The sequence below is a fragment of the Netta rufina genome (genome assembly GCF_964035555.1).
Source record: "Netta rufina genome assembly, chromosome: 16".
Taxonomy (NCBI): domain Eukaryota; kingdom Metazoa; phylum Chordata; class Aves; order Anseriformes; family Anatidae; genus Netta; species Netta rufina.
Window position 1 is genome coordinate 5,098,126 of NC_140140.1, and position 69,811 is coordinate 5,167,936.

The 69,811-nt window shown below is 52.3% G+C and overlaps 4 protein-coding genes across 4 annotated transcripts; all 4 read right to left on the reverse strand.

Annotated features, from left to right (window-relative positions):
* Positions 1-996: 996 nt before the first annotated feature.
* On the reverse strand, positions 997-15,987 carry MYBL2 (MYB proto-oncogene like 2; the record flags this gene model as incomplete). The annotated part of the gene is made up of 14 exons (XM_084296500.1): positions 997-1,125; positions 3,134-3,280; positions 4,624-4,740; positions 5,303-5,416; positions 6,073-6,172; positions 7,179-7,318; positions 8,619-9,005; positions 9,805-10,074; positions 10,839-10,995; positions 11,154-11,374; positions 13,295-13,387; positions 13,758-13,829; positions 14,919-15,012; positions 15,968-15,987. The coding sequence occupies 14 exons, from the start codon at positions 15,985-15,987 to the stop codon at positions 997-999; spliced, it is 2,061 nt and encodes a 686-aa protein (XP_084152626.1).
* Positions 15,988-20,412: 4,425 nt separating this feature from the next.
* On the reverse strand, positions 20,413-30,893 carry IFT52 (intraflagellar transport 52). Its single transcript, XM_084296485.1, has 13 exons — positions 30,658-30,893; positions 30,229-30,316; positions 29,845-29,974; positions 29,144-29,219; positions 28,985-29,056; positions 27,988-28,114; positions 25,945-26,031; positions 25,247-25,315; positions 24,401-24,555; positions 23,264-23,351; positions 22,009-22,117; positions 21,309-21,454; positions 20,413-20,722 (listed from the first exon to the last, which is right to left on the reverse strand). The coding sequence occupies exons 1-13, from the start codon at positions 30,780-30,782 to the stop codon at positions 20,675-20,677; spliced, it is 1,320 nt and encodes a 439-aa protein (XP_084152611.1). The 5' UTR covers positions 30,783-30,893; the 3' UTR covers positions 20,413-20,674.
* A 1,704-nt stretch (positions 30,894-32,597) lies between these two features.
* SGK2 (serum/glucocorticoid regulated kinase 2) lies at positions 32,598-45,783 on the reverse strand (the record flags this gene model as incomplete). The annotated part of the gene is made up of 15 exons (XM_084296922.1): positions 32,598-32,753; positions 32,980-33,069; positions 33,461-33,616; positions 33,893-33,988; positions 35,226-35,312; positions 35,877-35,913; positions 36,430-36,542; positions 37,360-37,491; positions 37,790-37,873; positions 38,470-38,527; positions 39,054-39,103; positions 39,594-39,651; positions 40,659-40,728; positions 45,461-45,569; positions 45,724-45,783. 15 exons carry the CDS (start codon positions 45,781-45,783, stop codon positions 32,598-32,600), a joined length of 1,356 nt encoding a protein of 451 aa, XP_084153048.1.
* A 5,427-nt stretch (positions 45,784-51,210) lies between these two features.
* On the reverse strand, positions 51,211-53,451 carry SLC32A1 (solute carrier family 32 member 1; the record flags this gene model as incomplete). The annotated part of the gene is made up of 2 exons (XM_084296751.1): positions 51,211-52,398; positions 53,074-53,451. The coding sequence occupies 2 exons, from the start codon at positions 53,449-53,451 to the stop codon at positions 51,211-51,213; spliced, it is 1,566 nt and encodes a 521-aa protein (XP_084152877.1).
* Positions 53,452-69,811: the final 16,360 nt, after the last annotated feature.

Genomic DNA, 69,811 nt, shown 5'->3' on the forward strand with positions numbered 1-69,811 from the left:
GCAGCACTGTCCCTCGGGTCTCCTACAAGCCCGGTCTCCAGCGTTAAGCCCCACCACTTACTGATTTTTGAGCGTTTTGGCCAGCTGGGCCAGCCTCCCCCCCACAGGGGGCACAGAGCCAGGTGGCACCGCCCAGGAGCCGAGGTTTGCAGAGGCTCCTCTGGGCCAGCAGCACCCAGCAGCTGCCCGAGGGCTGCAGTCGCCCCGAGCTGCCCCTCTCTGCTCCCTCCCCTTCTCAGGAGCCCCCAAAATGCTGCACGGCAGCACCCCGGCACAGAGCTTCCTTCTGAAAGGGATTTCCTTGGTGGAAATCCCTCCACGCGTGGTGAGGCCGCAGGCAGAGTCGAAGCGAGGCTGAAGGACAGGGTCAGCAGGGTGTTGTTAGCACCATCGTTTATTTCAAGAGGCAGCACAGCCCTGGGAAGAGGCACCCGCTGCTCCCGCAGCCCTGCAGCACAAAGCAGCCCCGCGGGGAGCGGGTGGCCAGCTCCAACTGCGGGTCACCCCAAAGCACGTCCCCCATGGGAGCACAACGCCTCCCCTGCCCTGGCACACAGGAGAACCTCTCCATCCCCTGGAGAAAGACAGAAGTGGGATGTGAGGCGTGCAGGAACCTTAACAGAAGCCATTCCCGAGGCACCAGAGCAGGCAGGGCGGAATCCAGGCCGACAAGGTCCGTGTCCAGCACCCAGTGCACGTGGGGCGCAGCTTTCTGCCTGCAGAGCCCAGGTCCCGCAGGGCGCTCCTGCTGTCAGCTCTCCACCCCTCCCTCGTTTGCCTTTCCGTAATGATTCCAGAACTCGCACCCCACGCTTTAGCCAGCACTTAGCCCAATTTAATACAATGCAGATCCACCTGGGAACAGAGGGAAAAAAAAATCACCCCTAAAGGCTACGGCCTTGCAGAGGATTTCATTTTCCTCACCCCTCTGTGGTTCCCTCCCCTCCACTCATAAAAGGAATTTAAAAAATAAAATAAAAAGAGCAGAACAATCCTTCATGATAAGATTAAGGTCCTTGATGTGTGGCTTTGTTTCAACATGCCCAAAAACTGGCGTGCTTTCTCCTGCATGAAGAGTTGGTCTCGAGTTCCACCGCAGGCCACTGCTTTCCAAGCTCTGGTCATCTACGGAGGGAAGAGAAAGCAGCTGTAGGACACAGTCACGGGAGAGGAGGGGGCTGAGCACCCTGCTCTGTGTGTCCTAGTGGGACAAGCACCCGTTTTAAAGCAGTGTGTGAAAATAAAACTACCTACCTGCTACCCAATGGAAAATGGAAACCTCTAGCTCGGGGAGCACATTTGGCAGTTTCCCAGGTAAGCACTGAACCACCCATGGGCCCCTCGAGGGCTTTTCCTTGCTTGAATTGAGACCAAAACCCCAAAGCACAACCCCACTAAGCTTTGTTGTGGAGTCCAGAGGGATGAAAGGAATCCAAGGCCAGCTTTGGGGTTTATTCCCAACCAGCTCAGTTCCCACAGGAGCTGCTCAGCCCCAGACCTCGAAGGGTTGGGTTGGGCAGAGACCGTCCACCCTCAGCAGTGCGTGGTGCCTGGAGCTGCAGCACTGCCTGGCCTCCCAGCACGCAGGAAGAGCTGAAAATCAGGTGGGCCTCGGGCCCTGTGAGTAAGAAGGGCTCCCACGAGGTGCTTCGGCTTCCCCAGCCTCTGCAAACGCCCTGAGAAACGCAGCTGAGAGATGTGCAGTGCCCTGAACTGCAAACATCCCCTCACGGTCACTGCAAAGAGCCAGAGCTGGACGTGCAGCATCTGCTAACAGCAACGCCCCACACAGCCACAGCACGGCTTTGGGGCTGATTTAGGGTCAAGCCCACAGCTAAGTGGGAATAATAAGTAACTGCCACTGCGGGTAGCACTAGGGTGGTACAATAAATCCCAAGAGCCCAGGAACACCACAGGCAGCTCTGCTGTCTTTGGGCAGCAGCATTTCAGTGCACACCTGTACTCTGTCACCGCACAAGCTGCCTTGCTGTCACCCTCAAGTCACTCGCAGAGCTTTATTTATATGGGTCTATTAGCACTCGGAGCAGTACGACCCTGCCTAGGACAGCAGGAGAAATGGAAGTGTTTAAGTAGGGTTTACTTTGAGAAGGGGAAGGAATTACTCTGGCTGAGGAGTACATATTTGTCAGAAGGAAGCTTTCAGAACAGACAGCTCTAATCCAGGGATGGATGCTGCGTTTAGCTGAAGGCAGAGCCAAGGCTGCTCTGAAAAGACACCACCTGAGCCCTTCCTGGGGTCTGAACCCCTCCCCACACAAACCCCAAGCTGCAGTTTGACCCCTCACCAGGGCAAACACCTACTTCCATCCTCACCCAAGCTACCTGAGAGCTCTCATGACCTGGCCCAGGCACACCCCTGCAAAAATCCTGCCCTTCCCATGTAAGGCGCCCTACCCAAACACAGTGGGGATGCACCTGTGCTCTCTGCCTGCAAGTACAGCAACTGCGACCCTGGGGTTTTACAGAGAACACAAGAAACCCTTCATGCCCCAGAGTCAAATACCCATAAGGGCACCAGCCCCTCAGCACAGGGTATGCTGGAGGGGGAAGAAAACAGCACCCACTGGAGCTCTGCAATGCCTCTGCTCAGGTAAACAGCAGGATAAATGCAGCCTATGCTGCGCCACCCAGCCTTCACCACAACTTAGAAATACCCTAAAATCACAGGGGCGGAAAGTACCTTTGTGTTTAGCACTTCCGTAGCACCTCAGAGAGCTGCTGTGGTCAGAGAAAAAAGATCAACCTGCTGCTATCCACCCGAGGAGTGCTCACTGGGAAGAGGAAGGTTTACTTCGCTTCTGGGTTCCTCATCTAAACTCCTTGATGGACTGGGACGGGATGCAGGTTCCCAGGAGGAAATCCAGGGCTGCATAGGCCACAGTTCTGATGAGCCATGGGGCGTTGAGCCCCACAGAAGGGCGGGCTTGCAGAGAGAGGGGAGGGAGCTGTGGTGTGATGCTACTGCTTCAGCATCCCCAAAGCTGGGTGCAAAGAGACCTGACAGCATACAGAAGCTCACACAAGAGCGCACGGTGTTCCTCCTGAGCTTGGTCCCAAGGAGGGACAAGGGCTGCACCTCCAGCTGTCGGGCAGGAGTGGCTGCAGGGCTTACCGGTGCCGGCGGTCTGAAATGGCTTGGCATCTTCCTGTAGGACATTTTCTCTGACTGCACTTGCACGAAGGCTCTGTTGAGCAAGCCGCAGTCGTTCTTCCTGCTCGAGGAGGAAATGTTCAGGGACCTCGACAGGAAGTTCACAGGCTGCAACGGGAGAGAAAACTGTATGAGGAAAGAAGTCTGTTTGCCCTAACAATGCTGCTGTTTGGCCTGGCCAAAAGGCCAGCTAACAAATCCACCACTTCATCCACATATGTTCAAAGGCAGGTGGCCGAGCCCGAAATTGATCTTGATGCAAGAAACTCTTGCATTTGATGCTGTGCTCAAATACAGCCTTCATCTCCAGGCAGGAAGGTGCCTCTCACCCTACAGCCAGCCTCAGCGAGGGCAGCCTGAGGGCTCTGAGGACGAGAAGACGAAGGCTTCTCCCATCTCACAGGCAGAAAAGCAGCTGGGTGGTCAAACGAGGAGGGAATTTCCACCTACTCCTGCAGGCAGCTTTTTCACCAGGATTTCTATTCACCTAGTGTCTCTCCCCTTCAGGCTGTGATTCGTTTCACCTACAGTCCCACACCATGCCTGCGCTCTGGATCCTATAGCCCCTATGTTAAGGTGCTACTGTCAGGAGAAAAAAAAAAGTCTTTCTGTTGCTTTCGAGGGCTAGAGGTCCCATGGTCACTAAAGTCAGCAAACAAAAGCATCAGTGGTGGTGGGAAGAAGCCTACAGCCAAGCCCAAGGAAGTGCTGGGAGAGCAGAACAAGCCCTCTGCTTCAGCAGCACTGAGGCACGGGGCAGCACAGATGCCTGGGAATGCTCTCAGTAACAGCTTGATGCTACAGCACAGCTGCTGGTGGAAGAGCAGCAATCTGCTTCCTCCTTCCTCGCAACAGTGCTGCATCGAGGGTTCATCCACTCCCTTGGCTACTCAAGTTAGGGAAACAAAGTGGCCAAGAGCAAGTGATTATCTTCCCCTTCTGATACAGGTCTGCAGGATCAGCTCACTAAACCAGACCCTTGAGGTCAAACAAACGTGTGTGGTGGGATGAGAATGGAGAGGGCCACAATGCGTTTAGAGTTCTGGGCACGTGGCATGTTGGTGAAACGCTTGTGCTTTGGTATTGGAGAACACAAATTGTAACAGCCCCGTGCTTCCTCACCTACACGCAGAGCTTGACAACAGCAAGAAGCAGAGCAGCAGCTTCTGCAGCAGCCAAGGAAGGAGGAGAAATAGCGCAGTGCTGGTACCAAGCCCATCTTGCTGCCTTCTGGACAGCTCCTTCTAAAAACCCACCCTAACCTCTCGGGCAGGCGCTCTTCCCCCACAGCTCTCCGGAAAGCTTGTGGAGGATCCTGGACAAGGACTGCAGGCCCAACCGGCCCAGATCCCTATCCACAGATCCCCTGCTAGAACAGCTCAGCAGCCAAGTTCACCTCTCAGCCCCATTTCAGCCAGACCTCTCCCAGCTCTGCTCACAGCACCCCTCACCTGGGTTCTTTTGAAGCAGATGTTCTTGGGGAGGGCAGGCACGTTCTGTGTCATATCTTCATCCACAATGTCCAGCGCCAGCGACTTCCGGACCTTCTTGATGGGACTCCTGCGCAGCTGGGGGACACAAACACACGTGTCAGCACAAATCAGCTCAGCGACCTCCCTTCCTTAGGGCCAGGGTGCACAGCAAGCCCACGTCACCCCACATCTGTGTTGTACCAGCACCTCAGGAAGATGGATTGCATCCTTCCCCACCACAGGGCACAGCAGCTTCTTGTGCTCTCCTCGCTGGCACCAAGAGTCACCGATTTAGAAGGGAAAGCCCCTTCCAGCAGGAAGGGAAAGCCACAACACCTTTGGCAACTGAGCCTTTGTGCATCAGTCCTCAGCCTCTGGGGAGCCCAACTTGCCACAAATGCTTCACGAGTCTCTCCTGTACGTTAGGAGACAGCATCTCCTAGCACAGACGTGAGTTCCGCATAGACCAGGCCACAGCTCGCAGTATTTCAAGCAGGTCTTAACCTCAGGCACACGAGCAGTCTCACTGACCAAAAGGTAGCAGCCACACGCTGAAAAGCTTTTTGGCATCAACAGGAGGATGAACTCAACCAGCAAAGACACCCCTCAACAACACAGGACAGCCCACAAGCAGATACTGGGTGTTAAACCAGCTCACCCCTTGTTTTCTCTTTTGTTTCTCGGGCTTCACATCGTCCTCTATGATCAGTTCGATGCCAGCCTCACTTCGGAGAACTTCTTTCAAGTCTTCTTCCAGGTGAGGAGTCTGGGGCTGGTGTGAGGAGGCAGGAAGAGAGAGCACAGGACAGTCAACATCCGTACACTGAGCACACTTTCTGCTATTCCCTCCACAGACAACAGGGCCAGAGCAGCCCACAAGAGCTCCCAGTGGGAAGACAAACATTATGAAGTATTTTCTTCCCAGTAGGAAAAGACGTGATGAGATTTCTGTTAGCCTAACAGATTCACAAGATCTCCATACACAGGAGAATGTCTGACCAGCTAAATCCCAAACATGCCATCAAGAGAGCAGCGAGCCCTGAAGTCGTGGCACACTGAAGCTGCCAGCCCCCAGCACCTGCGTTAAGTCCCCATCAGAGACCCAGACACAAAGGCAGATCATTCCCTTGCTCTGCCTCAAGGTCATCAGCAGCCAGCCACTGACTCAAGGGCAGTTTGGGCTGTTTTGGCAGCTCTGCAGAGCAGCCAGAAGTCCTGCCGCTACCGACCACGCCATATTCACTCTGATCAGGGCTCCTTCATCCCTCTCACCTCCGCCTGGCACTACCAGGCCGCACCCTGTTACTGCACAGATGACAGCTGGCTCACAGCTCGGCTGCAACCGACCCCACAGCCCTTTTGTGTTCACCACGTGTCCTGGGAGCAAGGCACTGCCAGCAGCGAGCCGCAGACCTGTCTGTAACGTACCAGGGGCCTTATTGGTCCGTATTTCTCCAGGGCGTTTTTGAAAGGTGTGGGGGTGTGCGGCGTGTTGTCCGCCACGTACTTCTGATCTGGCGTGACAAACCTGGCAGCGGAAAGTAGGGAAAAAAAAAAGGATTAACGCGGCATAAACCACTAAGTAAAACCTGTCCTTCCAACCCCTCTTATTACACGAGCCACCAGCAGTCTCACACAGTAACAGCAGAAACCGTCTGCCTGGCTGGAGCATTAAAGGTTGGACTCAATGATCTTGAGGTCTCTTCCAACCTAGACAATTCTGTGATTCCTGGGGCAGAAGCAGAGCTAACAGGCACCAAGGAGCCTTGAGTAGGGAAAATGTCCTCCAGAAGTACCAACTATGCTGCTCCAGCACCCTCATCAGAAAGCAGGACGACATCTGTGACACGGGCATCCCAGAGCCCTGCTGGTGGAGCTCCCCAGGGCCAGCCGGGGCTTTGTGCCCATCACAGCTGGACCAGCGGAAACCCCTGGGGCACACACTTCGAGCAGCCAGGTCGTACCACCGGCATGTGGGAGCTGCTCTGGGTCATGCCAGCTTTGGAACCACAGCCAGCACCTCCACACACGGTGCTGCACCAGCGTAGTGACGTGCAGAGACAAAAATCATTCACTGTGCAGGCCACCCTCCCTCTCCTGGCTGGTACGGTGCCTTCAGATCGTGGTCCTGGGCTCCCAGAGGTCAGGCGAAGCTGAGGCTGCAGAGCTCCAGGGAGGGATCTGAACAGCCCTTGCTGAGGAAGCCCAAATCCCTCCCCTGCTGGCACAGGGCTCGCAGCAGTGTTTCCCAGACAAAGACGTGCACAGAAGGCAGCAGCCCACCCAGCAGCTGAGCACTGCGGTGGTCACTTGGCTGCGGCCCCAACCAGATGGGACACTTGTGGCCCGCAGCTGCGGGGCAACAACTGGCTTTGGGTGCTACAGTGATTCAAGGTAATGCCCAGACTGCCCTGCCACTCTTGGTGGTGCCAGTACAAGTGCCGTGGGAGGTACGCTTGATTTGAATCAAACTCGTGTGAGAAAGGAAAATGTTCAGGTATCAGGGAATGGCTGAGGAGAAAGAAAGGACTTACGCTGAGTTTTTCTGGAGCAGAGGGGTCTTGTCCCTGTGCAGCGGGGTGGTGACAATCACCTTCTGACTGCACACAGGCGTGGAGGTCAGAGATGGGTTCTCCAGTTCTAGCGTATCCTGTTTGGTCCAAAAATTTAGGAACTGCACAGCACAAGAAAGAAAGAGTCGCGCTGTCAGTCTCAGACTGCCTAACACGAAATCACTGGTCGTTATCTCTACTTAAATAAAGTGGGAAGCCTGATATAGGGACAACCCTCCCATACCAAGTGGCACTAGCAGATCTGTTCCAGAAGGAACCAGGACGACTCCTGTATGAGCTGGGACTTGCTGTGGTACTGTCCTGTACGTGGGCATGTGCACAAATGTGCCAGAAGGTGCCTCACACCTACCAAGTTTATTCAGTTCCCAAGAGGAAAAGCAGGTACAACATTGGGCAGCTATGAGGTGGAGGGAGGTCTATGCTTGTACTGGTCCAGCTAATGCCAAGAAAAGCGGAGAAGGAAAGGTACTGCCTGCACACCAAAATCCTGCTCTGAGCTCAGGTCAGCAAACATGAGGTCAGTCCAAGTAACACAACAGTCTGTCGGCTGCATAAAAGCTGACAGCTTTTGTACTGAGCTGTCCTCAACCTAAACTGTAAGAAAACCGCTGACTGCCTCATCTCTGCTGGGATTTTATTTCACGACAGCTAATAAATGACAACTTTCCTCCCACAAGGAACGAGGTTTGTACCCAAAAACCTACTGCGAGAAGAGCTGTTTGTGTTACGTTCACTGATGGCTGGAGTTCAGTCTGAGACAGGAGATGCAGTTTGTCTTCTCAGATTGATTCCAGGCCTCTCAGCTTCTCACTCTGCAGAACTGCACATTTCAGGCCCTACTCTGCTTTCCCTGTTCCTGCTGGCCCTGCATTCAAGGTCCACCTGAACTTGGGTGTCAGTGTCCTGTGGTGCTCTCCCTTGTGCCACCAAGGGCTGCAGAAACAGCAGAAATACAACGGCTTGGCAGGCTTAGCCAGCGAGTGGCCCAGGGAGATGGGTTCTGAATGACAGCAGCTGCGGGAGCTGTGCTGGGTGACTTATCCTGTTTTACAGGCAGAACTCCACCACATCAACGCAGAAGTCAGGGTGTTTGAACACCACAGGGCTCCAGCAAGGTGTTTTGGGGGAAACCATGCACGCACATGTGCAGACGTTCTAAGAACGATGGTAAAATGGAACAGTTCTGAGTTTGGTTTGCAACAAAGAGAAGGCCCAGAAGCATTTTCCCAAGCACAGCAACTCAAAGACGTGCACCAGCATGTGCTGCCCAGCCCGGGTGGATGATTTAGCTGGAAATACCCCAGGACAGCCACCTGCACTGTTGCCACGCTGCTACCCCGCTGCCAGGGCAGTTATGCCCTGCACAGAGCAGCCCAGAGACAGAAGCAGCACACTCCTTACCTGAGAGGGGGAGAAGGGCAGCGTCTTGACAGGGGTGCTCTTGGGCGTCATGCTGTTGCAGGAGTCGAGGAAGGAGAGGCTGGTGCTGGGGGCGTTCTCCGTGACGGGGGAGAGGGAGATCTTCCTCTTCTTCTGCCTCTTCAGCACGGAGGGCGGCGTGCCAAAGCTGACCTCCGCGTGCGGGGAGATGGGGATGAGCTCCCCCTTGCTGCTCTTGCTGAGGTCGGAGATGGTGTGGCCGTCCAGGCGGTACTCGGTGACGTTGGGCAGGGACGGGGTTGGCTTGCTGGGCGTCTGCCTCACGGGGCTGCTGCTGCTGCTGCTGCTGCCAGCGGAGGGCTCCTCGGGCAGATCAAACTGGGTCAGGTCACACCACCCGTCTGGGTCCTGCGCACAAAGGAAGCCCTCAGCAACCGCCCGGGGAAGGAGGGCTGAGCAGCTGAGTGGTGCAGCTGCAGAGATCAGCCAAGAGGGGAAACAAGCAGGTGTGTGAGACTCCAGCAGCTTTTGCAAGGAGCCTGGCTAGAGAGGAGCTCAAGCCTTCCTCCCCTCTGCCGTCAGCACAGCTGAGAAGCAGGGCAGGGAACGGATCCAGCTGAAAGTTGTGGTTTGCAAGGGGCAGGTTTTTTTTATTTGCGCTAGGTTGGTTTCTCAGCTCGGCTCACAGCACAGCTGCACTTACAGCTGCCTCTGCACACAGGGGACAAACCAGAAGTGGCGAGGGACAGGGGCTGCGTGACACAACTGTCACCGAACTACAGGCTTGGTCACGGCAGTACCGTGGAGACAGAGCCCTGCTGTAAAGCACGCTGCTGGAACCAGATTAAAAATAGCCAGACCCGTCACAGCTCAGCCCCATCAATACCCAAACTACCACACAGGCAGGCCTCTAAGGACCCACAAATGGGCCATTAAGCCCTGGGCACAGTCTTCGATCTCCTTTACACCTGCAAAGTGAATGTTTCCCTGATAATCATCTCATAAACCCGGCTGCAAAGACATTGCCCATTTATACATCACCAGAGCATTTTGCTGCCTTCAAGGCCAGCCTGAAGGAATGCCCCAGCCCTGCTCAGGACGCCCATGGCGATGAGCAAGGGGACAAAGTAAATTCATCAACAGGAACGGTGTGGAAATCAGGCCCTACCACAGCCACCCTCCAGAGGAGCAAGGGTCTGCTACTTACGGATTCAATCATGTCCAGAGCCTCACTGAAGGCGGGCACAGAGGTCGGGCACAAGTAGTTGGTGGCTTCCACAACCCACTTGTACGGTGACGGGACACACGCGGGGTCCTCCTCAGGCACCACGTCATCTGGGGTCCCCTCGCCGTTGTGCTCTGCCAGGTCAGCAGCTGGCAGCTCCGAGGGCAGCTCCTGCAGGCCCGTCACCTCCTCGTCACTGACGTCCTCTTCCTTTATTTCTGAGACATCGACCGGCCAGTTCGGCAGGACGCTCTGCTCACCAAGAAGAAAGAAAGCCCGGCCGTTAGCAGGAAGAGAGTGAAGTCAAGGCCTGGGGACAGGAGCACGGATCCCGGGACCCATTCATCTCCTGCCTTCATACCAGCCTTTTGGCTCGTCTCACATCCCCGTTCTCCCTCACTGCTCTGTCCCATACAGCATCTGAAAGAGGACTCCATCCAACTTAATCAGCACAGAACTGCTTAACTGAATATTTCTCTCAACGGTATCTCAAAGGGAAGTAAAATGCGGGCTGAGCAGGCAACAGTAATTCTGCATTTCCTGCTTCCCCAGAGCCCACCTTTAAAAACTGCATGCTTTCTTCACACAAATAATTATGTGTAATCACTTTCTGACTCTAAAGCAGGGAGGGAATGCGACACCTCTTCTCCCTGCCCCCCTCACCGCACCATCTGGAGCAGCCTCTCCCACCAGCAACAGCACAATGGAGCCAAAAAATATCTTCAGACTCTCCAACAGCCTTGACACTAGGGGTGGCAAGATAACGACAGCACTAGCAGACTGCCGTCCTCCACTTGGATAACACACTCGGGCACACATTATGCCTCTAGCTCCCGGAGGGGGAGGTCTGTCAAGAGTCAGTGTCTCGGAGAAGGCTGGGGGAAGGCACAGACTCCACACAGACACCAGGCTGTGCTGAAGGCAGCTTTAGAGGCAGCAGGAGGGTGGCCCAACAGCTCTGATGCCCGTTAGCAGAGCTGAGGACAGACCCGAGTGCCCACGTGCTGCGGTGGTACCTGGCTCCCAGCTCTCGATCCACTTTGGCTCTCCTTGTCATCCACCTCCACGAGCAAGTACAGCGGCTTGGACTCCTTCGTGTCGTTGAGGAAGCCGCCCGTGTCCACCTTGCGCTTGATGGTGGAGTTCCAGTGATTCTTCACAGCATTGTCGGTCCTGCAAAGCAAGCGACAGAGAACAAAGCACCGTCAGGCACAGCTTTAAAGCACAGCTCAGAGCTCCTGGGAGCTCCCCAGCCCCAGCTGGTGAGCCCAGCGCGTGGATCTCCACCGGCCACCCAGCTGCGAAGGTGCCAGTGAGCAAAGAGGTCCTACCTCCCAGGCAGCAGCTTGGCAATCTCAGCCCAGCGATTCCCCAGGACCTTGTGGGCCTCAAAGATGATGCGATCCTCCTCCTCTGTCCATGAGGACTTCTTCACCTCAGGGTTCAGGTGGTTGTGCCAGCGCTCCCGGCACTGCTTCCCTAACCGCCCTTTCAGGTGCTTGGCTATCAGAGTCCACTGTTTGGTGCCATATTTTTTAACCAGTTCAATTACCTTTGAAAAGAGCGGGAGGGAAAGAAGGGAACGGAACAAAGGAGGGAGGGTCAATACAGTCATCTTCAGGCTTTCCTTTCCACCTGTATGGGGACCGGGGAAGGGCAGACAGAGAAGGACCCCTTAGGGAAAAAGCTGGAGGGACCCAGCACTGACAGCCAGGTGAACACTTCTGTGAGTGAAACCTAGCCGTGTTTCGGAAGGGGGCTGTTTTCATGCAGCCCCTTTGCCACACGACACCTACAAACACAGGCGACAGCTCACAGAGAACTGGGATGGAGATGGGCAGGTGCAGGGGGTGCAGAACAAGCGTCAAGTCCCACACACACGCCCCAAGGCTCCTCTGCCCTCCCTCCTCCTGAGACCTTGGCTGCGTGGAGGCAGTCCCCACCAGCTCTGCACTGCTCCGCCTGCAGGGACAGCGTGGCACAGCCCCCCTGTAACACAGGCTGCCACCCTCAGGACATGCCAGGGCCCACTCCACTAACATCAGGACGCATGGTGCAAGCTCCAAAGCAGAAAGGGGCAATATTCACTTAAAAGCCGTCTGCTTTGCTGCTTCCCCTTCACCTGGGGCTTTGCCACTTCTGCCTGAGGTTCACTGCAGATGCTTCTGGGAGGGGAACCTGTGCTGGTTGCCCTGAAATACATCCATGCACCAGTCAGGGCAAATCACTACCACATAACCTGCTGCCTGCAACGCTGAGCCTGCCAAAATCCTACAGAGGAGGCCAGGCGGCTCTAAAGGGGCATTTTCACCCTGCCCAGCTGAGCCTAGCTCAAAGGGTTCATAATTAACAACCCTGCTGCAGACCGACTGTCCGGGGCAGACAAACAGGCCAAAGGTACCGAGATGCAGCACAACCCAAGGAGCTGGGGAGGCTGCAGAGAAAAGCTCCAGGCTGTTTCAGGTTGAGCAGGAGAAGGCTGGAGCCCAGCCTTGCCACGAGGGTAGGGGGCATCGAGAATAAGTTGCGTGGCAGCTGGGACATGGCAGGGCAAGGGGAGAGCAGGCAGCAGTGGTCGGAAGGTGGGAGGGCACCACGATAAGCTTCCTCAAGAAGCGTTTGATGTAACGCGTGGATAGGAAGCCCGGGCTGCAGAAAGGACCACAGCAGCCTGCAGCAGGAGCAAAATGGGAAGAAACGGGAGAGCAGGAGCGTTACAGAAAAAAACGATAAACTAGGAAATGTTGCATCAGAAAGCACATGACTAGGAACAATTTTCAAACTTTCTTAGGCACATAGAGATGATGTGTGTCTAAGCTAGCCACTCCCGGTTCACTCCTGAATTGGCAGAGAGGAACACTCTCAGAAGTCACAGTTCATCTGGCCAGTATCAGAGATCCGCTTTAGGCTGTTTGTGGCACACAAAAAGCCAGTTTTATTTTCTCTCTGGTCCAACACAGCCAGGTCAGGCAGAAATCTACCAGCAGCTGGATGAATTAATTCCCTGTTCTGCTCTCTCCCTTGCCAGCCTACTGCAGCAGCACAGCGTGAAACAGAAAGCGTTTAGGAAGAGATTTCACTCAGAAGATGGTGAGTCCCTGGCACAGGCTGCCCTGAGAGAGGCTGTAGGTGCCCCATCCCTGGAGGTGTTCAAGGCCAGGCTGGACAAGGCCCTGGCCAACCTGATGCAGTGGGTGGTGTCCCTGCCAACAGCCAGGGGTTGGAGTTAGGTGATCTTTGAGGTCCCTTCCAACCCAAGCCATTCTACGATTTAGCTGAAGAGGCCTAGAGCTGCTTCTGCTCATCACAGCCACAGCTGCGTTAGGGTGCTCGGGACCGCTCAGAGTTCTGCTCTGGTGGGTACCACCACTGGGAAGAACCACCCGCTGTTTTCAAGGAAGACTTGCAGGTCCAACACCTCTGCCCTCTCCACAGAGGGTCACGGCTCAGCCCCTGCCCTCCCTGGGCTTACCTTTTGGTCCTCCTCTTTGGTCCAAGGGCCCTTAACCAAGTCCGGGTTCAACACCCTCAGCCACCGGTACTGGCACTGCTGGTCGCTGCGGTTCTGGGGAAAGGAATCAGAGTAGCCATACATCAGGCCAGAGGCTCCAAAAAGCCCTGTAACAGCATCCCCCACACACAGCCTGCCCCCTGGAAAACCTGCAGATGCGCAGAGAAGGCATACTGTGACTACTGGGCATGGAAGGCAGGGACAGGAACCTCAGTTTCTCGTCCCAGCTCCAACAGACATGCCCTTGAAAGTCCTCTAAGCAAGAAATGTCTCCCTGCCCTGAAGGAGCACCGATTTCTTTGACAGTAGCAGCCACAGAACAGAGTCCCACTGCAAGAGGCATTGCACGCAGAGAACCAGCGCCCTGAGCACAAGAAACAACATGCAAACACTACGATTCCCAACCGGGCAAGGGGTCACTTACAGGAAAGTGACTGGCCAGGAACTTCCAGTCATTCTGCCCGTAATGTCTTACTAACATCTTCAGCTGCTCATCCTGCAAAGAACAAAGACATCCACTTTCACATACACTGAGGCAAAACATGCCACAGGCACTCCTGGGCTGACAGCATCAAGAGAACAATCTAGGTGTTTTTAACTGTCCAGGTGTGTGTGTCTGCATTACGGGGAGGAACGTGGCTCTCACTGCCCTTTCGCAGCACCTTGGTGCGTGGAGCCCAGCTGTTTGGCTCAGGGCTCTGAGCGAGGGTGGGCACAACAAGAGCTGAGCACAAAACAGGAGCTCAGTCGCTGTGGTCACCTCCAGGCCCACCTCATCTCCATCCCAGGGCAGTTTGGCTCAAACTACATGGCCAGGGCTTATCCAGCCCCGGTACACCCCTGACCAGGCAGCCCGTCTCCCAGCTCAGACACTGCTTTTGCCTGGCCAAAGAAACCAACCATTGGAAGTGCATCACCACCGGCCAGACAGCCTGCTGCTTTCCTGCACTGAGAGTCTCTACATCTTCTCTCTCGTACACCCTGTCACTGCCCAGGTTTGCCTACTCTTACCACTCACACAAAGCCTGCTACAGGCTTCCTTCCCTGTGTGTTCTGGCTGGGCAAAGGTAAGAAATAATTCCCTGTCCTCTGCACAAAGACCACTCTCACACATGTTCAGCCTCCAAGGGAGATAGAACATCTTGTAGTTTTCACACAAAACACAAGGATTATGGAGGAACTTGGGAGGAGGGTAGAAAACACCCCAAACAGTTTCAGGCTTCCAGCCAGAACAACTAAGCCACGACCTTAACAGTCTCAGCACTCCCTGCTTTAGCTGCAGGGAAGGGAGGGCATGTCCACTGTGTGAGTCAAGCTCGCTGAAGACCTCGGCCATCCTCCAGGGGCTACAGGCAGCGGACGCCTCACTCAAGGCTGAGGTTTGGAAGCAGCGAGAGCCCTTGCTCTCCAGACTGTACTTCAAACTCACCTGGGCTTCTTCTCGCTAAGACCTCAGGCACACGGCCTTCTCCAGCAGCGAGACAACGTGAGCTGGGGCTGCAGCCAGCGGGCGAGGACTGGGATGGAGGAACACAGCTGCACGCCCCAAACACCTGCCCTCGGCGAGCACCAGGCTCTCACTCACCTCCTCTTGCGTCCACTTGACTTTGCACCTGCCGTCCCGCTGCTCCGGCACGTCCGAGTCGGTGTCCTGGCAGTGCAGCTCATCTTGCTCCTCGCTGCCGAAACAAACAGGGCGCTGCTGAGAGAACTGCAGCAGGGGGGGAGCGGCCACGGCGTGCAGAGCCCCAGACCCCCCTCCAGACCCTCCCAGGCTGAGCCCTGTCACCTCAGGCCTTCCCCAGGCCATAGAGGGGACCCTGCAGACCCCAGTAGGCGCTTTGCCACTCTCCGAGGAGCCAGGGGGCTTCCCCCAGCCCCTGTCCCTGCCTGAGGGCCGTGCCCAGGGGCTGGCCCCGCTCCTCTCCTCAGACTGGGGAGGGGGGAGCAGCAGCAGGCAGCCGCTGTCACCATGCTGCCAACGGGGAGGGGGGGGGGGGGGCAAAACCCAGGCCCAGATCCCCCATTTACCCCACATTTACCTCAGATTTCACTCCTTTTACCCCCGTTTACCCCCCATTTACCCCATTTACCCCACATTTACTCCCATTTACCTCACATTTGCCTCATATTTCCCCCATTTACCCCCCATTGATCTCACATTTACCTCGTTTACCCCCCCCATTTACCTCCATTCACCTCATATTTCCCCCATTTACCCCCCCATTCACCTCATATTTCCCCCATTTACCCTCATTCACCTCATATTTCCCCCATTTACCCCCCCATTCACCTCTTATTTCCCCCATTTACCCCCCCATTTACCTCCCATTCCCCCCATTTACCCCCTCACCCCCCCCCCCCCACTTTCCCCATTCCCCCTCACCCACCTCACCCCTCATTCCCCCCCCATTCCCCCCATAGACCCACGCCACGCCGCCGAGTGACCCCGGGCGGGCTGCGGGGTGCCCGGTCCGTCTGTCCGCCGGCAGCTCCGTCTGTCCGTCCATCCGCCCGCCCGTGCCGGCCTCAGGCCGCTCCCCGAGCCCGGCGGGAAGGCGGCCCCCAGGGGGACACGGCGGGGGGGGGGGGGGGGACACAAGGACAGGGACACAGCGCGGGGACACCACTCACCCGCGGCTGCGGCGCGCCATGGCGGGGTCGGGCCGGGCCCGGCGCTTCTGCCTTTTACTTTTTTTTCCCCTTTTCCCCCTTTTTTTTTTTTCCTATCTCGCGCCAACGGCGGCCCCCCCCCGCGCGGGGCCGGGCCGCGCCTGCGCGCCGCCGCCTCACAAAGAGGCGCGCGCGGGAGGGCGCCCGCCCGCTTCAACCCCCCCCCTCCACGCGTGTCCGCGCCCCCGGGCGGGCACAGACCGAACGGCACCCGCTGGGGGGGGGGGGTGGGGGGGGGCGTTAATTAATTAATTAATTGATTAGCAGGGGTATAACATCGTGAGAAGCAAGGGCGGGAGGCGCGGATCGAGGGCGGCTGCGCTGAAGGCAAGTGGCGCTTTGTATTTCCCGGGCGCGTTCTCTTAAGGGGTGGGGGGCTTAGGGGGAGCTCATTCTCCAGGCTGGGCTTTTTAAAGCGAATTTAGGCGTTTTCTGCCTCAGTTTTTAAAGGGTTTGGGGCAGAGGGTGACTTCTGGCTGCCTCTGACCCCCTCAGCGGGTGGCATGGTCGCGCAGTGCCCTGCGCCCTGCCCTAACCCTACAAAAACCCCCACACAGCATCCTTCACCCCCAGCACCTCCAGGGCGTGGGGAGGCTGCCCGAGGCCCCTAAACCCAGAAAAATGAAGTTAAGAGCAGCACTGTGCAGGCTGAAGCTGCCAAAAAGCAGCTCTGGGGGTGCTCCCCCAGCCCGCTGAGGAGGATATAGGGCTGGGGTGAGCCGCTCCCCCATGGCTGACACCATTACAGACCCTATAAATGGGCTGTGGGGTGGTGGTGTCACACTGTGGGGTGAGGATGGGCTGGGTGCCCACTGCCCTGACCCACCACAGCTCCCCAGCGGGACCAGGGGATGGTTTTGGCAGTGGGAGCGGTGATGCAGCCCCATGGCTCCCCCACAAACACTTTATTCTGACAGCGATCCCCGGCACCATGCTGCCCACCAAGAGGCGCAGCGCCAGCATCCTGACCCTAAAGGAAATCCTGGAAAATGGGTTCGTGGCGGCAGCCCCCGGGTGCACCCACCCTTCCCCCGTCTGCAGTTACTACGCGGACTCCGGCAGCGCCTCGAGACCGAGCACCTTGGAGCTTCTGGTGGACTTGGAGAGTGTGACAAAAAGCAGCTCCCTGTGCGTCCTGAAGCAGCCAGAGGTGCTGGGCAGCTGCGTGAAGCCCGACCCGCACAGCCTGACCCAGGGCAGCTCCGACATCAGCCTCGTCTGCTTCTGCAAGACTCCCTACGGCCACGCTGCCTCCGACCTCTCCGGGCTGCCCAGCCAAGCCGGCTGCCTGATGGACGTGGCGTCACACAACACTTCCACGCCATGCAAGAAAGAAAAGCACCCCAAGCTGCCGGAGAGCCTGCTTTCCAGGAGCACCGAGCACCTGAGTGACCCCCCAACCCCCGGCAAGCCTCCAGGACCCCGCTGGGAGATCTCAGAAATAAAAGCCCCCCTGGACACCAGCCTGTTCCTTGACACGAGCACCGAGGAGCTGAGGTTACTGGGGTGCTCCAAGCCGGACACACCATCCCTGGAGACCTCCGTCGTCATTCCTCTGACCTGGCCCGGTGCCTTCAGGAGGCACCCTGCCCTGCCCCACGGCTCTGCCACCCACGAGGCCCAGCTGAGCGATCTCGAGCCCAGCTCTGTGTTTGCACACCCAGCCCTGTGCTGCTGCTGCTGCCGGGGCTCCAGACCCGAGACGCTGCCGTGAGCTGCCCCACCGGTGAATCCCATGGGGTGCAGGCAGCTCGTGCCGGACCACTGGAACCCCACAGCTTGCTGGTGAGGCACCAAGGTGATGCTCGGCATCCCCCAGCTGGAGCCAGATTTTAGGGGAAAGGGCTCGGGACGCTACCAGCTGGCAGCACCCTGAGAGCTCCCCGTTCCTCCCGTACAGTTGTCCTTTGTATTAACGCAATAAAGATTAAAGTTTTTCCTCTTCCGCCTGCTCCCTGGCTCTCTGTGCTCACCGGGGCGCACCCAAACCCCCTCCAACCCTCACCCCCACCCCACGGGGCTTATCTGGGGGGCCCCGGGCCCGGCTCCAGCGCCTCTTCCTCCCCCCTGCGGGCCGCAGCCCGGCCGCCTCCCCCCTCCCCAGCCCCGGGAGCGGCACCCACGAAGTGTCCGGGCCCGGGGCCGCCCCCCCCCGCCGTTACCTCGCTGCTGGCCCCTGGGGGGGACCGGAGAAGGAGGGGAAGCAGCGGCCGGGGCCCTGCCCCGCAGCCCGGCCCGGGGCCGGCCGCTGCCCGCGGGGAGCTGGGGCGAGGGAGGCGGCGGGGCTGGGGATCCCTCTTCTGGCACGAGGGGAGAAGCACAGCCCGAGCTGCGCTCACCCAGCTCGGTCGCTTCCATGTCCCCCTTCCTTCCAAAGGTGTGTTTGCCCCCAGCTTACACCTCTGCTTTGTCTTTTTCCCCTTCTCCAGTAGGTGCTGCCAGGAGACACGGAGAATGTCTCGTTAAAAGCAGCTTTCCCGGAGCATTTAGAGGTTGCTGGAAAAAAAAAAAAAAAGCAATATGCAGCCTTCCCTCTTCTTTCAGGGATAAATGAAAGGTGAAGTGATAAAACACTCCGTGAGAGACTAGAGGAAAAAGGGGAAAGTAACTTGCACCCAGCTTCTCTGAAGTGCAGCGATAATTTCATTGATGTGTTAAGCCTGGGGTGTGCGGGGTGCCTAACTGGCCCTTGGCCCAGCTTCGCTTCTTGAAAGCCTTCACCTGTTTGAACTCCTTCAAAATTGTCCTGTCAACCAGCAAGGAGCAAGTGTCATGTTTTCATGAGCAAAGCAAACACCTCTGTTTTCAGAATAACAGTTTGAAACACCTCCAGAGGGACAGAGAGATAGTTTTGAAAAAGAGAAGGCAGCTAGCTACTGCCTCTGCACGTACTTCACGCTAGTGGTTTTGGCCCAAAAAAACCTTCGTTCACTGAAAAATTCTGTTCTTCTACTTCACTGTTAGAACAGCACAACAGACAAACAACAGACAAACAGCTGCTTGTCTTCTCTGGCTGCTCCGATGACTTTTTACTAAAAAACATGTTGGGACATCAGGAACAGGTGACAAAACAACTCTGAAAAGGGACACAGAGAGAATGTATTTACAGTTTGAAGTCTAAACACCAAAGAACAGTACAAAGCAGACCTATAATTAGCAAGAAGATCACAGTTGTTTGGTTCAACTGCAGTCTGTGCCGGTTGACTGGTTGGTATTGATACTGGAGGGGAAAGATAAAGCTTATTATGTAAATCTGTAGCTGGAATGTACGAAGTGCTGCTGTGTGTGAAAAGCACAAGCATGTCACTAAAGAAAAATAAATGAAAGAGGAAGAAATGAAAAATTTAAAACATGCTGCTTTGACAAAGGAACGTCTGCAAAGTGTGCAGAGTTACAACTGCTTCTGTCAATAGTATATTGGCACATCTCACCTCATCAGTGACTGAGTAGGTGCTTTGGGGAACCTGCTCTAGGAAAGTCTGTGCCACATTGGCATCCAAAACATTAAAGAGTGTAAAATGAGTGGGTTTTAAGGGGAAAAAAAAAAAAAAAAAAAAAAAAAGATGTACTATCTTCTGGGGAGAAAAAAAAAAAAAAAAAGCAGCTTTGAGATCAAAAACCATGGCAGAGGCATATAAGGCACAGTCTCACAAGTTGCATGAAATGCCTGAGTGGAGGAAAAATTCAAGTTTCACAGTTTGGGGTCAGATTAAATACTTTTTTTTTTTTTTTTTTTGAGGGAAATCAAGGGCAATCTTGCAGTGTTGATAGAAAGAAAAACACTTTAGCAACAAAGACATTTGGTGTTAATAATATTGACAAGTCTGTTCCTCTCACCCCTCGTACCCTTGGATCTATTTTTGCTGTGCACTGAGCTTCAGCATGGCATGGCCAATGAATTTCACTTGAGTTTCCATTCTTATGCAATACCTGGCTCCCTTTCTCTAGGAATAATTTTAAGTAAAAATATTCCTGAGCTTTCTGCACAATATCACACTTTTGTAATAGTGAGCCGTCAAATCTTAAAGTCTTTTTAATCCAAACACTGTCCCTCCTTTTCATGATGTTTTTCCAATCTTGTATGAGGCAGTGATGTGCAGCAATGTCTTCAGTGCTGAGTTTCAAGTCCTCCCCTCCCTGGCAAGAAATATTTTCCTTCTACAGTAACAAACCCACCTCCTCTTGGTTGACTTAGGCAGAAAGCCATAAGATGACTGCCACGGGGTGACAGAGCAGCATCTTTTCAGCATCTCCTGAATTTATGGCTGTATTTTCTTCTCCAGTTCACAAGTCAAACCAACAAACTTCCCCCACAGAGCAACTAATGGCTATGTGTACGCCAAAAGAACTCACAGTAAGCACTGCTACAAAAAATAAATAAAAGAAGAACCAAAACTATGTTCTTAGAACAAGATTTATATATATATATATATTACAAAATTACAGTTTCAATACAGAAGTAGAAAAACAAGGAATTATTTGGAAAGTGCTTGTAAAATACAAACACCTCCTCAAAAGGCATTAGTTGTCCAAACTACCACACAGAACTGATCCAAACATTCAGTGAACCAGCGAGACAGTCCAATCACTGCACCGAACACAGAGGTTGAAGATGGGTGATAAGCACGTCTGTACTAGGATCCATCTCAATCTGAGGAAAGCCAGGTCTCAGTTCCCATTCTGGAATCCAGCTTCACTTGTGTCAGTATCATGTTCCTTAGGGAAGGGAAAAGCAGAAACAAAACCAGAAGGATTTTAACTATAGAAATTGTATGTAATAATTTGTATACAATAACTGTAACTATAAAAAAATCATATTTTCATCATAAATAGACTATTTGAGAAGCTGGGAATTCTTGTTAGCAAAAACATCTGATCTGCCAAACAGAAGCATCAAACTGAGGGTGACACAAGGCTCCCTGGCAGTAACAATGCTGCTTTCACATCTACATTGTAGCATTAGCAAGCACTGCAAACACTGGTGAGGCCACACTGCTTTATCATACTGCACAATTAAATGAACTGGATTTAGCTGAAATTACCCAAACTACACTTGCATGTATTAATCCCCCAATTAAAATAAATGGGAGATTAATAAATTGAGCAATACATTACACATTCTCATACAGGTTACCAGTCATAAGCATTCTGAATCAAACTTCACTGGCTTGCTTTATCGCACATCAGATGCCTTAACACATTGCTGCATTGCTTGAGCGTAACAATGACAAGTGCTACAAAGATGCTTCAGTGCTGGCTGATGCTACTAATAATTTACTTGTAATTCTGTTATTAAAAATACCTGATTCAGTTTCTTGAACTCAACCACTTGGAAGAAGATGTACTCCAGTATATTTTTGGCATCCTGCTTCTCCTTTGGGAGTTTACTTGTTACTCCTAGGATATCGCCACATTTCCGTATATAAAACTCCAGGTCATCGTCAGTACCTAAAAAAGCATCCCAAAGAAGGAGGCAGTTGAACATCACACACACCCACGCTGCCTGGGCAAAAATATACTAAATACCAATCTCCATTCATTTTTCATATCCTGGGGAATCTTACAAATAAGTTCAGAGGATTAGCCATGATGTATTTCTGCAGCTAGTACTTTCTCTTCTTGTTTCAAGTTAAGGTGTGTTAAGAATAATCTTACCAGGTACTTACCGACAGTGCGAGTTACTGCACTGCTAACTTCAAAAAGCATTCCCCAAAATAACTGAAAAGGAAGCCAGCAACTCTGACAGCAGGCCTTCCAAGTCATATGTCTACTTGAATGAGGAAAACAATAGACAGAAAGGAAAATGAAACTGCACTGCTGCTACCTGATGTTTTCAAGACCAGTAAGCCATGTATCAACTTCCAAGGCCCAGAGCAATCTTGGCCCAGAATTACAACCGTGGATTTCCATGAAACCTGTGGAACCAAATTCCATGTGGATTTCCATTTCCCTCCAAAAACGTATAAACAAGTGTGTGTAAAAAATCAGTTTGCTCTGCTTACATTTGTTTGTAATCTCTGCAAGACGAGTTTTCTCAGATGAAAAGGTTTCATCCAAGTCAAACAGCTCCAGAGGGGGAGGAGGCAACTCTCTGAAAGCAGGTGGAAAAACCTTGAAGAGAATCAGCACAATTTATTGACAATTAGTTTTCTTACACTTCGCAAATCTCTAAGATATCAGTTTTAGACTGGACTTCAAGAAACCTATTATAAAGTCAAAAGCAACTCCAAAGCCCAGAGTACAAAAGTACAACCTTTTAAAAATTCAATTTGTATTTCATAAAAATAATTGAATACTCCAAAAGAATTTAGTCATCAGTATGCCAGAGTTATCACCTAGCACCATAACTAGACATGCTGCATTTGCATGGTTTGTTTTTAATTTTGTTCCAAGAGATACAGGTTTATTTAGCATTCAGATAGTCAAGGCACCAAGCAGGCCATAACAACTCACACTGAAACCTATCTCCATTAATTCTGGCAAGGGTATTTTCTTTTTTATGCAGTCACCACCTATGCCACAAGAGTAACTGTTAAAAGGGCTTACAGGTGCTTAAAAGAGTACTTTATTTCTAAATGAACACATCTTAAAAAAAGCAGCACGAGACACTACTTTGAGTTGCATCCCTGTATCTGTCAGCATCACAGTAACGTTTCCTCAGTGGCCAAGCCAAAAAAGGATGGAGCCATGATGGCAAAAGTCAGATACCTGCATTTTGAGAAAGTTTGACACTGCAGTAGCTCCTGTTGCTGCCAGCAAAATCTCTGCTGGTAAAAGGTTGGCCAGCCTTTGCTGTCAAAAAGCTATTTCACTTTCTACTTCCTGAACAGATGCAGAAGATGGAAGAATAGCAGGGCAGACTGGCTCCTCCCCTGGCAGCAGTCAGTGTATTGCTTACAATACATTGCTTTCTGAAATGCCACCTTCTGTTTTCACAGTAAAAGGTAAAAGCCAAACCCCAGTGGCTCACGGGACTGGGAGCAGCTAGTTGGCTGAAGGAATTATACACGCAAGGCATTCTGAGCTCTCCAGGAAAGTTAAGCTATGGTACCAGATGCTACATTTGAATTCTTATCAACAGAACTTGAAAAGCATAAATAAGAACTCCTTAAAAGATTTTGCAATGTATTCATCTCCTAAGTCATTAATTATTACTACAGCATTTCTCTCTCTTCTTTAAAAGAAATATGGAAATGAGAGTTATTATATGAAACAAAGACTCTCCATGTCCTTTATCAGCATGGAGATTTTACTTACAGCTGGCTGGAGGGCAGGTAGCGGAGTCTCAAATTGAGGTTGTATAAGTTGGAGAGGTTCATGCTTCACATTCAGCTGTTCATAAGCTCTGCAGCACAGAAGAAGATACAGCGTGACAGGAGAAGTAACACACCATGCATTTCCATTTGCATGCATTAAAGGTTACAGAAGTTAATTTTTACAAAATACCAGCGCCAACATTTTGCACAAAGTAATAGCATAAAACTGGGACGTGTAATTTTTGAAGGACTCCAGAGAACTACGTATCGGTAATAGCTGACTTCTAAAGCAAACAAGTTAAAATTATGACTGAGAAGACAATAATGATAGCTGGATGTATCAGATGAGGAAAAAGAAGTAAGTCACACCTCTCAATTCTTCAAACAACTTTTAAAGAGATGAATGTGCATGAGGAAAAAGTAATCCAGTTCAAAAACAGCTGATTTCAAACAAGTTTTACAAAGTCCCTAACCAAAAGCCATTAAAAAATTATTTGTTATGGGATCAGAAGAAAAATCTCAAGATGAATTCACATCTATTGAAAATACAATAAATATGGAGCAGGAAGAAAGCGTCTGCAAGAGTGGAGTTTCATGAAATCTGTGTTAAGTCTGCTATTATTCAACGTGTCGATGACCTTGAGGTCTCTTCCAACCTAGAAAATTCTGTGATTCTGTGTTCATACGTGACCTAGACAATGTGAGTTATAAGGGACAAAGCTGCTAGTGCTACAAAACTAAAACTCAGCAACAGATAAATCTCAAGCTGGAATTATTGGGAAATGCAAAGGTGAATGAAATTCAGCTTCAGCCAACGTCAAGTAACATGTAAATGGAAATACAACTCTCAGTTATCACTTCAGAAAGTACCCAGTGTCACTGCAGACAGTTCTATAAAAAATATCAGCTCACTGAGTCAGCAATAGCAAGAAAAAGGAAAAAAAGAACATCAGAAACTACAGCTAGAAGAAGAAGCAAGAACAAACCAATGTCATGCCCAAACCTCTGGTATATCCATATTCAGAACGCTGCCTACAGCTCTGTCTGCTTAGGAGCAGAAGAGACTGAGTACACACAAGCAGAAAACGCAGAATACAGAATGCAAAAATAATTAAATAAAAAATTCACAGCTGCTGACTTGATAACTGCAGGGAGGGCAGTCGTATCCAGCTGATAAAGGGATGTATCAAACAGCTTTGTGAAGTCTCTTGGGTTCTCATCTCCTTCTTGCAGACAGACTCGCAGTTGTTCAGACAGCGCAGCTGTATCTGGGAGCATGGTATAGTCTGAAATCTGAACATACGCACAGACACACACTGTTATGATTTAAAAAGAGCAATCCATTTACATAGCCTCTTTCTAGTTTATACCTCACCTAAAATCTCATCCATAAGTATTTATTTCACTCTTCACCAGGTATGACCTTTTGCAGTGCAGATTACTAGATCAGGAAACTGTGCAAATTCTGCTATATTAGCTGTAGAACTACTTGCCACATGAATGGACTGTCTGAATTTCTGTTAATTCTTGTTAAAGTAAAAAAAAGGACAGCTAAATAGTCAACTGTGCAAGACATGTTCTTTTTATGCATAAAGAGCATACATTTTTTCATATTTCCAAATAAAAATAACATTTGCATATGCGAGTTAAGAAGAAATAACCTAAACTAGATTTGATATAAACTAAAGTGCATACATACTAACCTGGAACAGCAAATAATCTCATAAACACAGGCAAATTGGGAAGAGCCTTTCACTGAAACTGTACCAATAAGCACCAATCTAAATCTAACACATAAGTTTTTTCAATTTATATTTCATGCCCAGTCCATCTGTCTACTCAACCTCATCCCTTGAATAAAGGGTGTGTAACAATGACGGTATTCACCTAGCTGTTAGCCATGTCACTCTAAATACATGTTTTGGCAGAACAGGTGCTGCTGGATTACACTATTATTTACTTCCTTGTAATGGATCTCTCTTACCTCAGGGTCCTCCATATCCATCTGGTTTAAATGGACATCTGATGTTGTAAGCCACTGGAAAAGCACATCCTGGGGAAGGGTAAAACCTTAATTTCAGGAAAGTCTGAGTAATCTGCTATAGTACTTAAACATTCGTAATTTAATTTAATAAATTAAATGCAGAGAAAAAGAAAAAATGGGTAATGAGACAAATAATATCTAGGGATAAAATACAAACTTTATACGTATTTGCTTAGGGAAGCAATGAGTCGTGACAATGAGCATACTTTGTGTGAGATGTGTGCTTTCAGGAAAACACCCTGCTTACACATAATGTTATACAGTACACTTTGGAAAGTGCATTGTGATCACCACATATCAGGAGCTATATATGCAAAGGTTTATTAATCATAAAGCAATAATAAAGCACTGAAGAAACTATGAAACAGTAATAAATAAATAAAAGAGCTACTGACCATTTTAATAACAATAAAGTGGTGAACAGAAATAGGAAAAGGTTTTCAGAGTCCTATAACATAAGCTGTGTCTTTAAAAACTCCTTCCTGTTACTTGTGCTCTGACCAAGTCCCCAGGACGTTAGCACAGGGTCAGAATCTCTGCACTGAATCAATTTCTTGCTCTAAGCTTTAAGACGAACTTGGTAAGCTTGGATTTCTTTAGAACTGCTGTAATTATTATTATTATTTTTTTTAACTTACCATGATCTTACCGTTTTCTTCTTTATCTAAATACTGATCACTGAACATGTGGCAAGATCCCAGTGCTGCCATCTTTCCACCTTTACTCTATCAATAAAGAATACAACATAGCAAAAAAAAACCTTCCAAATCATAGTTTTCGAGGCAATTGTTAATGGCATCCAATTACAAAGCAATTTAAAGAAATAAGAGATTTTGGAATAAGTAGTGCCAAAGGCAGTTTCAAACATGGCAAGCTCACAAGAGCTCAGCATTATTAAAAGAACATATGCTCTTAAGGCTCATAAAATTACAAAAAATACTGATCTGCACTTCATAAGATTAGAAAGACAACTGGCTGGTAATAAACAAAATCCCAGTACCATCAACAGTAGCTGCACATAGGTTATTTTTGCAGAAAAAAATATTTTTTCCATGAAGCAAAAAAGAATTAAGTAAATGAATGCAAACCTGAAGGACAATGACACATGCACGTGTCAATATAGCATATATGCACATCACTTAATGAGAGAAGAGTTTGGTAATTTCATTATTTCTATTATGAAAATGCAGAATGTTCTGGTTGTTTTATTTTCATTTAGCTAAATCAAACATGCATGAAAATGCATTCATGAAACATCTTTGGAATTCTTCTCTAATCTGAATCCTTCCACAAGGACACGTATAAAAAATAGTAAGTGTTCAACAGAACAAAAAAGCCTGTATGCTTCCTGCGCCAACTGTGAGACTCGCAGCATAACATAAGCATAAAGACCGCTGTAATGAGTTTGAAGACACCTCAGACAGAGCTCCAGCCTGTCTAACAATTTCTGATGTTTCTTACTCCATGTTCTGCAAGCAAAATTTTAACGTGAATTGCACACGCTTTATCCACAACAGTGTAACTAGACAGCATCCTCTGCTCTTACTTTCCACTCCTTCACTTTCTGTTGCTGTTCTTTACCATCTCTCGTCTTTGCTCTAAGAGATTTTGTTTTTCTTCTGACAAGTTTCTCTGCTCTGCCTGAAAGAGAACCCCTGTCTCTGGCTTCACCTTCTACCTTTTTGTCTACAACTTCCGCAAACTAGACAAGGAAAAATGATGGCATCTATTTGACGTTCACATTAGGGTATTTTATTGCAGAAAGAACTACCTGCACGATATGTAATGGTTTCCATTTCGGTGATCAACCCAAGCAAAAAGCCTCTTGGAGGTACAAACAAGTTATGTGGATTTCACTTCCAGACTAATGTAGCTGTTACAATTCTCAGAAAAAAAAAACACTTTCTTCTAACACTTCTAAAGGTTTTTTTAGTAACACTTCTAAAGTTATGGCTTTACATAACCTAGATGACTTACATTACAAAGACAGCTTTTTTTACAGTAATGCAAATCACTTCAAGATTATCATGGGTGCAAGGTTAGGCATGAGCCTACAGGCCCATAGGATCTACGTACAAATATTGTGTCTGGAGAGGGATTTTATTTTATCTTCTGACAGCTGCAGATAAAATGCAAGCAGTAAGTGTACTTGTAAATTCACTTCACGCTGCCATATGGTCTTTGATTTACAGGGTACATTTCAGCAACAACATGGAAAAATGAATAGTGGCATCCTCATAAAATAAAAATAAAATAAAATCACCTTCCTACCTAATACATCAAAAAACACGGTAGTGTTAGCAACTCATCTGCACAGTAAAATGTGTGCTAATGTGATTATATCCAGGAGCAATATTAATTTGTTGTACCCATCTACTACTACTTAGTTTTCAAAATTGATTTATTTTTAATAAACTAACAAAGGACAGATCCTCTTCCTTAACTTGGTATTAATGAAACCAGTAATCTCATTAAACAGTCACTAAAATTATGAAGAAAAAAAAATAACAGAACAAAACCATGAAACATTACAGAAGAACTAAAAATATCCCTCTGGCACCCTAATAAATAAATAGTCTTCCCTAGTGCTCCTGGAAAAAAAAATAAAATAAAAAACAAAAACCACAATTTTTGTGGGGAGCTGGGGCAGAATGCACGGTTTGTTTCATGAAGAATCATACCTCATGTTGATAGAAAGCAAGAATAGGCCTGTTGAGTGGGAAGCAGACAGATCCTGTTGACAAAATAGCCACCGCTGGTTTCATCACATTCAACGTGGCACCAAATGGATACACAAAAGTGAGACCTCTGCAAAGAAATACAAAACATCCTGAAGTACCTGCATATATCAGGTAGGCTGGACATACTTATAAGACTCAGTTTATCTGCCTAAACTGAGCAGTTTAATTGTACACTGGTGATGGAACGTCAAAAGCCATGCTTTGAAAAATTCAGATAATTAAAATGACATTTTAGTCTCCTTCTACAGGCATTCCCAGGTTGACAACTCGTCTCATGTAACAAAGATTGCTTTTGATTTCTGTTTGTCCTGTATCTGAGAGAAGTGCAGGGCCATTAAACTCATAGACAAATATATATTCTGAAACAAAACTGTATTAAATGCTTTTACGCTTACATTTTTCCTTGTAAACAACCAGTTACTTATTAGTCTATAAACCAGCAGCAAGAAAGAATACAAACATATGAAGTTATTTATGGAAAAAACATATTCTTCTTAATGCCTTCCCACTTCTCTGCAGAATAGCGCAGTACAGACAGAAAGTTAAAAATTATAACAAATGTCTATCTTAACCTGGAGTAAAACTCTAAAAATTGCAGTGTTCCTCTTGTCTACAGCCAGACCACCCACTACCTATAGCTTATTCACATTTATGCTGTTTAATAAAACTCAGATCTACAGATGAGGGGAAAAAAAAAAAAGGATCTGGTCAGTAGAGTAATAATTCACCTCAAGATCTATCACTCCTGCTCCTTAAGTGGCTATCAAGAGTTACTAAACAGTCTCCTTTCCAGATATACCCTTGAGGAGCAAGAAGCTGACATAAACACGTTAGAAAACCTCAACACAAATGAAATAAACTCCTGCTAGATTACGAGTCTGCTAATTGAGTTAGGCTAAATCTTTTCACAGCAGCTACCTGAAAGGAAAACACTCACTGCAAGTTGTGTATGCTTCCATCTTCATCTGTTGTCTCAAGTGCTGTTTTTCTTGCAGCTTCACTGATTCCCCTAAAACATATTGAAAAGCAAAACCTAGTGAACAAACGATGGATTAACAGAGGTCACTGTAAAGGTCCATACAACCAAAATATTTACCTATTCAAAACTCCATCAGAGATCAGAGCTTCTTTTGGGTGGTGGTACTTGTAATATACATTTCTTACAACAGCATCTTGAATTAAAAAAAAAATATATAAATAATAGCAAATTTACATCTTAACTGATCAATATGCCAGACATAGCAATGTAAAACGAGTATAGTTCTTGGCTTCCCTGGATGTTTGCTTCTAACACCACAACACTGGCATGCAGCTCTCAAAAGAATTCAGACCAGCATTCAGATCAGCCTTCACTACCATTTCCTTTTGCACTTAAAGGTTTAGAACAGGAATACATTTAAAAGTTCAAATAAAAATATAAAAAATAAACATTTCCATGTCTTCCACGCTTCTACAGATAAAAAAAAAAATCAAATCAAATCAAATTAAAAGAATACGTGTCAAGTTTGTCAAGTTCAAGTTATTTTTTAATCTATCTTCCAAAAGCACGAAGCTCATAGGGTTGATTCAAACAAACAAACAAAAAAAACAAAACCAAAAAAACACAGTCTAAGGAAGCAAATACCACCAATTATTAGGCTTCCATGCACATACAGATTTCAGGAGAAAATACCTCGAAAAGGTACAAAAACATACTTTGTGAGAGGGATCTACAAGGCTCATACCTACAAAGACTGAACCTGCCCTTTTGATTTTGCTAAAAATGTAAGAATAAAAGGCATCAGTGAGCCCCATTACCATTATTGAAAACGATTCCATATTCTTCTAACAAAAAGTTAATATTTGTGCCAGATCGGGACTCCCCGCCTTCTCTCAGCATCACCAGGATGGCTCCACCATCCTCCAGGAATTTCTTCAGAACCAAAAACTAAAAGACAACAAACATCCAGAAAAACGTACATGAAAGAAGCTAAAAGCAAGACTGCAAGAAGTTGTACCGAGATGAAGGAAGGTAAATGAGTCTGACTACTTGCAATGAACTTGAATGATCCTATTAGAAAAGCAGTCAAATCTTTATTTGTGTAAATTCGTATAAAGGAGTAATTCTCCTTTACTGTTCTTTTCTACTTCACATTAAGCCAGTCTTAAATACACCACACGTGCCAACAAGCCCTGACTTACCTCAGCAACACTGAACTTTTCTCTTGGACCAGCCGTTATCCACAGCCTCACCCCGAACAGCTTCTCAGATGTGATCTCATCTTTTAAGCTACGGATAGATCAGTAAGAAAACGTTATTTGGGGATGCGATCCTGAACCACAACTTTTTTTTTTTTTTTTTTCCCCTCAAAGAACCAGAAACAAACAAAGCCGATTACTTCAGTCGCTTCACAACCTTTTGTGTTGGTTTAAAGTTGGTAACCAGAGTGACGATAACCCTTAGAAATCTGAACCTATTAAATCGCAAAGGACCTCTAAAGATATACTAATTTTTTGCTCCAGAACTGGTACAAACCGCCACAACTACTGTTAAAATTTGCACCAAGCAGGTCTCCTCCTTTCTCCTTTTCCCTCCGGCCTTGCCCCGTCGCCCCCCGCCGCCGCCCTCACCTCAGGATCCTCCAGTTCCCCCGCAGCCTCTTGCGCCAGGCCTTGTAGTTGCTGGTGGGCGTGAAGGCCTCCCCCTTGGACGCGTTGAAGGCGATGGCGTTCCCGTTCCGCGGGCCCTTCTCCATGCGGATCAGCTGCGGGAAGGCCGGGGAGCAGCGGCCGGGAGGAGCCGCGCCGCCGACCGGGGCCGGGGCCACAGCGGGGCCGCTCCAGGCTCGGCCGTTCCCCGCCGCCCAGCACCGCGCACGCGTGGGAGCCGCCCCCCCCCCCCCGCGCTGGGGGTCGTCGCGGTGGTTTGCTCCGTTCCTTGGGAAACCAGGGGGCGGGGCCGTACCACTGCGGCGGGGCGGGGGGAGCCGCGCTCCGCCCCGCCGCCCGCTGAGGGGAGTCCTGGCGCCGGGCGGAGCCTGCCCCGTCAGGGAGGCTTGAAGGACCCCCCGCGCCCAATTAAGGTTTTTAATTAAAAATTAACCTCTCTACAGCACCCCCACACCTGCCTTCCTCCTCTCCTCCCACCCCAGCATTTGTTTACAGCAGGCCCAAGAGAGGGAAACACATCAGTGTATGCACTTTAATATAAACCGTAGCATTTTTGTAATGCCTCCAGCATGTACAAGATAGAGGCTGGTAATGTAAATAATAATAAAAAAAAAGTCAAGACAAGCTTCCCAACACTGTGAGCATTACCCCATTTTTAGAAATTTATCCATGTGTTGTACATAAGTTACAATTTCTTATCCCCCTCTCTCCTCCCCACAGGAACCCAAGGACTTGGAGAGAGGAAAAAAAAAAAAAAAAAGAATAGGAAGTGACATTCAATAAGTACACCAGCATTTAAATTAAGGCAGAATAAATAACTCTTCTACATCTATGATCAACTGTGATAGGCATTTCCAGAGCACCCCAGGAGCACAGAAGCCAGTGTTGCAGGGAGGAGGGAAGCAGCTCTCCTGGGGGGCTCCAGCACGCCCTGCCCCATGCTCCCTGTGCCCATTTCAGTGTTCGTGGTCCTCAAGAGAAGTCAAGCACATGCTGTGAAAGGATTCCCACCCTCCGCTTCCCCACCAACTTTTTATTTTGACAAGCAACACAGCCCCTTCTACATCAATTTTTACATACAGCAGCCCGATCCTGGGTCAGAGGGAGAGCCAGTGGTCATTGGCAAGAACTGGCTCCTGTGAGAGGCTACAGCCCACTTCAGGGTTTACAGAGCCGTAAGCCGCCGTTGGAGCAATGAAAGATGATCAGTGTCTGAGCCCAGGATGAGGAAATGGCTTCCTTCTACAAGTAGCAGTGCTCATCCCAGCTGCTGGGGCAGCTCTGCTTCTTCAGCAACACCTGCTGAATCCTGCATTTCTGCTCTAGAGCATTAAAATCTAAAACGCACCTCTGCTGCTACCAGGTCTTTAATGGCTTAGGTGGCAGACTCACTGAACTACCCCAGTTTAACTCAAGCCTGGCCACCAGTAACCAGACTGCTTGTTCCCCAACCACTTAAATGAGCACTTCCACTTGAAGGGAGCCACTGCTGTATGTAGGGTGAAGAGTTTCCTTCTGTTATAGGAAAGCAAAGCAGTCATACATAGCTGGGCAGCATTAGTTCCACACACACAGCTGTGATGTGAATGATGATACATACCTCAACCATAGATACAACCCCAGTGAATACAATTCTGCCAAGTAGTACAAGACACTCGGGAAAAATAATAATAACTGGTGTCCCACTTTCCCTGCCAGGGAAACACACATATAGAGGGAAATCCAAACAGCACAGATTAAGAGCTCTGTTCCATCCCAGCCAGTTAGTGTATTAGTCCCCTTCACCATAAGCCATGAGCAGAGGACAGTGCCATTTCTTTCAAAAAGGAAAAAAAAAAAAAAAACACAAACACATAAAACCCATTCAGTTAAAATCTGGCTTCTTAAAGCCTTTATAAAACTTAGAAGTCCTCTTCAGTTGGTGCATAAGAAAATCCTAAAAAAGCATCTGAGGCACTGGAGCTGCTGGCTGCTAAGTCAGGCGTGTGGGTGATTGAGGCAGAGATCGCTTCTTGGGTGAACTCTGGATCAAAGTGTCGCAGATCAGCTGGACCAGCCTAAGCCAAGGAGCAGAGAGGCACATCATTTTGAGTGATCAGACCCCAACCTCCTACTTGTATTCAATCTAACACAGCCACTCTTCCAAAATCCCCACCACCACATCTGCAGTGCATAACCTATACTTCAGCATCCCTCAGTGTTGATGTAAGAGAAGTGCCTCAGACTTCACAGGCCTGATTCCTTTTTTATTTAAAGTAGATACAAACAGAAATACCCACTTACCACATTGGGGTTGAATGGAGGGGTAATCCTCTTGTTGTACAAGTCATCCCAGTTTATGGGGCTGAAGAATACGTGGTTCTTTATCTCCAGCTGTATAGAAAGAGGGGAGGGAGCATCAATCTATAAAATCTTCTCTTCCAGCAACTGTCAAATGGTTTCATAGCAGTAAATTTCGGGAACAAGATTTGGAGCTAACACGTCCATGTAGGAGTGATGTAACAAGTCCTTAATGCATAAGGGTCATGGCCCTGTAATCCCTTGAAGGGATGATACCATCACATGTCCTAGCTTGCCACCACATCTGGAACCACAGCATTTCCCTTTGGAAAGGAGTCAACCTCACATGCCCCCTTTTTAGGGGGCTGGAAATTGATTAATCTACATAGGAAAAGCTTTCTAAGGCAGTGCTGTTAGCATGAAAGAGACTCAGTAGAAAGGCTTCCTATCCATCCTCCCCTCAGTCATAGGAGAAACCACCTACAAAGTCTGTTTTGGCACCCAGCCTCCTCTTCTGGTCCTTATGGAGAAGTCCCTGGAGGATGTCACAAGCTGCCACAGTCTTGCTTCCTTGGATCTGGAGTGGCTTGTGCAGAATGTTGTCATACATCTGAGACACATCCCGACTGTAAAAAGGTGGCTAATGTGAAAGAGAAGACAAGCAGCCAGATAAAACACAGGCATAAGGAACCGCAAAGGACAGGTCCAAATGAGCCCCACAGGGAGAAGATGGAAACCTGCCATCTAGCTGTTGGGTATGGGCAAGGGTATGATTGAACCAGGTAATTTCATTCAGAATTCAGTTGTCCATATCAGGTACCATAGGCACACCAGTCTGATGTCAGATCATAAGGCCTGAAAATAAGTTGTTAACTTCTTTACCATGTAGAATAAAATAGACAGCTCCCAAACTTACCAGTCCAAAGAGCATCTCATAGAGGACAGCTCCCAGGCACCACCAGTCTACGGTCCTGTCATACGGCTGCTTCTTTAGCACCTCAGGAGCTAAGTACTGGGGAGAGTCAGGAGTAAATATTGGAGTCAAATTATAAAGGAAGGGCTTTGCCTTCATAAACATACAAACCTGGTTGCACTTCTCATTAGTCAAATACACTAGGAAGCACACAACTGCACTGCATCTCCTACTAGGCTGTGATAGGCTCCATATCCCTTACAATAAGGTGTTTGAAAGGCACCTACCCCTCACAGCCACAAGAGTTTCTCTGGGATGGAGTGCTCCCTTCCTAGGAAGGGCTTGTACAAGCCCATTCACCCCAACTTAACATGTCAGTGCAGGACAGGTTTACTGGTTACATTTGTAACAGGCTCACGTAATTTTGAGAAATGTGCAGTTTTCAGGCCCAGTAGGTTTGTCCAAAGCAGTGACACTACTGATAACCACTGCCCAGGAGCAACAAGCAAGAATTTAAGTGACCTGCAGAACAAGCAGCATATCAAGCCTGCTCTCATGCATTAGTCCAAGTGCTATCAGGCTCCCTATCTCAGGCAGGAAAAAACAAATAAAGCTCAGACAGTCCCACTTGGTTCATGCTGTACTATTGCATAAGTCTGTCCCAACTGTAAACTGAGGTCTGCCACCAGCAATTCCCTGCCCCTTCTACTGAGCTTGAATACCAAAGGGTGTCTTGGTTACAGACCCTTTGAGATACCCAAAGGGCAGCAGGACAGGGATAAAACCTAGAACAAAGTGCTGCCAGAACCCCCAGCTCAGTAAGGAGCAGGAGAAGTTCTCCCCAGCAAGGGGACATTCCCCACAGCCAGATCCTCAACTCAGGACATGAGATTTCTGCAGCTCCTGGGCACCCAGGACACACAGAAGGGTACAGCAAGGCCTGTATGTGTCAGTACCAGCATGTTCCATGTTCTGCAGCTCCAGATATCTACATGGACAAACAGCCTGCTTGCAGCTGCCACGGGTCAGGCTCCCAGGGTCAAGGTTGTCTCCACAACCACCTGGAGCAGCCCTGGTGCCATTCCAAGAGCAGGGATCCCTGCCCTGATAACGCAGCAAATTTAAAGTACTAGCCAGCCATTAGAGGTAGAACAGACCCTGCTGAGTAGGAAAGGCCTCATCTCCACTCCAGCTTCGGGCTGACAACCTCAGGAGCCGAGGGCTGGCCAGCTCCCACAGCTCTTGTTTTCAGAGATGCTGAGCAGCCACAGGGTCTTCACGGGACCCAGAAGGCTTTCACCCCCAGGTCGCAGGGAAGCTGCAGCACAGGTCATACCTCAGGAGTGCCACAAAATGTGGAAGTTGTCTCCTCTTGCTCCATTCCTTCTTTGCAGAGTCCAAAGTCTGTCAATACTATATGGCCCTGAGAAGAGAGAAATTTCAGCCCAGCCCACTCTTTCTAAAAAAGAACTAGTATTTCCAAGCACTGGTCTTAACACTGCATCTAATGAATGATCTGGGGCACCAAAATATACATCTCCCCTCCCTCACCTTCTGGGCATCCTACCGTGCAAATACCTGAGCCTGTAGAGAAAAATACATAAAATAAATCCAGACTTTTCCCCACATATGTTTCTCTACAGCTACATAACTGGGGAGACATTCAGCACTGCTGTGCTTTGACACTGCTTTATCCTAGAGCCAGTTTGCATAGGGTCACCACCAGAGAAGCAGTGACTTGCTCCTAGCACCCCAGTCCCAGACCCCACAAGCCAGGTCCTACTCCTGGGTAGGGGCAGAGATCTGTACGCAGCTACACAGGAAGAATGCTCACTCCCAGCCACAAGATCTGCACAGAAACAGTGGTACACACACACACAAAACCCATGCAGTGGAGAAATAGCTTGGCTTGCCAGACTGTAGCCCCCTGTTTATGATCCAAACACTTTTAAAAACAAAAGAAAGGCAGCACGAGAGCTGCACATACCTGGCAATCCAGAAGGATGTTCTCAGGTTTTAAATCCCTGCAAGACAAGAAGGGCTGCTTGAGCAGATTTGGCTAGATGTTCAGAGAAGCCTGACCTGATACAGCACCAGCTGAGAATGGGAGCTACCAAAATTTCACAGTCCATCTCCCCAGGACCTTCCCCAAGTGCAACCTCCCATCACTGTTGGATATTAACACACGTTAATGAAAGGCTGCTCTCACCACACAGGGTGAGCTGTGAGCCTGTATTTCTCTGTGTATTCATGTAGAAGCTGTCACTGAGTTTCTTACTCAGGTGTGTTGTAGATCTTCTCACCCAACCATCTTCTCTCCTCCCCGCTATTGCTCTAGAAGTGTTTACTGCCCAGCAGGCCCCATGCAGTCAGCACACCTCTTGCAGGGTAAAACACCAGCAGTTCACCTTTTTGTCTGATAAGGAACTTCGGCTACCCCAGTCCTGGTGTTTGCGCAGTTCCCCAAGACCTCCTTTCCCCCTGCAGTCCTGCACTCAGTCTGGCTGGCAGGCTGTCCCCAGCAGGGGCACACGCCTTACCTGTAGATGATGTTTAAGGAATGCAGGTACCCAATTGCGCTGGCAACTTCTGCAGCATAGAATCGTGCCCGGGGCTCACGGAAGCAGCGCTCTCTTTGCAAGTGGAAGAAGAGCTAAGAAACAGATGAGAGGGTTGATCATGTCTTCTCTAGAAGCTGAAGGGTGTCTGCAGCAAGCCTGGAAGCCAGCTGCTCAAGTGAAAATTGATTTGCAGCAAGTGGCACATGAACAGCACCAAATAAGCCCAAAATCTTGCAGTTTTATTTAGCTCTCTAAGCACCTTTCCAGAAACTGCTTCATTTGCCCTCTTCTTCTATCACCATCTCACTTTGCCTGGCCATCTCCTGGCCTAGTTCAGACTCTTCGCTTGCTACAAAGCCTGTTACAGCTGTACTGGGGCCATGAGGAGTGGTACCCATGCAGAGCTGAAAAACCCAGAGACCCCTATATGGATTAGGGCCCCCTATATAAACAAAATATCTATGTTATCAGCATCTCCCAGCCAGTTTCTGGCAGCACAGAAAGAGGCAGCTGAGGAGAGCAGCTGTTGCAGGTCAGAAAGCAAAGCCTGACATGGTGCAGTGGCATCACCTAAGCACAAGACTGGGGTCTAGAGCTGGGCCACAAGTGGGTTTTCAATGAAAAAATCACCAACATCAGCATTTCCCATGTTCTCCAGGGGATATTAAAGTGCCCCTAACATTTTTCTCAACATCCTTGCCATGAAAATTAGCTGGCACAAGCCCTATTCATCAACATCTTCACTTAGGTGGTAAGTGAGGTAAGTTGCACTGCTCCTAGCTGGTGCTTTCCAGCAAAGTAATGTTATGCTTCAACACCATTATCTTCTGACAAGAAACAGCTTTGGGCAGTAAAGCAGAATGCCTGGGAAGGACCAAACAGAAGATTAAAAATAAAGCTTGTACTCACCTCCCCCCCATTTACATAGTCAAGGACAAAATAAAGCTTCTCCGAGGTCTGGAAGGAGTAATGGAGTCCCACAAGGAAGGGGTGCTTGACATTTTTCAGGAGCACATTGCGTTCTGCCATGATGTGGTTTTGCTAGCAAAAAGCACGCAAGGTATTAGATTTTCAGGCAAAACTCCAATCCAGCCTGCTGCACAGGCTCACCCCTGTTTTGAAAGAAGCTGAGAGCCCTATGGATCACCTCCAGCCCCAGGAAGTAAGCACTCTGCTCTCAGCTGGGTTCATCTCACTCCTTTCTCCATATTCCCATGGCACAGAGAACTCCAAGGTTAACATGTGAGCTGTCTACATGAATACTTGCTTCAATCACATTACCAGGATTGCTCACATACTGACCACTGCCAGGGGAAGCAGCTAGGGATAGCAGACATACCTCCTTTTTCTTCAGGATAGTCTTCTTATGCAAGACTTTCACAGCATAAAAAGTCCCATCACACTTGCGTTTGGCCAGGAGAACCTGGAACAGAGTCATGGACATAGGTTTGAGTCTAACCTTCTGCCACTGTTAGCATGTCCTCACCAGCTGACCACTCGTCAGTGATCATACCAAGACTAGGAATTTGGAGGGTCAGGTACAAAGGTCTAAAGCCCAGGCAGTAGCCCACTGGCTCCCCACACTCAGGACTTTCACATTGCCAGGAAGAGGTACGCAGCATCCCTGAATGTCTCTTACACACCCAAAGGAAAGTGATTTGGGAGCATTCAAAGCAACTCATTTAAAGATGATCAATACCATTTTACAAAGCACAGCTTTGTCTAGGCATCCTCTATTAACTGAAAGCATCTGAGACTTTAAAAACAAGAAGTACTGCTCGTCACCATCACCACCTTGAGCATGAAACCCCCCCATGCTTCTTCCTAGAGAGATGGCAGCACAGCTCCAAGTACGAATGGACAAAGAAAACCTCCCTCAGGTCCCATCTGGTCCCTGTCCCACTCTGAACATGACCATGTTCCCCAGGAGAGGGGCAAGCGAAGGACAAATTCCCTCAGCTAGGACATCTCCCAGGCTGCCTGCAGAGCGCTCCAGCCCACCGGCACAAGCCCACTTACCTTCCCAAAGCTTCCTTTGCCAATAACCTTCAGGAAGTCAAAGTCTGTTGGCTTGGCACTGTTGAGCAAGAGCGAAGCAAGTTAATGTTTCTGGGAGAAAAAACATGTAACAGCAACGCTTCTGTGGGAGCAGTGGTCCTTCTGGGAATCAGGAGCTTTTGTGAAAGGGATTAAAGGGCACTGGGCAGGTGATCCTCACCGCCAGCCAGCTGGGGATTCACACCGCCTATGCCAGCGTGCTGAGAAAATGACAAGGAACCCTCAGCAACCCACCCGCTAAGACAGTTTGTCCCCGTTTGTAGTGAGAAAGTTAGTGAGGGAGCAAACAGGAATAAGAAAAGTCTTCCCCTCAAAAGAGAGGGTGGGACAGAGGGCTGCAGAACCGTTATAGGACAAGGATGAGCTGCAGCTGGGTGTCTGGGAAGGCAGCATGGTGTTACCCATGGGGTTAAAGGCTGAGTTAATGCAGTTGCTCAGTCCTTTGTGACCACCACCCACCCGAGGCACAGGAGCTGACTGCTTCCCCCTGCCAGATCTCTTCACAGCAAGCTCCACACCCTACCTGGCTCCTGCAGGGAGCTTACTTGGGGTTAGCTGAAGGTCCGAGGTTGATGTTGTCAGCTGGCGTTGGAGGCTGGAGAGGAGGACAGTGGTGTTGGGTGTTAGCCACAAGGAGCACGCCGCTCCTTGTGCTTGCCTGGCCTCAGCACAGCATCCCACCCTTCCCCAAGGGACACCCATCGGTGGGAGGTGGGATGGGTGCTTTGGTAGGCTAGGTGAGGGGAAAGGGAGGACAGAACAACACTACACAGCACTACAGCAGTATCACAGCCTCCCTCTTCCAGCAAGGAGTTCAGGACCTACACAGACACGCACGTAGCCTTCCTCCTGTCCCCAGTCCCCAGGAATCTTCCTCTCCCTAGACTCTAGGAGCATTGTACCTGTCCCAAAATCTGTATAGGACCTCTTCTACTTTTTCTCCACCCAGTTTCACCCACATGGACAAGAGAGGACTAGACCTCCCAGCATGCTGACACAGGCTCTCCTCTTTGGCTATCCCACAGGGCCAGCCCCTCTCCTCATCCCAGTGAGGATGCCTCGCCAGCCCAGACCCAGGATCTCACCTGAGCGCTGGTGTCTGGGCTCCGGGAACGATCCATTAAAAAAGCAACTCGTTCAGCACTGGGGAAGAGAAGAGCAAGGAAGTATTGACAACAAAAACTTTTTTTTAAAAAAAGCAGCTTCCCACCATTAACCTACCAGGGACCAGTGCATGCTCCCCCCGTCAGAGAAGCCCCCAGATGTGCTCCCCAAACATCCCCCCAGCAGCACTGCTGCCCCCAGGGGTAGGGGCACGCCAACAGGAGGAGGGGGGTGCACAGGGGTTCAAACAAGCACAGCCATCCCAAACACCATGCTGAGGGCACTGACACGTGAAGCCCAGCAGAGCCCCAGCAGCACAGGACGAGGGCTGGACGGGGCTGCAGCCCTCCAGGCAGGACCAGACCCACCCCAAGCAGTGCCCCAGGCACCGACCCCACCAAGCAGGGATGCTGCAGCCCCCAGCCCCACAGCCCAGACTCCCACACAGGGCAGCTTTGGGGCTGTCAAATTGCAGGGAAGAGGGGCTGGGGCCTCAGCAGCACTTGTTGGCTCAGACCTGCCCCGTGTGAGTAGCGCTGGGTCCTGCCACCCCAGAGATTCCCCGTGGTTTTTAAGGTTTCCCCTACAGCCCTTGCAAAAGCCAGGATGAAACAGATGTCAAAGAGAGATGGGAGGAGAAGAGCTCTGTCGCCTTCTCCCCTGCCCCAGAGAGCTTTGTCCACCCCCCCGAGCCCCCACCAACCCCCAAGACCCCACAGAGAGGCCCTGTAGGCTCCTATCCCCCTGTGCCTCAGCCTCCCTGGTACAAAAGGGGCCCTGAAGACCCCGCCAGCCCCCCCAGGGTCTCACCTGCGAGCGATGCCCCTCACTACCCCCACACACAGATCCACGGCCATCCCAGAGCCCCCTGGCCCTGCGGCAGGGGGGACACGGCTGGAGATGCCGGGTGGCAGCAGGCGCTGGCGGCCGCCCCAGGGACAGCCCACATCTGGCCCGTGCCAGCCAGCTCCATCCACCGCCGGGCTGGGCAGCCTGGGGCTGGGCTTTTAAAGGGCTCTCAGCCCCTGGGGGGCTTCAGTACTCACTACGAGCAGAGCCTGGAGCCGGACGCCTTGATGGTTTGTCCTATCCTCTCGCGGCCGTGCCTGATAAGTTCTGCGGGGAAAGTTGGAGAAGCGGAGCCGGTCAGCTGGCGGCGCGAGCGCACAGAGGCACGTTTGTTCTGCACTGACCTTGCTCCTCTCTCCACAGCCACCCTCCTCCCCCTTCCACCCACATTCCGAAATACCCGGGGAGTTATAGGAACCAGGACGGCTCCCCTCCCGCCCCCACCTGGAGCCCTCAGTAAGGCAGGAGCCCCGCTGCAGGCACCCTCTGCCAGGGCAGGGAGGGGTCCCAGGCTCCAGCACCGCCACCAAACCTCCACCAGGCACCCCGAGTCCCCAGGAGGGACAAGGGGAGCGCTCACAAGGACGACGCTGTGCTGGGCGACGTCACACGCTTGGCACATCCACTGCCCCTTTCATTCAGGACCGGGTAATTGGGGACGTGAATGAGACCTTTCAGGGCCCCGCAGGAGGTGAGCCAGCACACACACCACGATGAGCAGCCCAAGGACACGCAGCCAGAGCCAGCACCGGGATTCCCACCGAGGAGCATCCCCACGGGCTGCTGCCACCACCCCTCATCATCACCTCTGAGGAAGAGCCAAGCCCCGAGCCCACCGCACGGAGCGAGTGGAATGGCCTCGGGAGCACAACCTGAGCCAGGGAGCTCCTTGTTTTGGTTAGCAGGAGATAGCAGAAATATTCAACGGCTTGTTTGCGCTCTGGCTCAGCCCTAGTTTTGATTCTGGAGGGAAGGAAAGATCCAAAACATTCACAGAAACACAGGCTTCTCCAGCAGCACAGGACTGGCGAGGAACCAGCCGGGCTGTGGCTTCGGAGTTTCTGAACGAGCAGGGAAAGCCGGGATGTGAAGAAAAACCCAGCAGCCGTTCAGCTTCCATCAGCCTGGTCACTGGCACACTGACCTTGCCTGATACCTCACCCCACAGCAGCTGCAAGGGCACCCCCAGAGGGACAGCACCCAGACAGGCCGAGCCCCATCCCCTCCCACCGGGCAGAGTCCTCCTTTCCCTGGCCGTCTGCCTGGATCACTGAGGTCTGCTGAAGGTCACCTGAGCCGGGGGCTGCATCTGTCCCCCAGACCTGTCCCACACTGCAGGGCAGGCTGGCCAGGTCCCACAGCACAGGGGCGAGCAGACCCAAGGCTCAGTGTCGGGCGGGGGGCGAGCAGCATGCACGTGGACTGAGCCCCCAGCCGCAAAGGGCAGTAGGCAGGGGGTGATGCAGCGAGCTCTCCCAGCCCCTGTGTGAAGCAGCCCAGCCAAGCCCATGCAGCTCAGCTCTTCGCTCCTGGTGTGTGCCCGCAGCTCTACCAGCTGATGCAGCCTGTTCTCGCCAGATCTGAACCCCCACAAGCCTGTTTTTAGACCCAGATTCAGCTCAGACACCGCTCCGATCCCAGACTCAGGGAGGAAAGTCGCTCCTTGCAGGAGCAGGTGGACAGTTTGCAGCCTGGGCGTCCTGGAGAGCACGTGGGCAAGCCCTGGGAACACATCCACTCACCTTGGAGGCTCCTGCTGGCAGTGCAGGATGCAGGACAAGCCCCCAGCTGCCTGAGGGGCTCGGACAGCACTGCTCTAGCCAGGTCTCCAGGACCACAGCGAGGCAGAAACATTTCTGCTAACAACAACCAGGAGCTCTGCTGGGGCCACAGCCCCGTGCCCTCCCCTCCCCAGGCTGCTCCTTTGCTGCCCAGGGTGAGCAGGGGCTTGTGGAGCACCTCCAGCTGCAGCGTTCTCCAACCAGGCTGTTTCATGAAGTGTCTGCTCTGAGACAAGAGCCTCTCTCTGCACTGAGGCACAAGGCACAGCTTAGGACACCAATATCCCTATCCTGCAGCACCTTCAGCTCAGGCTCTGAGCCTTCTTCCCCAGCCTGAGCCTACCTGCAGAGCCAGGCTGGCTTAAGCCTCCCAAGCAGGCAGAAGCCAGGCAGGCTTTCCCTTATCACTAACAAATCCTACTCCCCCCGAAGCACAGAGATTCTCCAAGCGCACACATGCAGAACAACAGAGGCAGAACTAGGTCAGGAAAACACACCGAGCTCGTGGTTATCCATGCCCGGCTGCACCCCTCGGTGTGCCTGCTGGGGCGCAGGGATGCTCCAGGCACTGCCGGGGCCACTGACAACCTCAGCAAGCAAGTCTTTAAGAGTTTCACAGCACGATGCGACTCTTACACCCCGGAAACACCAACTGCTGCCCCCCACACCCCCTCCTCGCAGGGCTTCACCCCAACACACCGCCCGATGCACCCCCAGCAGCAGCCACCCGTGGGCACACTGCAGAGCTGCTACTTACAAGCCAGAGCAGTTACCGCAGCTCAGTCTCCCCCCAGGAGCATCCCTCGGTACCGTACGCTTCCTTCCCAGCACGGCAGGAGCAGCTCCCTGTTCCTCCAACAGTTCTGCCAGCGGTGACCCACATTCCCATGCCAGCCCAGCGATATTTGCTACAAACACATCACTAACGCAGCGCGCACCTCGCCGAGCAGCAACCTCACAGACTCGTCATGTGCGGGCTGCCTCCCACCCTCCTCCTGATGTCAGCGCTCCCCACCTAACCTAGATTGCAAAACCCCCCCGAAGCGAGCTCCTCGTCCTCTCCCGTGCCGGGGTTGCCAGCAGTTGAGGCAGGGCAGCAGGATGGAAGGGGCTCGGGGTTGCAGGGGAGCACCTGGGGCAGCCAGCAGCTCCCAGCCTCCGTGCACAGCATAGGGGGGATGCCCCAGTTTCAGCTCGGAGAAGGAGCACGGGGGGAGGTGGGAGAGGAGGACTTCTGCAAACACATGCTCCTGCTGGCAGGGAAAGTGCTCAGGCTTTCCCTGAGCATAGAGAGAGCTCCAGGCCTGCGCTGAGCTCCACCTTCATTCCCATTGAGACACCACAAAAAGCCCAGGAAGAGGTTAGGAAGGACTTTAAGAGCTTCTTCACCCAGGGAAGCTTCCCAAGCTGGCCCTGCAGAGCTCCCAGCTCGCCCAGCTTTCTCCAGGGGACCCCATCCCCTGCACCCAAGGGGCACCGCAGAGCAGCCCCAGCCCTGAGCAGGCTGGAGCCCACACAGAGCCCTCTGGGTTTTTGGGGAAGAGCTGCATGCGAACCTGGAAAGATGTTTGTAAATCTGGAAAGCTGTTTGTAAGCCTAGAAAAACAGCAGGTAGCTAAAGCTTGCAGCACTGTGCACAGAAATAAAAACCTGGGAGAACAAAGCCTCAAACACGTACCTGGGAGCGCATCTACCAGCAGAGGCCGTGTTGGGAAGCACTGGAAGCAGCCCACAGCAGATGAGCACAGACACCCCTCGCTCCCTGTCCTCGTCCCCTGCTGCCAGCAGCTGCCCCACCAGCCCAGCAGCTCCGGGCTTTCTCCAAAATCCCAGCAGGGAGCAGCTTTGCCTCCTGCACCGGTGCATGGACACCAGCACCTCCACCTCCTCTGGGTGCTCATGCTAGCTCCCTGCAGCCCTTTCGGGAGAGCAGGAGGAACTGATCAGCAGCTGATGTGGCAAGGCACCTGCTGGATATACCCAGGGACTGGGAACTCAGCTGGGGGCGATGGGGTTGGGTGGGGAGGGTGGGGTGGGCTGGAGCCAGTTGCATCCTAGCAGGCATTTTGGGTGGGTCATAAAAATTTCCTGCACATTTTAGTAAGCTGCTCATTTATCTGCGGTCATGTGCCTTAGAGCATGGTAGAAACTGCCCTTTGGTTTGGCTCAAGCCCAGAGATGCTCCTTCCAGGGGTCTGGGGAGGTGACAGCAGGGCAGCAGGGTTGGTGCTTTGCAGCTGCATTAAACACAACCACAAACACACGTGGAGAGGAAAACCAGGTGTTTGTGCATGCCAGGAGGCATGCAGTCATTCACTACAGCAGAGATTAAGCTCTGAGCAAAGGGAGATGTAGTAGAAGGGCTGGTGTCTCCTCTCTCTCGTCATTAAAAATAAAGCAGTCTCTTTCTGCTGCTGTTGTCATTTCCTATAAAATCTCCTGCCCATGGCTGCAGCAGGAGGAAAGGCAGCCCCGGCTGCGGGGTCTGCCTGGCTCTGTGCAGGGCTGGTGAGGTGCTGGGGGCTGCAAACCACAGCAGCTGGGAGCAAAAAGCCACCCGAGAGAGGGGCAGCAGCAGGCGGCTGGGAATGCTGTCCTGTCTCAGGTCAAAGCCTGATGGCTTTGCTCGGCCACCGTCCACAAGCTGTTAGCAATTCGCTTTTAAAAATATCTCATTATGTTCTTAATGGAGGGATGTTGTTGTTTTTTTCCCCTATATTTTCTGCCTCTGCTTGCACTGAAATGCTCACATTTCAGCACTTTTTCAGCAGCTAACTGCTGTTTCCAAATCAATATCTTATTTTTTCTTTTCAATAAAATTCTTGGTATTATGGTCAAAATCTACTTGACCGTGCTTTCTACAGAGAAGCATATTTAGTTAAAAAAATGTTTTCACAGAATGGGTTGGGTTGGAAGGACCCCAGCCCCAGCTGCCCCCAGCCCCACCCAGCCTGGCCTTGGGCACCCCCAGCTCCTCGGAGCAGCCTGGGCCAGGGCCTCGCCGCCCTCAGAGGGAAGAATTTCCTCCTTAATTTTTGTAGCCAAGGAAGAGAGAGCGGGAGCATCCTGGAAGGAGAAGTTTCAGCAGCTGGAAGACAAAATTCCCGATGAGGAGTGCTGCCAGCACTAGCAGCCGGTCCCGATAGGAAAGCTGCCCTTGGGCGGGTGCCCCCCACTCTGTCCCTCTGGCCCCTCCGCTTGCCCCCAGAGGTGGTTACCCTTCGTCTTCCCCAGGGCGGTGGAGGAAGGCTCCATCCAGGCCGCGGAGATAAAGGCAGCCGAAACCGTCCCCAGTCCCACACTGGGCGTCCTCGGGCAGCGCGGCTCCTGTGCAAAGGCGAAGGGCGCACGGTGAGAGGAGAAAGGGGCAGGAGGGAGAGCTGGGAGCTGCTGCCTGCAGGAGCTGCAGGGTATGATGTTATACAGGCAGACGTCCCTACAGGGGACCAGGAACGGGTTTGTCCCACTCCCCACCCAGCACCCGCAGGCTCAGGGGATGCAAACCCTTCCCCTGCAAGCCGTGTCCCCACGTGCCAGCCATCCTCCCGGTGTACCCACTCAGGAACTCAGCTCTTTAATGATTAACCCACTACTGCAATTAGGTATTTGCCAGCGGATCTCTACGGCAGCACAAGGGGAATGCCCTTCAAGGGATGACCCCCCGCTTTCTCTCTCTTTCTCTCATGCACATTCCGTTTCAGAATGTTTTACGCAGCTGTTTTGTCGGGATTGTGTATGGTTAAGATAGGGCGTGCTATCTTAATCTCCCTATCAGGCAATATCCATAACCATAACCATAAACGTGTCACTGCCAGGGGACCTGTGCGGGCCCGAGCTGTCAGAATTGCTGGGAAAGTGCAGGCAGGGACAGACACATTTCTGCAGAGAGCACCAAGAAGTCGCCCTCACCCTGCAGCCACAGGTGACCTGAGGTGCCCGAGGTGCCACCTGGGGGGTGTTCGGCCACCCAGTTATCTGTGCCCTGATGGAGCGATGAGTGGGGAAGGATGGGGATAGGGTCAGATAGGAATAGGGACAGGATCTGAAAGGATTTGAAAGGTCTGAGCCTGTTTCTTCTTCTAACAGGACTCCGTGAGGACTGCCTAGCCTTTTGGGGATCAGGTTCTCTAAAACCTTTTTTTCCCCTACCTTTTTCTTTTAGCTTCATAAAGGCAGGGCTCTGCCCCAGGCATTGCCCTTGGTTTTGGCCGGGAGTCCCTCCTGGCGGGTCCCATGTTGCCATGCAAGAGCCAAGGGGAGAGCACTTGGGATCTGGTTTTTATCCCAAAAGACAGCTAAATGGGCTTGAGCATCCTGGAGGCCATAACCCCCTGATAGGATTATTGCCACTGAACTACTCAGCTGGGACACTCTTGCTCCCAAGGTTTGGCCCCAAGCACAGCCTCAGGACCGGGGCAGGTGCAGCTCCCTGCGCTGTCCTCTCCTCCCAGCGCTGCCCCAGGACACACTCAGTCTGTAGGGTTGAGGCTTTCCTTACAAAATAATATCTGGCTTTTAGGGGTGAGCGTGTCTTTGCCCCGCAGCACACCCCCTGAAGCCAGCCTGGCCCGCCCAGGGCCGCCACCAGCTCGGGGCAGCGTGTCACCGGGGACAAGGGCAGGGCTGCAGTTTCCCGGCCGGATCGAGCAGGGTTTAGCAGCCAGGAGTCGGCTCCCGGAGCCACACTGACCCCAAACCGGCCCCTCTCTGCTGGCACCGCCGTGGCTTTGTTAGCAAGGGGTATGGAGGCTCACAGCTCCCCAAAACTACCCCCCAAACCCATCCTGCCCATGAGGGGACTGGGGGCTGCCCCCTTGGAGAGATGCTGGGCACAGCAACCTGGAGCCTTGTGGGGCCCAAACCCCATTTCTGTGCCTGTGCCCCCGGTGCTGGAGCTGCCCGAGCCTCCTGTCCTGCTGCAGGCGGTGTGGGGACACTCAGTTCCCCGCTGATCTGCTGAGCTGCCGGCTCCAGAAGCTGGACAGGGCCTGAAAACACCCGGGGCTGCTCCTTGCAGGGCCAGGAGCGAGCTGCCAGGGGGCTGCGGGGGCAGCAGCTCTGGAGGCTCCTTCCCACCCTGTCCCACCATGTCCCTGCCCTGGGGCAGGCACATTTAAAGCAAGAAGCCTTTCCACCTGGAGCACTGCTTCCAGCAGCGCTGTGCTCCTCTCCGGAGTTGCTGGGATTCTCCCACAGCTGGAAAATGAGCCCGGTTTGGGAAACGTGAGCCCTCTGCTTCCAGCTGCTGCCCCGGGGCCAGAGCCCCTGTGCCCACTGACTTGGTACCCAGCGGCGGGGGACGACCCCTTCCCAAAACCTCTGCTTCTCCCAGAGTGTCTCGAGCCCTGGTGAAAAGAAGGGAAAGCCACGGAGGAAGGAGAAAGGAGCCCGGTGTTACCTGTGGGGAGTGCGGAGCAGGCGTCCTGGCACGGGGCAGCAGCAGCTGCAGAAGGCAGCTCTCGCCTCCCTCCCTCCCCTTGTTTTTGTTTTGGCGATTCGGTCTGAAGGTCGAAGGAGAAATCTGCAGGAGTGGCCTGCGGTAGGAAGTAAATGATTACCCAGCCACGAGGGGACGAGGGGACGGAGGAACCAGGAGCCGGGTGGGAGAGGAAATTCCCTCCCTGGGGGATTAGAGGGGCAGCTCACCCCTGGGAAAGTGCAAAAGGTGAGAGCAAGGTGCTCCTGGCTGCAGGCTGTGCCGGGTCACAGCGAGCCGTGTGTCACCTCTGCAAGGCCAGCAGCAGCACCAGGGGCCTGGGACACCCCCTGGGCACGGGCAGGACCCGCTGCTGGTGCCCCAGCAACACATGGGGCTTGGCAGCAAGGCAGGAGCACTGCGAGGTGGAGCCGCCCTGGAGCCTTGTCCCCATGGGGCAGGGACAGGACAGGGACAGGGACAGGATGGGGACATCCCTCTGGACAGGAGATCTGAGCCAAAAAATGAAATCACAGCTATTGCCCTCTATCCGGCCTTCCCCCATTCACTCCGCGCCCCTCTCCCTTTCCCTCTATGGGTGCCTGGCACTGGGATGTCCCCAGAGGGGTCACCACATCCCTGGGTGGGCACCTAAGTAAGGCTCTGCAGCTGGGCACACTGGTGGAGTCGCTGCTGGCCACTGGTGGAGCTCCAGCTCCTCACCTGAAATGCCGAAGCAGCCTGACACACGTGCTTCGAAGCTGGAGGTTCAGGGGGTCAGGACAGCACAGAAGAGGTCACCAAGTCCGTGTGAGGGGACACGCAGGGCCACAGGTGTCCCTTGCGTGCTGCAGCACCAAAAGCAGCACGTGGTGAGGAGCAGGAGAAGCTCTCACGCCTCCCCAGCTCCTGCTGATGTTCCTGCCTAGTGGCACGGCTGTGAGGAAAAGGGGATTCGACATTGCCCTCGTGTCACGGGGAACTATCCCAAAGAGAGGTCCCCGTTGTGCTTGAGGAGCTGTGGAGACACGGAGCGATGAGGAAATGCTCCCTCTGGGTGCCGAGAGGCCTTTGTTTCATTCCTTCTCAGAGTGAGAAGGCTCAGAGGGCTGCTGCAGCACACGGCTGGGAGCTGCGGGTCTGCAGACAGAAGCCATTCGGAGCAGTTTGTACGTCCCCATCCCCACGCTTTCCCAGGCGATTCCTGCTTTCAACCTGCTGCTATTTTGGGCTGTGCTTTGCTCATCCCACCGCATCCCCTGCGTAAAGCTGCACGTCCCCAGCAAGGCCGGCTGCAGGGGAGCTCCCCCGGCACCAGCAGAGCACCGAACGCCTGCTGCAGCGGGCTGGGGGCTGCCCATGGGGGCAAACCCAGTCTGATGGACACACCAGCAGCCATGGCACAGTGAGAGGACAGACCCTGGCTCGTTTTTCCCCAAAACAGGGCACATCAGCCCTGAGCGTGCAGCAGCACCCAGCAGGGAGACGGAGGAAGGTGCCTGAACCGACAGCGAGACAAAGCCTGGGGGAACTGGGAATAATCCCCAGGCTCCTGCAGCTGGAAGCTGCGGCAAGGCAGAGGCTGGGTGGGATCCCCCTGGGACCTGCAGGGCCTGGCAGTGCTTCTGCCAGGCAGGGCTCGGGGTTTGGGGTGCCCCTGTGGGGTGCTGCCTGCTCGTGCTTCCCTTCTCTGCATCCCGAGGGGCGAGCAGAGCGAGGAGCCTTCGACTGCTCAGAGCAAAAAATAAACAAAAAAGGGCAGAAATCGCCTTACAGCCCCAAATGCACTCAAAGCAGGAGCTGGATTTTTTTTTTTAATTTTATTTTTATTTTTTGCTCACAGGGAAAAATATAAATATATGCTGAATTAGGTTTAAAACCTAATTGCTAAGGTAAAACCTCCTCAAAGGTAGAGCTTCCCCAAATGCTTTCCATCCTCCCGTGCCCCTTTGGCCCGTGAGGAGGCACAGAGAGGGGCAGGACGGCCCGGGGGCACCCGGCCAGGTCCCGCAGCCTCCCGCAAGGACGGGGGGCGGCAGCTGCGGACCTAAAAAGGGGGAGGTGGGGAGGAAAAGACCCCAAAAGCACGGCACGGGGAGCAGCTGCAAGCCGCAGCCGTGCGGCAGCCAGCCCCCGGCACCGCATTGCGGGGCAAGGACGGGAGGGGGGCACGGCTCGGATCGGATCGGATCGTGTTGGATAGGGTTGGATAGGGTTGGATCGGGTTGGATAGGGTTGGATAGGGTTGGATAGGGTTGGATCGGGTTGAATCGGGTTGGATCGGGTCGGCTTGGCACGGCTCAGCACAGCTCGGCACGGCTCAGCTCGGCTGGGCACGGCACGGCACGGCTCGGATCGGCTCGGATCTGCACGGCTCAGCACAGCTCGGCTCGGGCACGGCTCGGCACAGCCCGCATGCAGCGCAGAGGCAGCTCGGTTCGAGCCAGGGCTGCTCCGAGCCCCGCATTTCGTTTCGCTGCCTTCATCTGTTTGCAAGGGGCTCGGACATTTGGGGTTTGGCTCCCCGCACCCCCTGCCCCATCCTATCAGCCCGCCCTCCCCTGCCCCCTGCTCAGCGAAGCAGGCCAGCCTCCTCGGATAGGTTTTCTCTTTATTGTTCGATATATTTATGTACCACATTATAAGTTAAAGATAGACTTTTGTTTTTCTGATATACATTTTTCATCTTATTTACCACAATTACACCACACATACATTGGAAACAGCTCCACGGATCTGGTAGATTGCACAGAATGAGTTTTGTCTTAGTTTTGTTTCTGTATCCTGAACGACGTCAAATCCAACAATATATATATGCTTTTCTTTTCATAATTTAGAAGTAACAATCGTTAAAATGAAACAAAACAAAACAAAACAAAATCACTGAGAAGTGGACTCCGGGTTTGTGATTTCAACCAGAGGCAAAATGTGATCGATGGGCAGCGCCGTTCCTCGGTGTGAGTCCGGGTGGGAGAATTCAGCAGTCCTGGCATCGCTGCGGTGTCAACGCTGCAGTCATCAGCCGGTGAGAGAGCTTGCTGGGCTGGCCACGCAATCCAGGGCTCATTTACTTCTCTCTCAACCCGTGTAAAATAAAGGAAGGGCCCTGCTCCCAGCGCCCGCAGCTTGCTCGCTTCCGTCTGTAAGCACAGAGCCCCAGTCCCATTGGGTCAGTGCCTGTTCCTCCTCCTGAAGCACCGAACCGCAGAGCTGTGAGGAGCAGTAAAGCTGCGATCGGTTCCCGACTGGTCCTTCGCGGGGGGCCAAGCTTCAGGCAACTAGTGAGGAGATCGGGATGGGGCACCACGTATTTTCCTTTAAAACATTCTAAATAACAAAAAAATATATTTAACTCTTAGCTTATTTAAAAAGATGGCAGGGCGAACACTGTCTTCTCCTCTTATCTCATTTAATTTGCAGATTTCTAAGACATAGAATTTGTTGGATGCAAGTAACGAAAATAATGACTCTCTTCATTCAAGGGATGCGGATTTTTTTGGCTATGCAGATGTTCGATGCGATTCTCTTGCTGCAGCCAGCTCTGGCCCCTCCTTAGTCTTCCGCGTTGGTTCTGAAGGCCTCTATGAGGCCTTCCAAAGAGTGGATGAAGCCCGAGACGCTGCAGATACCACCTATAACGAAAATGGCGACGTCGAAGAAGACATGGTGCCACAAGAGCTTCCTCCACAAGAGTTTGAGGTGGAAAAGACTGGGGAGCAGGAAGCAGAGCCCTGCGCCTGTGAGGCTCCCGGTAAGACCCATCAGGAGGGCAAAATGCGGGACATAGATGGCCATGAGCAGGGTGAAGACTACCAGGGCACATCTGAGGGTGAGTCCCCAGGACTTGAGCCGCCCGTCGCCCCCGTAGCAGTTGGGGAAGAAGGCCCTGTTTCCATCCTGGAAGAGGGATCGCTCCAGGACTTCCACAGCTGCAAAGAACGGCAGGGGGTAGGAGAGCAAGGCTTTGGCCACCAAGAAGATGTTGACTACTGCCCTAATGGTGGATGGCAAGTTGTCTGTGATGACCTCCTTGGTCTCATCAGCCCAGGTCAGATAGGCGACCAAGGCAAAGAGTCCCTTAAGGATGCAAGCTGCTATGTGAGTCCAGTTCATCATGCAGTGGAACTCCTTGGGGTTCTGCATGTTCCCCTCCAAGGAAGGCAGAAAGATCTGAGAGGTGTAGCTGAAGACAATGATGCCAATGGAGATGGGGAATTTCTTCACATCAATGTAAAACTTGACTTTGTCCCACGCCCAGTCGCGTGCCCTGGAGAGGCAGTAGGCGATCACCAGGATGTTGATCACAAAGTGGGCCAACGTGCAGAGCAAGCTGAACTTGGAGACTGCCTTGAGGTTCTTCAAGAACGCGCAGGGCAGGAGCACGGCCGTGGCAATGATGGACCACGACTTCTGGGAGACAGGCAGGTTCGGGAAGCTGTTGTACATCAGGTTCCCACTGACCACCACATAGAGGATGCAGGTCATGACCAGTTCAATGATCTGAGCCACGTTCACAATTCTGCCTCCGAGCGTGGGGAAGCGGGGCGCACAGCACGCGTTGGCTATGTCCACGTAGGAGTCTCTCACCCTGACTATCTCCCCATCCTCATTCTCTTCATAAAGACAGGCAATAAGGATTTTCCCAGTGTAGCAGCAAACCACCGCAGCGAAAATTATTAAAAAGAGTCCTAGGTATCCACCATGAAGGATGGCATAGGGCAGGCCCAGAACAAACATCCCCTAGAAAGAGACAAAATGGAAACCGTGTTGCTCGTCTCACCAAGGGGACCAGGCGGGCGCCTGCACCCAGGCACCCGCGGCCGCAGGCACACGCGCATGCACGCGCACGCTGCCTCGCTCGCACACGGTGACACCAACGCAGCCATCCCACACTCACACCACACAATCACGGCCGCGCACGATCACACACAACCCCTTTTTCTCTCCACCCACGCAATTACCCACGCAGCCACACGCGTGTCCTCGTGCACACCCACGTAATCGCACCCTGAGGTGCCCAGAGCAAGCAAACACGGTTGGGCTTTGCCCAAATCTCCACCCTGTCTGTCCCCAGCCCCTCTCAGTGCACCTAGACCCCTTCACCCACTGGCATTGCCCCAAAGCTGGGGACACACATGGAGAGGTGGCCCGGTCCCCCCCAGGCGCATCCCCCCCACCCGAGCCACCCCATCCCACCCACTGCAGGGGAGGTGGGCAACATGAAGAAATGCAGATTTTGGTCTTTTGTTTGTTTGTTTGTTTTGGTTGATTGATTATTATATTTTTTTGGTCGGGTAGGTGGGTTTTTCCATATTTTTTTTTTCCCCCCCCAGGGGTGTTGCGGTCACCCCAGTATGGGGATGGGAGTGGGGGCAGCGCGTCCCGGTGCCGGTGGCAGCGGGTGCCCGGGCGTACCTGGATGGCGTTGGTGACATTCCAGCCCGCCTCCCACGCCGTGATCTTGGGCTTGCCTTGCCCGGAGAGCTCGGAGCAGACCCCCGCGTCCTTGGAGGCGGAGGGCGGCAGGGGGCCGGTGCCGTCCCTCTGGTAGTGGATGTCCCCCTCCAGGGGCGGCTCGCCGCCCTCCTCGCCTCCCTCGCCCTTGAGGATGTCCATCTGCAGCCCCTGCCGGTGCTCCATGTCCAGATCGTCGCAGTGGGCGAAGCCCACCGCCTCCTCGTCGGTGGCCGCCTGGAAGCCCATCCTGGCGAACATGCCGCTCATCTTCGCCTGGGACTTGTTGGACACGGAGGTGGCCACGTTGGAGAGCTTGCTGCGGAGGAGCGTGGCCATGGTGGCGGCTCCGCACCCGGCGGTCGGATGGACCCGACGGGGAGGGCGAGCGGCGGGGGGCGGCCGGGAGCCGGGCTCCGGGAAAAGGGAGGCGGGGGCGGTGCGGGGGGGCTCTGCCGAGCCGCTACCTCCGCTCCCGGGCGCGCTGCGAGCGGCTGCGCTGCGGGCGGCCCTGGGGCATGCCCCCGCGGCGGGCAGGTGCGGGAGCGCAGCTCCCCGCCCGCTCCGCGCCCCTCCGCCGGTCCCCGCGGCCGGGCTGTGCTGGGGGGCGACGGTGGGAGGCTGTCCCCGGACGGTGGCTGTCCCCGGACGGCTGCTGTCCCCGGACGGAGGCTGTCACCAGCCGGCGGCTGTCACCAGACGGGCAGCGCGAGCCCCTGGCAGAGCGCGCCGCGTCTCCATCGCAGTGCGCCCACCTCGCGGGGAGAAGAGAGGGGAGAGGAGTGCTGCAGTTCTGGGGGAGGTACCAGCGGCCCCGGCCAAGCCCAGCCTCCCCCCCGCGGCACGGCGACACCCACGCCCGCCGGGCCCCGCCAGCAGCGCCGCAGCGCGGCCCCCCCGGCCCCGCAGCCCCCGCCGCCGCGCCCCGACCCCTTCCCCGCTCCGCTCCGGGGGCGGCCGAGGCACAAGAGCCCCCTCGAAGGGGCGGACAAAGGGGCTCCCGATCGCTCCTTAACGGAATTTTCCTCCCCAGAACCCCTCCCTTTTATTTTCTCTACCCAAAATTACGCACGGCCCCTTTGGAGGCTGGGGGCAGCTTGGGCAGGGGAGCCCCCAGCAGCTGCGGGGCACGGCGTGCCGGGGGGGCAGCGGTGTGCCAGCGGTGTGCCAACGTGCCAAAGTGCCACCGATGTGCCACCGATGTGCCAAAGTGCCACCGGAGTGTCACCGACGTGCCACCGGGGTGCCGAGCCCCGGCCGGGTTCTCTTTGCGCTCCCCCCGATCTTAACGCAGAGATTCCCCTTTCTTCTAAAAAACACACAAATATAGCTCGGTATTTTCGTTTTGCCACCAAACGCCCGCTCTGGTTTGGCACGGAGGAGCCTGGCCGCGGTTCTTTGTTCGCGTGTTTCCGAGGTGCGCAGCCAGCGCGGCGACGGGAGAAAGGAAGGGGGCCCTTCCCCAAGGGGGGGGCAGCTGGCTCGTTTGTTCCTTTGGGAAGGTAAAAAGGAAACTCCGTTTTATTGGTTTTATGTTTTTTTTTTTTTAATTACAAAAGAAAGGAAAAGCCAGCGGTAAATCATTTCCTAATATCGAGGCAGGGAGGGGGGGGGGGGATGCGGATGCAGGTGGGATGCGGCATCGAGCAGAGCTTCCAGAAAAAGCTTTGAATACCCCCCCTCCTTTTTTTTTTTTCCCCTTTCATTTTTTTTTTTTTTTTTTTTTTGACGGAAGGAGGAAGAAAATTGGGTGCATTGGGTGCAAAGCGGCTGAAATGCGTCAGAAAGAAACATCCCCGGTGAGGGTTTCTCACGGGGCTCTCTCGGCCGCTGCTTCCCCCCTGACATCGGACCCCAAATAATATAAAAAAATATATTTTTGTAAATGTTAAAAAAAAATAATAAAAGCGAGTGAAAGGAAGACGGCGAGGCACGGCGTGTCCCTGCCTTCGCTGTGCGGGGGAATTATCACATATCAGTGCACAAATAGGTCGAGAAAGCAAAAGAAAAAAGAAAAACCAAATCCCAAAAAAAAACAACGACTGCAACGATGAGCACCTCGGGGGTTAATTCAACGATTTTGTTGTTGTCGTTGTTTCTTTGTCTTGTTTTTCTTGGTTGTTTGTTTTGTTTTGATTTTGTTCCTAATTTAGCCTAAGACGAGTTCATTGTAAAAGAGGATGTGAAGGAGACCTGTTTCCAGGGGCTGCAGGGGGCATCAGGGAGGGGGAAAAAAAATCAAAACGAAAATTCACCCAAATCGCCGTCTGGTGCGTGAATATTCCCTAAAACCGCCCTGGCGCAACCCCCCCGCCCCTCTCCTCCCCTCGGCCCTGCCCTGCTGCAGCCGGGGGGGCTCCGCCGCAGCCCCCAGCACCCCCAGGTCCTGGGGAGGGGAAGGGGACCCCGGCACAGCGCCTGGAGGGGGAGAGGGGCTTTGGGAAAGGGGAATGGGGAAGGGGGCTTTGGCAGAGGGGATTTGGCAGAGGGGATTTGGGAGAGGGGTTTTAGGAGGGGGGCTTTGGGATGCTCACTGCGCGGTAAGGATGCGTCGGGTTCCGGAGACACCTTTTTAGAAAAAAATAAGCAATTAAAAACGAAAAGACCAAAAACCAAAATCAAAGATTGCCCCCGGAGCTGGGGGAGAAGCCCCGCTCCGTTGGGGGGGCTGCCCAGGCCGGGCTCTGCGACCCCCCCGTCGGATCGTGCCTCCGGGGAAAGACGCTTGGGGAGGGGGTGCCGGGGGGGGGCTCCTCACCGGACCCCCCGGCAAATCCCCTGCAGAGCCCTGGACACCGAGACAATGGGAACCGGGGGGGCGCGGGGGGGGGGCGGACATGCAGGGGACGCGGGGGGTGTGAGCGACAACGAGGGGACAGGAGGCGCAGGGGACCCGAGAGGTGCTGGAGGTGGCCCCGGGGTGCCCCCTGGTTCTGGTTCCAGCATTTCCTCGCCGCGTCTCCCCCCTCCAGTTGTGCCCCCCCCCCCCAAACACAACCCCGGCCCTGCCGCCCCTCCTGCCCCGGGCCCGAAGGAGGGGGAAGGAGAATTCCTTCGGCAGCGCCTGGAAAGCAAAGCAACCCTGAACTTGGAGCGGCGGCCAGAAAGGGGGGCAAAGCGCACCGGAGGGAGGGGAAAATATAACAATAACAATAATAATAATGAAATGAAATAAGAAAGAGAACAAAAGGGGAAAGAGGCAGAGGAAGAGAAGGAGAAGAGAAGCGCGGAGAGAAGAGGGGAGGGCTGGGGCATTTACCTCTGCTGCTCGCCCCATCGCTGCCCGCAGCCGGAGGGGATGCGGGATGCAGGGTGCGGGATGCGGGGATGCGGCCGCGTTACTCCCGGCTCCCCCTAACTCCTAATTACCCCGAGCGGGATAAGCCGAGGCAAACCTTATCCAAAGGTTAGCGGGTCTCAGGGGGGCGTTTGAGCTGCGAATCCTTTCAGAGGAAGCGAGGAGGAGAGCGCGCAAACGAGCCGCAGCCCGGAGCTGCCGAGGGCTCCCCGCCGCCCGGCGCTGGGCTTTTCGGGCACCGCTCTCCCCGCGGAAATGGGGTTGGGGGTCCTGGCCCTGCTCGGGGGGCTCAGCCCAGCTCCTGGGGGTGCAGCTCCCCGGGACCCCCCCCACGCTCCGGCAGATCCAGCCGGAGGCGCGCCGCTGCCTTATCTCCCCAGAGCAGGCTCGGGGGCTCGCGGCTGGGATTTCTGATTAACCAAGTGAGGGCAAAAGAGCTATTCACGCTCAAAAAATCGTTTGAGGAAGGCAGGCAAGGCCAAGCTGAGCAGGCTGCCCTCCCGCACAGCCCGCACCGCCAGCCCCTCTCCGGGCCGCGGGTGGCCGGGCGCAGCGGGGCGGTGCGGGAGCAGGACGGGCAGCCCCGCGGTCAGGGACCCCCACCCCAAAGGAGTCGTTCCTGCATTTTTTGGGGGCTGTGTTCTTCCTCAAACACAGTGTCGCAAATCGCGTCTGAAATTTAGATGCTTCCATATGAACAAGGGGATTTAAGGCAATTCCTGGGTGCTCAGTTTCATCCCCCTCTGCAACGAGCGTGAGTGTCCAAATGCCCCCCGATTCCTGCACAGACTCCACGCTTACACCACAAAAATTCCCCCCCAACACCCTGTCCCCCCCCAAAACCTGCAGCTGGGCATCACAGCAGAGCTGCCAGCCGCAGTGCCAAGAAGGCCGGGGGGGCAGCTTCTCCCCAAAACCCTGCCAAAATCCTCCCTGGCCACAGCTGCTGAAGAACCAACCCACCTGGCGCAGACCTGGCGCAGGTCAGCCCGGACACATGGCTTGGAGAAGCGACCCCAGCCCCAGACACGTGCCCGGGTACCTACAGAAGTGCTGGCAGAGGCCAGAAGAGGCCCACCTCGCCTCCAGCCGCCGCTGGAAGCCCCCCCTGCATTTATTGCCCCCCACCCCAGCAGCAGCAGCAAGCTCCATCCCGGCTCTGCCGCCCCGTCCTCCCTCCGGCACCGCGGGGGGAACTCTGACAGGATAATGAAGAGTTGCACGGTGTACTATAAAAAGGCAATTAGACAAACTGCTGGATGGGGACCAGCTCCCGTGACCTAGTTAATAGCTCGGGGAATTTCAGGAGGGTAGGGAAGGAAAATGGAGCCGTGGCAGCGCGCTGCGCAGGGCGAGCGGGGCTGCAGGAGGAAGGGCTGCAGCCGGCAGCCCCGCATCCCTGAGCCCCCCCGGGAAAGCAGCCCCACGAGCATGGGGCTGACGGCCCTGCCCCGGGTCACACCTTGCCCTTCTTGCATATTTTCAGTCCTTGCTGTCTGGGTATTTGGGGTGAAGATGCTGCATGTGGTATTAACGCTCGCTCACGCTGCTGCTTGGTTCGTACCTGGGGTCTTGGGGAGGCTGAATTCATTCGCAGGATGGTTTCCGAGTCAGAGACAATTAACTGTAGGCAGAATTATAATTGCCATGGAAATGCATGATGGAATAACATCCAAAAGGAAAGTCTCCAGGAGAATGCCCATAATGGGTGGGTTGGATTTATTCTTTTTCTTTTACTGAGCACAAAATGGCTGCCCAAACTGCAGAGACATAAAACAAAGAGCAGGCGAAGGGCTGCGATACTGTCACCACAGATTAACACAGTTTGTGGCTTAGCCCAGGAGAAAATCCACCTGAAGAATCCGTAAAAAATAAATAAAGGCTTCTTGATCTGACCTCAGTGTTTGCAAACAGGGATCTGTAAGAGGGAGACGACCTGTGCAGGAATTTCTGTGACTGCCTCATCCCAGAAGAGCCATGATAAACCCTGATCATCTGTAGACTAAACATTTACCATCATCTGACCACAACATGTTCTTAACAATACTTCCAATAAATTGGAATTAAATTTAACTCCGAGTTTGGCTTTATTGTTGTCATAAAAATTAAGTGATAGTCATTGGTTACTTGCGATGCCAAATTCCCAGGTCTCTACACGAGCAGTACCAGTTCCACGAGTGTAGCAGCTCTTCCATTGACGTAATATCCAAAGCTCCATCACTGCCCGATTAACTATGAAGGTATGTACACACGCTTGTGTTTCACAGAGACGATTACAAACTAGGGAAGAGCATGCTTCATGTGTGCCAAGATTTTCATTTCAACTTTTAAACAAAAAGCCCTCCTCTCCGGCAGCTGTAGACTCCAAGTGCTGCTTTCCAAAACTGAATCAGCTCAGCTCTCTTCCTGCAGCATGAAGTTGAGCTTGTGTAGGGATTATTTTGTGTGTGTGATTTCAAACTGAGTCCCAGTGGCTGCAGCCTGTTGTCGCAGACCCTGTGGCTGTGGCCACACACGTATCCTTGCCCCCCTGCCTCCTGACCCCAGCCCTGCCGCCCGCAGCAGGCTCAGCTCCTGGCCAGCAGCACCCAGCCCCAGCCTGGATCCGGCCCCGCTGCCCGGTCCTGTGCCTGGGCACTGAGGCTTCAAAGCAGGGCAGAAAAGCTGCTGTAATGGACAGGGGCTGGACTGTAAAGGAAATTCCTTCCTGTGCAGTCTGTAGTGAGATTATGTCCCAGTAATTAAGATTTTTTTTTAACCTGTATATTTCTCATATAATTTAAAATTATTTTTTCTTAATTTTTAAGGCCGTGCAGGCTCTGATGAAGGGCCTTGCAGAGCAGAGCAGCAGTGCTGGCAGCCTGCTCGCCTTTGGGGCTCAATTTCAGCAAGGTCCATCCCCATCTGCTCCTTTGCCTTCTCCCTTTTGTGCCCGGTTCTGACAGCAGCACCGTCCCAGCACGTCGGGCTCATGGCTCGGAGGGTGGCTCCTGCCAGCACGACCACGCAGCCCACACGCGGAGGTTGCTGTTTCCAAACCCGCAGCCTCCACGCGCTGGTGTCAGCAAGTATTTCTTGCCAGAAGCCAAAAATAAAAGCCACGTAGGGGAAGCAGTCAAGGTCAGGGCCGCACAAGGCGTAAGGAAAAGCAAGGAGCGCAGCGAGGCACGGCACTGCGCCATCCGAAGGGAAAGGCAGCTCAGCCCCCATCAGTACCAGCACGTCCTGCTGCTGGAGGGGATGACCCGAAATGTCGGGCTGTGCTGGAGGTCACCAGTCTGCTGTGGGCCTGCCTCCAGCAGGAGAGATTTGGGTCCTGGTGGGCATGGGCTGGGGGCTGCAGAGCACCGCTCTTAAAAAATAAAGCAAACATCAGCGACTTGTTTTGCAGAAAAGGTTCCTCACACGTTGCCCTCTTTCATCTCACACGTATCCGTGTGATCTGGGTGAGCTGCAGCACTGGGGAACCCGCAGGGCCCCCGGACAGGTCGTTCAGCAGGATTCCTGCAGCAGAAGCAGCCGTTTGGGCCCGGATCACCAGGGCATGCACAGACTCTGCCTGATGGCAGCCTCCACGCCAACAGGGGCTGAGTCCCAGGCCTGTGCCTTTATCATGAGGAGCATCCACTTACTGGTTTAGCCACTGGCTCTGATTCCATTTCAAATGCTCTTTTCTTCCAGCCTGAAAACCATTATTATTATAATTATATTTTCTTAGGTGTCAGTTTTTGCTTCTTTCTTTCGTTCGTTCGTTCGTTCGTTTTGTTCTTTTTGGATTTTCTTCTCTCTCAGATTGGTTTTATTTTACCTCTACAAAAGAGGCAGTGCAACACAGAGCCCCACCATGCTCCCTGTGCATTTCTGCTCCTTCTCGATGAGAGAAGCCCCGGGGCTGATCCCAGCCCCTGCAGCCATTCGGGTCACACTGCAGGTTTCAGAGGGGTTTCACCTTCCTGTGCTGTCCTTCCATCTTATCTCACACCACAAGTTCAAACGAGGGGAATCCTGCTGCCATCATTGCTCTTCCCCCACCGCTATCAGCATCGCCTTCTCCATGGGTGAGCTCTGGGCAGGAGGGGGACGCACTGCTCGTGCCCCAGGAAAGAGGGGCAGAGACCCCAGTGTAACAAAGACCCAGATGTGCAAGTCCGGATCCCAGAGCTGCTTTGAGGTGTCCGTGTGTACTGCTGTGGCCCAGCCACTTCATCCCTCCTGCAGGCAGGTGCCTCGCAGCACCAGCACCTCTGTGAAAGCTCCTTTCCTGCTCTGGCACTGGGGCTGCTCTGAGATGGGATCCTCCGAGGCTCCAGGCACTGCTCCTGCCCTGCACAGTGATCCGGGGGTCTTCGGATACAGGAGCCAGTCTTTGAGCCGTATTTATGACCTTCTATTCATTTACACCTTGGCTTAGACCTCTGCAGATGTGTACCGGAATAGTCATTGCTCAGGGGAGCCTTAAGAAGGCACAAAGCCCTTCAACTTTGAAGACAGCAGCCCATAAACTCAAAGGATTACTATCAAACAGTTGTTAGAGTGAACCTTTTGGCATCATGACAGCATCTTCTTTTAATAGAAAAGTACTTCTTAAGCAATTTAGTTAATTTGATTTATAAAAAAAATAATAGAAATTTGGAGAGTGTAAAACCTCAGGAAAAAAACAGCAGGGAAGGCAGCTCTGTGATTACCTCCCCCTGCACACACACAAATTATGGCTGGGATAAATTAGCCTTAAAGGTACTGCCACTTCTCCGTGGAGCACCTGAGAAAGCTGAGTGTGAAGCGCTGCGAGCCTGGGAAAGGAGAAGATGTGTGAGCTGAGAGCAGGATTGTGGTTTGGGAGCTCCCTCCTGGTCCTGAACTCCCTGATGTTTGGGTTCATTTACTGACTAAATGTGGTTGTGCTGGGTGAGGACCCTGCAGACCCATTCCCCTCTCGCCACCACTTCCCCACCCCAGGAGGTGCTACTCAGGATGTCCCCTGAAGGTGCTCTCTGACAGGCAACTGCAGAGGAGTCCAAAGCTGCCAGCTCTGATAAATGGATGTGGAATTATCCCTGCCCTTCTTTCTCTCCACTTTCACTCAGGGCTCTGCTCACTGGGTCCTGGTCACTGTGACCTTGCAAGTCCCCATGCCGCAGGCAAGCCACCAGGAGAAGCACCTCCTGAGTCAGACCTAATGTTGCTTCAGATCATCACCTTGGTTCCTCCGTTCTGTTTGTACCCATCAGTCAGAGCTTCCTGAGGAAATTCAACCTTAAAATGATTTTTCCATTAACCTTCCCCATAGGAAGCTTCCTGGGAGAATGCTAAAGCAGTCACCTTGAAAACAGCTCGGACGGCAGCTGAACAGAGGTCAGGCACCAGCCCAAAGGTGGCATCCAGCTGCGGTGACAGCCGAGGGGAGAGCAGCCAAGGAGCAAACATTGTGGGAAGAAACTTCTGGAAAGCTCAGCTGCCGAGCAGGCTGGGGCTGCGAGCAGGTCGCCCACGTCCCCTGGAGCTCAGGTGGTGCCCGGCAAGGAGACGGAGGTGTCCACAGAGCTGTCACTGTGGTAGAAAGCAGGGAGATAAGTCAATAATTGGGTAATCAGCAGCCTCTTACTTTTCTAATGAACCCGTAGGACAGGGATTTCCCCCGGCGCCCTCCCTCTCCTTTCCTGGAGCTCATCTTTCACTTTGTCGTGCAATTCCCTGCTGGCCAGCCGCAGCCTGCCGCGCTCCCTTCCCATTACACACTCGGCTGAGCCGAGGACGAAAGGGCCCCGGATTCCAGCGAGAAGGTAATTAATTGACTTTCCACTCTCGTTGCTATGCGGCAAAGGTGGAAGCCGCAGCAGCTACAGTTCATCCCTAATCCTGGAGGATTAGTCATGAGTGGCAGCGTTACGGAGACGATCGGCTGGACACGGCGAGGAACCAGGAGCCCTGGGTGGCATCGGCCACGTGTGGGTACCTGCAGAGCTCCTCCTGGGTGCCCTTTCTGCTTTAAACTCCCAGGGTGGGCAGAGATCATGGCCCCTGAGCCATCCCTCGGCGTGCTCCAGGCAGAAGCAACAGCACTGTCCAAGGCTGTAGGCAAAATCCATGGTGGCTCTCCCCATCCCCAGAGAGCACCTTCCCTTGTGTGAGCAGGGCACTGCACCTCCAGGGCACCAGGAATTCTACCAGAATTCCTTAAACAGTCATTCCTCAGCTTAAAACATTAAAGATAATTCTCTGCAGCAGAGACAGGGCGGCTCGCATGTGGAAAATTATTGGTATGTTGGAAACGTGTGTGAATTTCCACTCTAAACACAGTGAAAACAAGTTGCGCTCTCTTCAGTGGCAGTGATGAGTAGCTGGACAAAAATAGACCAGTTCTGGTACTGGAAGAGCTGGTAACACACAGGAACGCTTTCCTACTAAGCTTTATAAAGCCTGTAGTAAACCTGAGTAAGAGAGCAACTGTTTCATTAATTGTGCAAGAGAACTTATTCTCCCCAAGCTATGCATTTCTCTGATGATTTGCAACTCTGCTTTATCAAACGCCTTTGAAGCCCTATTTTAACGGTGTGCAGCCCACCTGCAGCACCCAGTCCCCCCATCCGCTGTGCATCTGGTGCTGCATCCGTCCACGCTGCCATTAATCCACTTGAGCATATTTGTGGTTGAGATCTAAGGAGACCTGATAAGGAAGGGGTACCTAGGAGGAGAGGTGCCAGCAGACCCAGGGGTCTCCAAGCTGTGCAGGGAGAGGACGTGCTCACTGGGACAGGTGAGACTCAGAACCTGAGCTGCTATTTGGGCACGTCCAACCACACTGGGCTTCTCCACACACTGGGATTTGGGGAATTCACTGGGGCTCCCCCGAGCAATCAGCGGCTGCCCCCTGATTTCTCACTTTCCTGCAGCGCGATGCCTCCGGCCCCGCCAGGACCTGACGCGCTATTTGCCTGAGAAGGTCAGCAGCAGGGCAAATATTTGCCTTTCCTGTGTCTCATTCAGGGCTTTAATTCTTTTAAAGTTGTATTTTATGACCAAATCTGTATCTCTCTCTCTTCTTCAGTTCCTTTTACTGTCAGGCAGTCTCCTTTGACTTTCAGTGAGCAACAACGCAGTGCGAGAACACACAAACGCAAAATGTGGCAGGTTCCAAACCTGCGTCCTAGTGATAGCACCAAAAAGCATCATTTTAACCTAATGTTTCTGGATGTCAGCATCACCTTACACACAGTTGACATGGACTGAAATGTAAGGTGACCTGTTTGGGAAGATGCTGCCACTGCCCCGTGGAGCAGGAGATAGCCAAGATGACAGCAGTGTTACCAACAATGGGCGCAGGGTGTCCGAGCAGATCAAGAAGTCACCGGCCCTGGGGTGAAATCTGTGAGATCCCCGTCTGCTTGCAAAGTCAGGGCCAGCTTCAAATCTACTCCACCTGTAAAAGCGTGAGGCTTGAGCCTGAGTCTCACCCTGCTTTGGTTCCACACAGACCTGAGCACAGGCAGTGCGCACACGGAGCTGTGAACGCATCCTCGGCCGCTGCTGTGCCCCAACAGCACCAGGAGGAAAAGCACACTGCTAAGGGTGGCTGCTGACTGCGCACGGCCAGGTCAAGGCAGACCAATCTTCGCCTTTCTGAAATCCCTACAGAGCCCTAAAAGCAACATCCTTCAGTATTCTTTGAGCATCATGAATGACCATATTCATCCCGATGTGCTGTTTACCCTGAAACCTACTGAAGGTGACTTGCCAGCAGCTGGTTTTTGTGATCCTCACAAACCACGTGGCTGCACAGTCGGTGCTACAGCAGCAGAGAAGCGTGCAGGCAGTAACAGCATCCCATGGAGCTATTTTCAGATGTTCCCAGCCTCCCTCTACATCACCATGGATGAGGGATTTCTGCTTGCATCATCACCAACATTAAATGTATTTACCTGCATAATAGCCGTGCTTCCCTCTCTCCTCCCCACCAGTTTGCTATCAGGAATGGCAATAGAGCTCCGAGATGCACTCCAGAGATACTGAAAAAAAAATCAAAGCTAAGATATTTTGCCGTTCGAACATTTAACACCTCACACAGATTTCAGCAGCTTGGAATTTACAGCACACTGCAGCCCGAGGCTGAGAAGAGGCATTTCTGAATGGGCACACACCCTGCTGCAGGGCACCGTGCCTGGGGGAAGCAGGTTTATTGTCCAAGCCATAACAAAATGAGTTGTTCTCTAACATGTGGAGTTGACAAATGCCTGTGTGTGCCCCATACGTACATAAAACTGCTATATGTACAAATACAGTGGCTATAGTAGACTCCTTTTTATTTTATTTTTCCCCAGGGAGCGAGCTGGCCTGTTATGCCCCTAAATTCTCCCTGGGGCTCTTCTCTGTTTGCTGCTGGGCAGACAGGGGAGTTGCAGCCATTCACCATCCACCCTATGTGCCCCAGTGGCCCCCTTGCTCAGAGGTTCACCCTGCTCTTTTGGGGCCAGGAACGCCGAGCAGCAAGCCCCGACTCACGCCGTTCAGCAACACTGAGCTGAGCAGGCTCGGAGCTCTGAGGCCAGAGCATTTTGCTGTGCTGCCAATATGCCGCACAGGTGATGTAGGGACGGAGAGCCAGACACACGGCGTACACAGAGCAGGGGGCTGTGATGATGTAGATAGCAGGCCTGAAGCAGCAGGAGCCGTCGGGGACTCGTTCCTCGCCTTATCTCCCTCTCCCAGCAGCCGGTTCGGCCGTTCCCAACGGCAGGTCCCAGGAGGATGCGGCCACCAGCGCCGCCGCCCGATAAGAGACCACGGCCGTGTGTCGTGCGTCTTTCCCTACACGCATCGCGCAGCCACAGCGGGCGTTGTGCCTTTCTGAGAGCTGAGGAGACGCGGGAGAAAGCAGATGCAAACGAATTCTAATTAAAATGCAGGGATTGGCTCCTGGTGTCACGGCGTTCGCAGCGGAGACCAGCCGAGGCCGCCTGATATTTGCATGCTGCAGTGTAAAGTGCAAGATTGTGCTGAACGCCACGGGGACAGCCAGGGGGGAGCAACACGATAGGTACCCCAGGAAAAAAAATAAAAGGGTCTGCACAGAAAATTCAGCATATTTTGTTCCCTATCCCCATAGCATAACATCAGGGATGGGACTTGGCGTGGGTGTTTTGAGGTGCTCCATGCGGAGCAGCCCATCCCCGAGAGCAGCAGCGTTCCTGCCCTGCCTGCAACACGCACCCACTCCAAGCTGCAGCCTCTGGTTTCCTCCTGCAGCTGCATTATGTTGTAAGTAAAAAAGCAAAGCTTTTGAAGGTATTATCCCTGCAGCTCCTTATGGGCACAGAGATCTCCATCACCACTGACTCAACAACAAAAAAAAAAAAACACAAGGTGAGGAAAGGATGGTCAAGTATTTCGAGCTATGGATGTACAAAACTCACAGCCTATGCACATACAGGCATGGAAACGTTCATCTGCTTACCTAGCGATATTTACTTGCCTAAGGTCATTAGGAGTAAGTTTTAGATATCCCCTGCTCTGGGGGATCTGGCAAAGAAGCTCCCAGCAGGTCATGCAATGGCCAGCGTCTGACTCACAGACGTGGAGCCGGGCTGGAAGCACAGCGGCACTGGGAAGTTGGAGGTGCAGGTCCCAAATGCGAGCTGATGGCGGGGGAAGTGCACCCTGCACCAGTGGGACATGGGCTGCCTCTCAGGAATCTCCTCTGCATTGGGAACAGACTAAAGGCAAGCTCTGGGAATCAAGTTAAAAACAGGAAAAGCTCTGGACAAATCAGACACACCAAGGAATTCCTTCTGTAAACAAGAAAAGTCCAGAATTTTTAATTATTTTTTTTTAAAAAAGGCCATTTAACGCTACATTTTTCCTATGTCTCAGCATGTCTATTGAAAAAATAGGAGCAGTAAACTTTATTTTATTCATAGATTTGGGGAAACGATCATTTAAAATATATATATGTATATATACATATATATAATTTTATCTCTGCCTTTAGGTCACCGTGCTTTCAGCATTTCTTTCCATGCACCTGAATCTAATCCCACGGCAAGAGGTGGAAGAATTTTTACAGCTTTTAGTGAGAGCTGGATCAGGCCCATCAGGAATTTCAAACCTCGGGTTTTCTGTGTGTGTTTTTGGTTTGTTTGTTTGTTTCCTCCTGCATTTCAGGATTCTGTGTTTAAGAATTGGTTATTTTCCAGCCTGCTAATGTTTTCAATTACACGAAGCCCAATTCAATATCTCTACCTGATTGGGAGACAGCAGGAGCTGGCTTTTTGTGTTCTGTGACCTAGAGCTGACTCCATTTGCTGCCTATCTGACTAACTAGTGAAGCAGAAAATGCACACAATACAGCACAATTAATGACAGGCTGAAAAACACACCAGATCCCAGCGGAGAGGAAGAAATTAGGCTCTTGCACAGTGAAGGAGTTTGTTGATGATGTTTTTCTATTTATAACGTTTTAAAGGGCAGGGGGGGTGAGCTAAGCTTAGTGGAAAACCCTTTTTTTTCCTTCTAAAATTGGCTTAATTTTTTTTTTAAATTGCAGATGCTGATAGTGAAATTCACACCAGCTGTGTGGCACTGGAGAGTGCCAAGAGAGGGGAAAGGGTTTCTGTGGCCGTAAACAGTGGGTCTCCCTTAGCAAATACAGCAAAATATTTAAATCTACATAAAGAAAAAAAAATAATAAAGAAGAACCTTCAAGTGATGCACCTTGCTATTACAACATATACCATTAAACAGGAATTGATTGCAAAGGCAGGGTAGCTTGGCTGCCTTTTTTTCTGTCTCCCTACCCAAAGAGACGAGAGGTGTTGGAGGCAGCAGCACCGACACTGTGCTGGTGATCTCTGCTCTCAGAAAGGCCACTGATGAGATGTTTTTTTCCTGCCGGGTCTTAACTTGAGCTGGAAATTGTCCTGCATACCAGGCTCCTTCACAGCTCCTTCACAGGCATCACGGCAGACCCAGCTCCAGCAGCACAAGCTGTGTCCCTGTGACGAGGATAAGGCGAGCAGGACCTGAGTTATCCAAACGAGCAGTGGTAAGGGGAAAGACGTGCGGAGGTATCTCAGTGCTTCACATTTGTAAATCAGGAATTCAATGCTGATGTCCCTATTTTCACTACCCTTCTATTCCAGGCTACTTCATATGTTTTTTTCTGTTTGTTTTATTTTTACAAAGGGCAAATCCTACCCCCGGGGATGCCAACAGGACACAGACAGTCCTTACCAACCCTTTGTAAAGGCAGGCTGCCACATTTAGAGTCAGTCTAGAGCTCCCCTTGATTTTCTGCCAGAAAGCCGCCACTCCTCTCCCTCCCACACGTGGCCCCTCAGTGCAGCACACGCCGAGCATCTCCCAGCAAAGCCAAAATACAGCCTTCCAGCCTACACACCTCTTGTCCCCACGTCCTCTTTCCCTCTGTGCGTGGAGAGGTTAATAGTGAGAGAACAACCAGCAACGCTTCCCTTTATTGTCGCTGTCAGCCACGAGCTTCACGCACTGCGCAGAGGCAGGCACTGCGCCGAACATAGGAGTATTTGTTTCCCCACTGCCTGCCTGTCACAGCCACGAGAAAAAATAACAAATTTCTCCACCACTAACAAATCTACCTGCAGGACGACTCAGTAGGACGCAGCAGCAACCCCACGGTACTTACAGAGAACAGGATTTCTTTACGTAGTCAAACCCCCAGGATTTTAAATGGAATTCAGCAACTTAGGTTCAAAATCCAAGCTCTCTTGATTGTAACTGCAGACTTGAGGGACTGAATCACTGAAAAAATTGGGTCTCAGACCGGTTGTGAACCAGGGAAATGGGAGCGCCTGTGTGACCACAGGTGGCTTAAGAGCAACTTCTCAGCACTCAGGAATTCAAAGGAAAAGTCGACACAGAGGGGGAAAAAAAGCATGTCATCGCCTGGCTTTGTGCATATTTACATAGCTCTGCTTGTGTGCTTGAATAGCTTTTGAAAAATAAATGGTCTCCGGCTTAATACCACTCACTTTAACACAAGCAGGTTTTGCTCATCCTTTCTGGGGAGCAGAGGGCAAGCCCTCAGCACAGGGCCAGGCCATGGCTGTGATGAGCAGGAGCAAGCCTTTTCTCCTCCTGGATTTTGATAATTCTACACTTTGGCACTGAATTTCTAATTCTCTCCTCTTTACAGGAACCCTGGAATGTTAATATACTATTCATTATGTATTTAAATGGAAAAAAAAAAAAAAGGTTTCAGAAATTCCAGTTCCCCCCCCAGATCACAACTGCTTTTCTGCACTTTCCCCCTGTTTACGAGGGAGACTTCTCACTGGATCCAAGTGGCAATAAAAGGCCTTGAGAGAGCTTGCAAATGGATTCTAAATTGATGCATAAAAGCTTCTTCCTCCCCTCAAATGGGAGGAAACTAATGAGTTTTAATTCCTTGGAAGGTTAGTTGCTTTGGTAGAAAAAGGATTTTCCATTAACAGCAAGTCACCTGGTTTGCAGACTGGTTTCCTCTATCCATGCATGTCCTGACCAAAAAGCCTTTGATTAAGACTGCATTTAATCATTCAAGAAATTACATGGAGTACTGCAGGAGCAGGTTTTACTTCATAAACGTTCAGAAGCAAGGACAGGGAAAATAGAATAAGCACGTTAGCCAGAAGCCAAAATGTGGGCACATGCACTGGCACTCTGGTACACAAGCAATCTTCATATGCTTGGAGAAGGATGCTAAAAACCAACAAAAGCAGCTTCAGAACCATGAAAAGAACAGCTAGGCGCCCACTCTCAAGCCAAGAATAATTATTTTTTCAGTAGATAACAGGGAGAGCCACAAAGAGCACTGCAAGGGGGCACTGAAACCCATTTTGGCCAAATGTGGCCCACATAAAAATGGCCCATGCAAAGCATCAAAGCCCTGTCACTGTCTTTCTCTCTCCATTTCATTCTGTGGGGCATTCACACCATGCAGGGACCTCCCCCCCTGCATCCTACGGATGCTGCAGCTCACTGCTGGCCAGAGCAGGATGCTCACAGGAAGATTTGCAAAGGGCAGCGTCTGGAATTGGTGAGCCGTGGAGAAGCAACGCGGTGCGGCCCCAGCAGATGCTCACCGCTCGGCATCTCTCATGATGCCCTGTGCACGGGGACAAGGCAGCATGTTGGTGCCAGCCGCATCCCCGCGTAACCACGGAGCAAGCCAGGGGAGCTGCAGGAGAGAAAACCAAAAAGAGAAACCTCAGGAGTGAGATTTATTGCTTCGTTAATAATATCCTTCCCTTCCCAGTGACCCCAGCGAAGAAAGAAAGGGCTGAGTGGCTTTATCTTTATTCAGTGCCGTGGTCCTTCTGGGACACTTGACCGTGATTGCATCATTTTCGGTGTCAGACTCGATAACGCACCGATTGTGTCTCCACATTTTTC

Excerpts from the sequence above, each read along its gene's own strand:
- IFT52 (XM_084296485.1), bottom strand. The coding sequence starts at position 30,782 with ATGGAGAAGGGCCCGCGGAACGGGAACGCCATCGCCTTCAACGCGTCC. Across the intron at positions 23,352-24,400 it reads GCCCTCCCTGCAGTTATCAA|AGCTTATGAACAGCTGAATG; the intron begins GTCAGCAGCTGT and ends TCTGTGCTGCAG. Across the intron at positions 22,118-23,263 it reads TACCTGCCCTCCAGCCAGCT|GTTTTTCCACCTGCTTTCAG; the intron begins GTAAGTAAAATC and ends ATTCTCTTCAAG.